Source organism: Gastrolobium bilobum, unplaced genomic scaffold, assembly GCF_033153095.1.
Source record: "Gastrolobium bilobum isolate Gb01-03AN ecotype WA unplaced genomic scaffold, APGP_CSIRO_Gbil_v1 utg918, whole genome shotgun sequence".
Classification (NCBI taxonomy): domain Eukaryota; kingdom Viridiplantae; phylum Streptophyta; class Magnoliopsida; order Fabales; family Fabaceae; genus Gastrolobium; species Gastrolobium bilobum.
The window spans coordinates 21,259-82,206 of NW_026898111.1; the positions used below are offsets into that span (position 1 = coordinate 21,259).

General features: G+C 33.4%; 5 protein-coding genes, 1 non-coding gene and 1 pseudogene across 8 annotated transcripts; 1 reads left to right on the top strand and 6 right to left on the bottom strand.

Annotated features, from left to right (window-relative positions):
* Positions 1-13,531: 13,531 nt before the first annotated feature.
* On the bottom strand, positions 13,532-15,682 carry LOC133312959 (asparagine synthetase [glutamine-hydrolyzing] 1-like; annotated as a pseudogene).
* A 5,148-nt stretch (positions 15,683-20,830) lies between these two features.
* LOC133312936 (protein INVOLVED IN DE NOVO 2) lies at positions 20,831-27,612 on the bottom strand. Of its 2 annotated transcripts, none has more exons than XM_061514223.1 (8): positions 27,530-27,612; positions 25,525-26,460; positions 24,964-25,145; positions 24,122-24,211; positions 23,736-24,023; positions 22,968-23,177; positions 21,369-21,607; positions 20,831-21,087 (listed from the first exon to the last, which is right to left on the bottom strand). In XM_061514223.1, exons 2-7 carry the CDS (start codon positions 26,426-26,428, stop codon positions 21,371-21,373), a joined length of 1,911 nt encoding a protein of 636 aa, XP_061370207.1. In that variant the 5' UTR covers positions 26,429-26,460; positions 27,530-27,612; the 3' UTR covers positions 20,831-21,087; positions 21,369-21,370. The 2 variants fall into 2 exon arrangements, with proteins under 2 accessions (XP_061370207.1, XP_061370208.1); XM_061514224.1 differs by having other exon boundaries at positions 27,465-27,587.
* A 1,355-nt stretch (positions 27,613-28,967) lies between these two features.
* TRNAK-UUU (transfer RNA lysine (anticodon UUU)) lies at positions 28,968-29,039 on the bottom strand. Its single transcript has one exon. It is a non-coding gene; the product is annotated as a tRNA-Lys (tRNA).
* A 1,490-nt stretch (positions 29,040-30,529) lies between these two features.
* Positions 30,530-32,520, bottom strand: LOC133312961 (uncharacterized). Its single transcript, XM_061514260.1, has 4 exons — positions 32,457-32,520; positions 31,681-31,910; positions 31,391-31,489; positions 30,530-31,216 (listed from the first exon to the last, which is right to left on the bottom strand). The coding sequence occupies exons 1-4, from the start codon at positions 32,518-32,520 to the stop codon at positions 30,530-30,532; spliced, it is 1,080 nt and encodes a 359-aa protein (XP_061370244.1).
* Positions 32,521-35,127: 2,607 nt separating this feature from the next.
* Positions 35,128-38,545, bottom strand: LOC133312937 (receptor-like cytoplasmic kinase 176). 2 transcript variants are annotated; one of them, XM_061514226.1, is made up of 6 exons: positions 38,335-38,545; positions 37,036-37,361; positions 36,709-36,844; positions 36,433-36,575; positions 36,218-36,341; positions 35,128-35,778 (listed from the first exon to the last, which is right to left on the bottom strand). In XM_061514226.1, the coding sequence occupies exons 1-6, from the start codon at positions 38,381-38,383 to the stop codon at positions 35,342-35,344; spliced, it is 1,215 nt and encodes a 404-aa protein (XP_061370210.1). In that variant the 5' UTR covers positions 38,384-38,545; the 3' UTR covers positions 35,128-35,341. The 2 variants fall into 2 exon arrangements, with proteins under 2 accessions (XP_061370210.1, XP_061370209.1); XM_061514225.1 differs by having other exon boundaries at positions 38,332-38,545.
* Positions 38,546-43,167: 4,622 nt separating this feature from the next.
* LOC133312962 (uncharacterized) lies at positions 43,168-44,949 on the top strand. Its single transcript, XM_061514261.1, has 3 exons — positions 43,168-43,197; positions 43,311-43,386; positions 44,237-44,949. Exons 1-3 carry the CDS (start codon positions 43,168-43,170, stop codon positions 44,947-44,949), a joined length of 819 nt encoding a protein of 272 aa, XP_061370245.1.
* Positions 44,950-45,513: 564 nt separating this feature from the next.
* Positions 45,514-57,835, bottom strand: LOC133312951 (pyridoxal kinase-like). The gene is made up of 12 exons (XM_061514248.1): positions 57,734-57,835; positions 56,836-56,929; positions 56,574-56,678; positions 55,957-56,040; positions 55,426-55,499; positions 55,079-55,143; positions 53,208-53,271; positions 47,825-47,890; positions 46,806-46,862; positions 46,204-46,248; positions 46,057-46,110; positions 45,514-45,810 (listed from the first exon to the last, which is right to left on the bottom strand). The coding sequence occupies exons 1-12, from the start codon at positions 57,809-57,811 to the stop codon at positions 45,670-45,672; spliced, it is 927 nt and encodes a 308-aa protein (XP_061370232.1). The 5' UTR covers positions 57,812-57,835; the 3' UTR covers positions 45,514-45,669.
* Positions 57,836-60,948: the final 3,113 nt, after the last annotated feature.

Here is a 60,948-nt window from a genome sequence, read left to right on the forward strand (position 1 = left end):
ACACCCCAGGTTCTTATTCAGTGGCATGGGTTACCACCAAAAGGAACCGACTTGGGAAGATGAGGCATCTGTTTCGTTTGGTTCGGTTAACAAATCTCCTCCATCGTTACCACCCAAACGTTCTACACGCTACAACCAGGACACACAGAGGGCACAGACAAGTTATTCTGAGACTTCAAGTTCAGATGGCACCACTTTAAGTCCGTCTTGGGAAACAACACAACATTTATTGGGCACCGCTCCTTCAACCAATCAGCAGCCAGCAAAGGGGATTCTTATCCCGGCGTCCACCAACCAAGACTTATTGCAATCCAGCTGTCCTCCGGTTCTCCCAATAGCTGTTTCTACCGAAAGTTTGTGTCCTGGGCCACGGGTTCCACTTCAAGTGGGCCTTTCCTCCGAAAACCCAACTGACCTCGTGGATGAGGTTTGTTTTGATGTGCATGGGAATGTTGCACCTCACACCGTTGGACTACAGATCAAGAGGCCCACGCGGATAAGGGTGAAGCCCAATTACTTAATGGATTATTTGCAATAGTCCAGTTAATCTTTTAGTCTTTATTCAATGTAAGGAGATGATGGGAATACTTCCCAAGTGATTGTAATCAGCATGTGATCAGTGAGTATATAGCCCATGAAGGGCAAGAATGAGAAAATATAAAATAGTTGGACAACTCTCTCTCTTTTGAATTTTCCCTTCCTCTCATTCCCTCTCCTTCTCTCTTTTCAGATCTGAACCCTTACACACTAGCTAATTTATCATCTGTGAAAACAGAACAAGATGACAAATCAGTAAAAGTTTCACCAAAGAATAGATTTCATTACATCAATTGTAACTTGTAAAGACGATATTTTTAAAATTAAAACTGAAAAAAAAAATTCATTGAACTAAAAAAAAATTAAAGGTGAGCATGAAATCACTCAAAACTAAATTTTGGCTGAACTGAACTGGTTGCGAGTCAAAGTATTTTTATTTTTTCAAAACCAATTGAAACAATTCGAAATCAGTTCAGAACCAGTTCAGGTTATGCATGCTTGTTTTGAAAAGATTGTGAACAATTTCAGAATCGATTTTTGAATGAGTTCTTTTAAATCGGTTTAATTTTTAAATTGGTTTATAAAACCAAATCAGTTCTTAAAACTAATTCAGAAAAAATACCACTCTATTTGGTTTAATTAGATTATTTTGCGCACCTCTAAAATAAATTAGACCTTAAAACAAGTTTAACCTAATTTTAAAGAGAAAAAGCCTATTGATGAAAGAAGTTTAAGTTTCGTAGCACTATACTCCCGAAGCTTAAACTATTATGTAACAGTTCATAAATAGTTTTTGGGGTTTGCATCCATCATGCAATAGGAAAAAAAGAGAATTTTCTACACATAACATTTTATGGCCCCCACATTTTTTGAAGCAAAAAAAAATAAAAAAATCTAAGACACAAAAAACGAATCTCTATAACATGACCTCTTGACTTTTCTTACAAGATAACTCTTATAAAGTCCATAATTTTTATATGTAACGCGTTTCATCACCCTAGAAGATTTTAGACTTTAAGATACGTGATGAACTCATATTTCCATCTTTCCTTATGTTGAAATTACAATTTTATTTAAAAACACAAAATTGTCCAAAGCCCAAACCATCAAGGCTAACCATTTTTATATCTATCAATCGAAAATTTTTAACATGCTTCTGAAGTATAGTAGTCCTTCCATTAAGAGAGTGATACATGATTTTTTTCTCTCCTATCTCCTCAATCTATCTTTCACTCTTTCTCCTCCGCCCCACCTAATATTTTGTGGGCTGGCCGCCCCAAAATAAATTTCCTATCAATCATCTTAGTTGCATCATAACCTGAGACAGTAAATAATAGTTATACCAAAATGTTAATAATTACTCAAAGAAACATACTAAAAGTAAAAGCAAAATAATATAGTCATACAATAGTTATAACATCAATGTCTAGTCTTACGCCATAGAAGCCAAGTGTCAAGTGAAATTAAATAGTCTAACATCATCAGAAATTACTTAAAACAAATGCACAACCATTAGGGTTTGCAGCTCTCCAAATATGGATGCATATGCTAGCCGGCTGCCATGCGTAATTCCCTCTCCAAAAGCAATAATGTTGTCTATTCCTGTAACGAGCATCAACCTTTCAGCAATACCACCCATAGTTATATGATAGATATTGAAACAACTATAATAATCATAAAAAGAAAAGAGGGAAATTTCTGAATACTATAAATCAACTAGTAATTTCCTAAGAAAAGAAAAAAACCTAGGTGGTAAGGTGAGTAGCTAAGTCACATAAACAATCATCCTTTAAAATCTTTTTCTTTCTAGGTTCTAGCTATCCAGTTTAAAAGAAAAATTTAGTAACCTAAAATCCTAAATACATTATTTAGTTATTTACAAACCTTCACATAATTCCCCTCTTGCGTTCATGTACTTTGAATTTGCTGCCTTGCTAACAGTTATGCAAGTGTGCGTGCAAGTATACGCGACAACAAGTAATAAAGGGCGTATTTGAGACCCTACTATCGTTCCCACAAGAATCTTTGGCGTTTGTAACTTGACTAAAATTTGCAATTGCTAAAACTGAATCTAATCTAAAAAGTGAGTAAAAATAAAAACAAAATAATCACAAGACTAAGTTAAAATGTTACTGACCAATGTCTATACTTTTTTTTAGGACTTTCATAATTGATTTCTCGGCTAAATGATAAAATAAAATAGTGGGGAAAACAGATTGGGTAGCTGATGTGAAAATATTTTTTTTTATATAAAGAAATTGTAACAGAACTATGATTGAAATTTTAAAGATCACAGAAAAAGAAATCTGAGTTGTTGAAAACCAAGTTGGAAATTCAGGTTGAGCTTCGATTGCCTTTCCCAACAGCCACTGAATGAAGGTTGATTACAAATTACTAAAAATTAATTCCCAATTAATGGATCACTTCTTACTGATTTTAATCTCTTAAAATCATGTTATCCTAAACACACATTTACATATCTCTGTGTTAAATGAAGCAAGGACCCTTATAGTTCTAGTCCAAAAATTACATGGTGGCTATCCTCATCTCTGAGTGACAGCCCTTGAATGCTCTCACAATCAAGTCCATGTGCTCAATACAGTTCTGGACTTAGTCACCTCTCAATGACTAATTCCTAAAATAATATCTACCATCAAGCCTTAATAACAAAATATTTAATTACAAGCACAGTATTAAACAACTGGGAATCAAATTCTAACAAAAGCAATTAACCAACATCCATAACTGTGGTTCGGGTACCTACACCCAACCATGAAAAGGTTTAGCTCCTATCCATAAGAATGGATCTCAAAACAGCAACGAAAATAAAACGTACTGAAACTTAAAATGCAGAAAAATAAAAGTACAGCACGAGTCCTAACAACCGGATTATCCTCAGTGTTGTACCGACATGCTTAAAGCCTAATAAAACTTCGGTATAGTACCAAAAATAAAAACTAAAAATCTGAAGAAGAAGAATACAGAAAAATAAAAGAACCCCCCACACTCACTATTTCTTCTCCTTTTATAGCTCTCCTCCTTTGCATGCACGAGCTTTTGCCTCACACATCAGCAGTCACCCACGCGCTCCTTCTATCCGTGCGATCTCCTTGCAAGGGTCACAATCATACACCAGAAATTCCTTTAGCCCCCACGTCTAACAAACTCCAGCTCATCTATTTAGTTAAAGGTAGTGTTTGGCAATTTCTGTGTTTAGGAAATATGACTAGGGTTAGATTGCTTCATTAAGGAACCGATGGTGAAGGCTAAGGTTCCGTGGCTTCTCAAAAACAAAGACCGGTGTGGCTTAGTGTATCGATTTGTTAAGAGGGATCAGGAAATGGAGGTGGGTTGGAAAATATGATGAGGGTTAGGGTTCGGTCACAAGGTGAGCGCTAGGTTTCTGTGGTTCTCAACTTTTCTTTTACGCTTTGGGGTCTGTTTCTTACTTCCTTTCTCTTTTTCCTTTTTCTTCTGTGGGCTTATGGTTTTTGCAAAGTGGGAGATCGACCCACTTCTTTGTCCCTCATTTTCTTTGCTTTCTTTTTCCTTTGCTTGGGCTTCTGAATTTCTCTTCAAAAGTTCAGCCCAATCCTTCTCTTTTTTTCTCTGTGTTGACATTATCACAAATGGGCCTGGGAATTACAAGTACAAGCCCATCAACTCTTAAATCAGAATAAATCAGCTCAATGCATTTGGGACTAACATTATACACAAAATATTCTTTTCATTTACAATTTTCATATCAAAAACCCATGTTCTAAGTCACATTTTATGGACTTATCAGAATTCTTGCAACAGAAACTGTACTCCTTCTTGCAAAGTTGCTCTCCTCCACAGTTCCATAATTCTGAGGTTATGTAACACCCACTAGGATTATATTCATTCATCTCTGTTAAAGCTGCCACTACTACTTTATATGCCCCTTCACCCAATTCATTTTTCAGCCCATTCAGCTTTTCATCGTCATCTTTGATGATTTCCTGAAATGAAAAATGCATGAAGCCAGATAACAAAGTGTAAGCGTTCGAAGTTTCACCAAATAAATTAGAGAAACAATGCAGTATGATTGTAGATTAAAATGAATAAAGGGGCAATTAATTTGCGGTGGCATACTGATTTTCAAGTATCCCAGGATATGTTACGAATGGGAATCGTGCATGAGTAATATTCGTAGAACTAATGCATTCAAAATGAAGGATTCAAAAGATGCAAGAGTTTTGATTACAAAAAGCATGAAAAGAGATTCAAGAGTGGTACAACTTGTAACAACAACAAAAAAGTTCAAGAAAGACAATTAACAAGTCAACACTGGCATAATCCATCAAGACATATGACAAAGTCCAAAAACATATCAAGGATCAAGCTAGAATTCCAGAACTTAAAGTCCAAGAACCTACAAGTAGTACATTTATAGGTCTTAGACTCAAATATAAAGGTAGTTGATCAAAATTGCATGAATGAGTTCAAAGTAAACTTGTTTTCATACATGCATAATCCATGACTTTAAAATATTTGAAAGAAATTTGAAAAACCCATAGAAAAGGTCCTTGACATACTTTAGAACTTCAAAACATTATTCTCAAGTCAATACCTTTCATATAAAGTGGTTGGAATCAAGTTAGAATGCCTTTAGAGTTGAATGTGCTGCACAATTGGCTTCCGTTAAGAAAGTATTTGATTACTTGCTTGATTGGTTATCAAATACTTCACTGGGGCAGAAAGTATTCAAATATTTTCTTGAAAAGCAATCGATTACTTCTTCCAAGGAAAAAGTATTTGAATACATATTAACTAGTAAGCATTCTAACGGCTAATAACGGTTATATTTTGTTGAAAACCTATATATACTCATTTATTATACCTCCAATCACTCTTAATCACTTTTCATTGATCATAAGGCTATTATTGATTATTCTACTTGAATCAAACACATTTATTGCTAATTCTTACTCCTCTTAATCATCAATACACTTTGAGCTTTATTCTTGTAATAACATCTATACCTCTAGTAGACTTTCAATTTGTAAAATTTGTACTTTTGAGAGTATTTATCCATCCTTAAACACTTTCTTATTGTATACTTGAGGTGAGGTAGTGAGACCCTAGTTGAAAAGGTAGACTATTGACTAAGAAATTTGGGTGTAAGTGTACAGGATCCAAGAACCATAATCTTAATTAGTAGTTATAGTGATTTGTTCAAACACCCTTGAAGCTTGATCAATAGTGGAAACTGTAAAGAACCAATTCAACCCAAAAGCTTAAGCTATTGGGTGAGGTTACATTAATGGTTTTATATATCTCAACACGCCCCCTCACACGAGAGCCCACTGGGCTTGAAGGGTGAACAATGCACAGTCCTACCTACCTGTGCGAACAAAGAAATTCCACTTGAAAGAAAGTGGGGGGTGACAAGGATCGAACCCGGGACATGAGGCTCTGATACCATGTTACGAACCATTTCAACCCAAAACCTTAAGGTGTTGGGTGAAGGCCTTTCTAATGATTTATATTATTCTCTAACACCCCCCTCACGCAAGAGCCCTTGGACTTGAAGCGTGGATATTGCACAGGCCCAATTTTGGTTTACCTTTTTAATTAATTCCACTAGAAAGTGGGGGGAAGTGAGGATCGAACTTGTGACCTTATGGTCACTGAGGCTCTGATACCATGTAAAGAACCAATTCAACCCAAAAGCTTAAGTTGTTGGGTGAAGTTACATTAATGATTTTATATATCTCAACAGAAACATTGTGGTGATTAAAGGCTGGACGTAGGTCACAATGGTTGTGACGAGAACCCAAAAAAAAAGAAAAAGAGTTTGCACTTTCTCTAACCCTTATCTCATTTACATAAACATTCATAGCATATTTAGCTTCTAATTTGTTGTTCAAAGTTGCTATCTATTATATTTTGCTTATCCTAAATCATAATATCTCCAAATATTAATTTTACAAAAAAAAGAGGTATTTTGAGAAAATATTTTTAAAACTCAATTCACCCCTCTCGAGTTTTGAGGTCATTTGTCCAACAAGATTGTATTCACAAACCAGACTTCACTCTTAATCCACTATCTAAGTAGGGATTACAGAGTGTATCTCTCATTCTCACTCTCTCTTGATGTTAGAAAATGCAATTGCTGCTGTCAGGGAGGTCTAAACTCCGCAGTTTAAAATATTAACAAGTTGGCCACTATTCTTGGTTGTCATATCATTTTTTTTCCTATTAATTGCGGACGACACTTCAAATCAGCAAAAACCACATATCCTAAAGTGAAAGAATCAATATAAAGAATGGCTTGGATAAACACTAGGTGAAAGAATTACAGGTTCAGAAGGCGCAATAGTTCTAATTTAGAGTACGGGGACCATCAAAATATTCATTGCATTCCTGAAAAGGTACACCAAATATAAATAATAGAATGAACCAAACTTGAATAAGAAAGAGTGACATGCAATGAAGCAGCTAGATTTCAGGTGATCTATATGTTTGACAAAGACATACCTTTTCTCTCCCTTCAATTGTGATAACTTTGGATGGAGACCAATCTGGGTCCTTCAGATATTCTTTCCACAATGAACACAGTTTTGAAGCTCTCTTTTTAGCTTCCACCTCATTATATATCTTTTCTTCATGGCTTGGAGGAATGGATTTGTTAACCAATTGATAGCAAACAGAAGCGAAAATTGAACACAGGAGAAGAAAAAAAAACAGCACGATAATCCTCCTTCAAGGGGAGGTACCTCCTTAACCAAATTGGTTACTGAAAACTTCTGATGCCATTCAGTATGAAAATAGGGGTCTTATACAACACACTCCAAAACAGAATTAAAAATAACTAAAACGTTGAGGCACACATGTAAAGTTTTCCCCCACTCTCTCGTAACAGACTGCAACCCCTTCTCCTAACAGAATAGCACCTCCCACTTTCCTTTCCTACCCTTTTACCTTTTTTGAGTTAATATTGCAATTGCTTTAAGGGATTTATGAATATTATGTTACATGATGAAGCTTACATCATGCTATACTCACAATGCAAGTGGGCCCCACAAGTTTTTTTCAAAAAACAAAAAATAAGAAAATGGTGGGGCCCACTTGCATTGTGAGTGTAACATGATATAAGCTTCATCATCAATCATGTAACATAATATTCATAAATCCCTTGCTTTAATTCACCAAATAGTTCCTCATCCATTTGAGTTTGGTCTTGCATCTTTTGGACCATCTAACTCGTGGGAAGACGAGGCTGATGAACTCGTCTGCTAAGTCTTCTCCTGGATCCATATCTGTCATCTCAGCTTGGGCTTCTTCATCACTTGGTTGGACCTGGTTCCCTTGTTTCATATCAGGATTTCTGTCAAGTTCCCCCATTCTCTTCACACCAATATGGGCACAAGGAAATATATCATTAATGCGGGCACGACGTGGTATATCTTTAACGCCCTACAAGAGAGAAAGACTATTACTAAATCTTGCAAGCAATATTGGTGAGTAAAAAGTTAAGGAAAGTTTGAAAAGTTGCAAGAAATTTTCAAAAGATAAGGTCCATGATAAATGTAACGTAACATATGAGCAGTGAATATCCCCACAATCATAGTTAGGTCTCTTTTGCATAATCAGATGGACCATTAAAAACATTTTGAGTAATGCCATTCAATTAGATGAAAAAGAAACAATGAGATTTTAGTTATACTCAAGTCACTTTGTACCTTGCTCTGAACCATAAAGGTTAACAACATAGAGTTGACCAAATACAAAAATGGAGAAAAAGAAGAGGAATGCACCACAAAAAAAATGTAAATTTACATGACCACGTGTGTGTTTTAATTCATGTAACACTTTAAACGGGCAAGTAAAATCACCATATGAACATTACCAAACAAATAGTTTAAATATGAAATAATCATAAAACTGGACCTCGTTGAGCAGATGCTCTTCTAAATTAATTTAAAGAATCAGTAAACTGAAAAGGAAAGACATGTCTGGAAAGAAAAAAAAAACACACTTACCCTAATCAATTCTTTTCTAGCTTCTTGCAACTCATCATTACTCTTACGCTCTTTAATGATTAAGGTTTGGTTCAAGGCATCCAAGTCGCAGAATTATTTTAGCACGGAGTTGTTCTTTTTGCTTCTGTATAAATAGATATTCAAATAGAATTAATACTGTGCTATTCTGATGCTGACAATGATACTTTTGCTCATAAACAAAGCTTAATCAAACACGTGTACTTCAAAACAACTTTCATTTATGGCATTGAGGAAAATTAATGTTGTACTCAAATCACGACATTTTAAATGGGAAAGAAAAAAAATCATCAAATACATGACTAACGTGATAGTCTTCCAATGACATCCAAATTATTCAAATAACAAAGAATCATGAAACCTTAGTAACCATATGGTCTTCCAGATCCATTCAAAGAATTATCACTCTAGTAACCAGAGATACACTACACCTTTAAAAAAATTTAAAAAATCACCTCAATAAACTTTCCAGGTTCCTTAAGGTCTTCATTCAAATCACGCTCTTTAATGATTAGTGGTTGGTTTAAATCTTCTTCCTGAAGCTCATCATTCAAATCACGCTGTTTAATGATTAGTGGTTCATTTAAATCTTCCAAGTCTTGGAGTAACCGTTCCTTTTCTCTTACATCCGTACGTAGAACTCCTACCACCTTCAGATATTTATCTTCAATGTTCTTCAAGACACACAATTTCCCTTTAAGTTGTTGATTCTCCAGTACTAGCTGTTCTTTGCTTTTCAGTTGTTTTTCAAGCTTAATGATTTCAGCATTGAGTTGTTCATTCTGGGCCTCTCTCCTCCAATTCCTTCGTGATCAGTCCATGCTCTTTCTTTATACATTCCATGCCATGACTCATATTTGAGTTCATGACCTTCATCAGTTGTAATTCTGAAAAGAATAAAGTGTAACTTGAACAGAACAAAACATAGGCAACAATTTAAAATAAACAGAAATAATATTCCAAGGGAAACACGAAGTGCATATGTAAGCCTATATGGGCAACTCCAATCTTGTTCAAGTCCTAATAATATTCAATATTTAATTGGATACAACTTTGGTGCTATACATACCCCATTCCCAGTTAAGTTTTTTCAAATGAAAGAATACATCACAAAAGAATAATTTAATGCTAATGATCTCCACTATCTCAGAATATGATATACCTTTCTGACATTCCTCATGCAGCATATTATCCTTTTTACCGTCTTCATAAAAGCATCAATCAGTTTACTCATACAAGCATCTTTCTCACTAAGTCTATGCTCCACATCAATAATCTTCTGTTTCTGCCTTTCAACTTCCTTCTGAAGGCTTACTGCAGCCTCCTCATAACTATGGTTCATCATCTGCATACAAATTAAAAGTGCCTGCATAAGAGGCTACTTATTTTTTTGCCATAAGAAAATGATCTAAAACCAAGTATTAAAATATCACTTCTTCAGCCAGTCATTAAATAAAAGAATATAACAAATAATAGCAAGTAGGAATACTAATCATTAACAACAACAACAAAAAAAGTAGGGAAATCACTGAAATCACTGTTCAGAGAAAGAACTAAAATACTGAAAGTCACGAACTTTAAGTAACATGCTACATTAAAATGAAGGGAAGGGCTGTGAACTAAAAAATGTTAGGAAAGTTGTGAACTTTGACTAAGATACAAATTTGGCTCCACTTCTGAGAGAAGACAGAAGATTCAATCAAACGTATACGACAAAGTTCACATTTTGATGCTGCCACTACGATTACATTCCCACAACCACACATGTCATTTTTTTTTTTATTTCTCATATCAAAAGAAGCTCAGAAACATGAAGTACAAAAAAATGATTAAAATGAACAGAAGCATGGAATATAGAAATCAAAATACAAATAAAAAAAGGGATTGGAGGAGAGGGGGGCATGCAAAAGCAATGCCGCAATACCTGAGACGATGAAAGCTTTGAGAGCTCAATCTTGCCTTAGACAATGAAAAATGAAAAATGAAAAAGCTTTCAGAGCAAGCAAGATAATGGGTCGACACATACTCATATTATATATATATATATATATATATATATATATATATATATATTCATTTTACGTTCTTAATTTTGTCCGTTAATCTTATTTAATTCAAGTGTCAAAGATCATATATGAAAAGGCAAGAGAATAGGTGTCCATGCACGGAAAACAACTTCTCCTTTAACTTCTCGTAGGAGAAGTGTCTCTTCATTTTTTTTCTTTTTTTTTAATAGATATGGCTCACAATTTTTTGGGTGAGTATAAAAAAAAAGTCTAAGAAGTTTAAACCGATATATGATTGACGCTTGGATAAAAAAAATAAACAATTTTCCTGTACTTTGGCTTTTATTAACAAACTAGTGAATTATCTGTGCGATGCTCGGGGGGAAAAGAACAAAATATTTGTCGTCCGATGTGGTTGGTTAATCGCACTGCAAACTTTAAGCTTACAAAAACCCGTGTTGTTATCTTGTTTTATATTTCAGGTGGAAAAAACTACAACATTGACTCAGAATTTTACAAATATCAATCATAAACAAAAATCTGCTATCCAGAGTGATCAATATTATGCAAATCAAATATAGTTATCTACTCGATGAGTTATGAAAAAAATAAATACGCCATAGTTGACTATGTTAAAATAAGGATGGCTAAAAAGAGAAAAATGCATACAACTTATTGCTAACTATAACAGTCACTAATAAAATCAAGGTAATAAACAGACTAAGCAAATATGGAATTAAAAGATCAGCTTGTACCTATAATAAGAAAACGCTATTATTTCAGTATCATTCTGTAGCAATCATTGGAGGGATGAGTTCAACACATACCAAACATGTGATTTTCTATGTTTATGCATTATCAGGAACATCCTACCATCATATTTATGCCTATGATACAAAATGTAAATGTTCATTAAATAAATTACGCTAATATGTTAACACCCAGAAGTAATAGTCTCAGCAAAAAAATGGGATTTTTTTTTTGTAACCCAAAAAACAATGTCTGAAAGGGATTTGAAAGCAAATTAATCAAATGGTCATGTATGTGTCATATTTTTTCCTTACACTGGAACAAATGTGTCTAAACAGCATCAAATCAATACACATGCTAAAAACTTGTAACAATATAAAGAATCCACAATGATAAATTTTTAAAAAATAACAACATACATTCGAATCCACCAAAGACTTAAAGAAAGAGGTGACAATAGCTTCGCTGCTTGAACCATGATATCTTGGCTCATTATATGACTCCAAATTATTTTTTTTCGTTGATCTTAAATAACATGGATTTTTCATTAAGAATGTTAAGTTTTCTTGAATAACCCGTGCGATGCACGGGAAAAAAAGAATAGTGAAACTTTAATTATAAAAAAAGAATAGTAAAATTTTAATTTAATTATAAAAATATGCTGGTGGGCCAGCCCTCCGGGCTGAGCCCAATTTATCACCTTTAACTATTAGCATGTAATAGGTTTTTATATTTATCCTAAAAAAAAAGCTCTGGTAGTTGCGTCTAGGTTTTTATATTTTATCACAGAGATGAACTTTCATTTATTACAATTAGATTTACAAATTAATAATAAATTTTTTTTTTGCAAGGATTTGTGTCGTTAGTATTTGAAATTTTATAAATTAGTATTTACAAAAATTGAAATCTGAATTAGGAATTTAATTATAAAAGAAGAATAGTGAAATTTTAATTTAATTATTAAAATTTGTTGGCAGGCGAGGCGGGCAGGCCCTCTGGGCCAAGCCGAGTTTGTAACATTTAACTATTAGCATTTTATGTAAATAATTATTTTTTTGAAAGGATTTATCTCATTAGTATTTTGAATTTTACAAATTTGTATTTACAAAAATGAAAATCAGATTTAGGAATTAATTATAAAAGAAGAATGATGAAATTTTAATTTAATTATAAAAAAGTGTTGGTGGGCCGGCCCTTCGGGCCGAGCCCAGTTTGCCATATCTAACTATCAGCATGCAATATATTTTTATATTTATCCACAAAAAAAGGTTCTTATTGTCACATTTAGGTTTTTATATTTTATCTCAGAGATGGACTTTCATTTATTACAATTATATTTAAAAAATAATAATAAATAATTATTTTTTGCAAGGATTTGTGTCGTTTGTATTTGAAATTTTACAAATTTGTATTTACAAAAATCAAAATAAGATTTAGGAATTTAATTATAAAAGAAGAAGGATGAAATTTTAATTTAATTATAAAAATGTCACTACAAAAAATGAGGTGATTTGTGGAGGTCATATTTTCATATTGTGGAGGTCTTTGACCCCCACAAAAGACATTTGACATTTGTGGCATTCACCCAAACCCCCAGTTCTGCCTTCGCCACAACATAGTTTGTGGGGGTTTTTTGTGCAGTGCCACAATTTGTTGGAGTATTTTCTGGAGGTTCGAGACCCCCACAAATGTTGCACTTTCTGGAGGTTCAAGACCCCAACAAATGTTGTATCATTTCTGGAGGTTTACTAACCTCCACAATATGTTGAACTTTCTGTCACTCATAAACCCCCACTATTTATCACATTTTGTAACAACTTTAGACTGCCAGTATCTAAGAGTTGAAAGGTTTATATATCATAACTTGAAAATTGGGTTACATCACTTGATTTGTTAACCGATTTATTATTTACCTATTTGATCTCTTAATATTTCTTTGAAAACAATTACTAAATACTAATTATCCAAAAGTAACACTGTAGCACACTAATCATAACTCATATTAAAAAAATTGGCAATACTTCATATTTCAAGAAATTGACATATTAAAGAAAAGTGGAGGCAGCCATTGAAGTTATTCTAACAGTACACTAAACAAGAGAAATACATAATTAAAGAAATTGACATTATTGACCAATTCAAAAAAAAATCTCAACTATTTTTCCTGCATTTATATGAAAAATATCTAAATCAATTATTATAATTCTCTGTCAAATAAACAAATCAGAACAAACATTCAAATGGAACAACACATCAAGTGTCAAAAATAGTCAAATCTTAGAATCCTCCTAAAATGCTGCTCTCAGTCCCTACTCACGACTTATTTACAAATTACTGGAAAAAGATTTTGTAGATTCCAGACCAACATCCTAGGCCATTTTGGATACCACTCCTGCACCAACTGTTATGCCTCCCAAAGGGCATTGAAACGGAGAAGAGAAATGTTGTCATAGTCATGATGATCAACCTGCAAATTGCAAGTTTTAGAAAATCATATATGAATTAAAAAAAAGATGGACAAGTAAAACACAACACAACGCACCATTATGTGACTATAGACTATAATTCAATAAAAATAAAATGCCAAGTATGACTATCGACAAAAGGTTGGATTCAGTACATGTTTTGCTGCGTGGGCTTTAAGGCCATTAATCCAACTATAGATAACTCCATCACTGAATTGTTCTCTCTGCCTAAATAAAATGTGCTGCATGAGAATCAAATGTTCCGATGTCAGTTTGACCGATTAATTTTGCAAAGAACTATAGACATTTTAGCAAATATCAGAGTACCTTTGGCAGATAAGGATGCTCTTCACCATCAAAGCCCTTCCTCAGAACCCATTTCTCTATTCGTCCTTCTTCTCGTTTTATCTGAAAATATCAAATAGTAAACCAGCTTAATAAAATTCTCTTAAGTGATGAAGCAACCAAGTCACATTCTTTACTCATACCATTTTATACTTAGGACCAATATTCATTGCAACATTGATAAACTCCTTGTTCAAAAATGGTACTCGAGCTTCTAGACCCCAACCAACATTGACTTATCGGCTCGCAAGCAATCATACTGGTGGAGTGCTTTGATCTGTATGTAAAAAACATAACTATTAGCCCTTGTACTTTAACCCCTTATATTGTACTGGTGATAATCAAGACAATTATATGACCTTGCGACATGTTTCTTTGTGAAACTCTTCCTTGTTGGGTGCCTTGTGGAAATAAAGATACCCGCCAAAGATCTCATCAGATCCTTCTCCAGACATTACCCATTTGACATAAAGTGATTTAATCTTCCGAGACATAAGAAACATAGGTGTGCTTGCTCTAATTGTAGTCACATCATATGTTTGAACATGGTAGATAACGTCCTCAATGGAATCTATGTCATCCAGGACACACCCCATATAAATGATTTACTGATTATGACTTTAACAAATTGAAGGACCCCAAATTGTGAGCTGAAAAGCACTATTTAACGTAGATACCCCATATAAATTCCCAATTTAAACTCACCCCTTGACGCAGCCACAGACAACACCGACCCAAAAGTCTGTGGGTCAGGCTCCAAACCTTGTACCCTCATTGTCTTGAGAAGCAGCAAAACTTCACATAAATCCCCAATCTAGGCGTAGGCTGATATCAAGGAATTCCATGAAACCAGGTCCCTATGGTCCATGTAATCAAACAATTTCCTAGAATCCTCAATGTTTCCACATTTCCCATATACATTTAGCATTGAATTTGACAAATTTGTATCAGACATAAACCCATACAAAATTGCACAACCATGCAAACACTGCACATGAGCAACCTCTGAAACTCCAAACAGCAAGCTCAACATGGTAACGCTACTGGGTTGAATTCCCTGGCGACGCATTTCATCAAACAAAAAAAAGGCCCCAAGAAAGTGACCCATACGAGAATAGCACCCAATAATGTTAGTCCAAGGTACAACGTTCCTCTCGGGAATAAAGTCAAACACTTTGCAAGCAAATATTCTCACATATAAGCAAATATTAACAAAATAATATTCATCACTCACGCCTCCATCGCCTCAGATCTTCATCATCTCCGTGCGGATCCTCGTTACCGAATCGATCTTCATCATCGCCTCGGATCCATCGCCTCCATGACCGCGTTCATCATTATCGTGTTCAGCTTCCCAAAACGTTTCTTCCCAACTTCAACTGAACCGAAAAAAATAAAAATGTCAAGTAGCAAAGATGAAAATGAAAGCGTATAGATGAAAATCTCATCATCCTTGATAAAAAGGATGAAGAAAATACCCTACTGCAGACACCACAATTCTAACATGGAAATACGCTTGGGAGAGATAGAATGAGAAGAAAGAAGACGTTGGGGAGGTACTGCTGGGTTTGATGAAAAACAAATATAATTTTTAAAGTATGTATATCAAGTCGTAGCGGTCATCAAATAATATTGACAAAATAATTAAAATATTTTAAAAAAAATTATATAAATTTTGGGGGTCAAAACCCCCCACTAATTATATAAATTAACAAAAAAATTAATGCAAAGTGGCGTTCTTAAAAGCTGCCAAAATTTATATATTTTTTGGGGGTTTTATTAACCTCCACTAAATAACCTCCACTAATCACATAATTTTTTGTAGTGTGTTGGTGAAAACTATGAGTCAAGTTGGGTTGGAGTAGGGACTCCAAGCCCACTTGATCCATGCGCCCTTTGGGTGCATTAGTGGTGAAAGAGTTTTCTTCAATAATGGGCCCAAATATGATGATAGGCCAAAAAAGCCTTGGGGCATGAATCCTAGTAAGTCAAAGAGTTGACTTCACCAAAATAAGGTTTGGGCAAATTTGAAATTTGAATTTATAAATTTGAAATTTAAAATTTGAATTTCGAATTACGAATTTGGATAAGATTGAATTTATATTTAAAGTTTAAATTTCAAATTTCCAATTGGAATTTGAAATTTGAATTTTAAATTCTATGAGGTTAGGTTGTTGAGAATAATTTAAAATTATTTAAAGGAATAATCCAACAGAGATTGGATGAAGATTCTCTCAACTACTCTTTTATTTGAATTCAGAATTTAAATGAATACCGTTGCAACAAAATTTCTGAGGAAAGGAAAGGTATTAAAGGGGCGCATAATTAAAGGGAGTGAATCAAGGAACGTCCCTCTCATCATTCAATATGTGCGCCTAATTAAAGGTGGCTGATGAGGGGCGCCTAATCAAGGGAGAGAATCAAGGAAAGTCTATCTCATCACTTTAACTTGTCCGCCTAATCATAGGAGGGGCTTATTTGGTTGATCAGTTTTTTATAAAAACCTGATGCATCATCTCTCCTATGAGTGTGTAGAATTCGAAAAAGAAAAAGCTCTAACATTTCCTTCTATCTCTCTTGTTGCACGATCACCTAACCTCAAGACACCATTATAGTCTTGAGAAAAATAATCCAAACACTTGGTAGCCTTTTCCTTGCATGTGCCTAGCCAGCCACCGAGGATAAGGAGGGATCAAGGAGAAAGAGTTCTCATTTGCAAGAAGGAGATAATCGTGTGGATCACCATTGGAGGGCGTCATCTTTTTGTGCCTACAAATGTGAAAGACTAAATGTGAATAATGATCCACACGCTTTTCTCCTTCTTTCAAACGAGAACTCTTTCTCCTTATCCTCGGTGGCTGGCTAGGCGCATGCAAGGAAGAGGCTACCAAGTGTTTGGATTATTTTTCTCAAGACTATAATGGTGTCTTGAGGTTAGGTGATCGTGCAACGAGAGAGAGAATGAAAGGTTGGAGCTTTTTCTTTTTCGAATTCTACACACTCATAGGAGAGATGATGCATCAGGTTTTTATAAAAAACTGATCAACCAAATAAGCCCCTCCTATGATTAGGCGGACAAGTTAAAGTGATGAGATAGACTTTCCTTGATTCTCTCCATCTCATTATGCGCCCCACATCAGCTCCCTTTAATTAGGCGCACACATTAAAAGGATGAGAGAGACTTTCCTTGATTCTCTCCCTTGATTAGGCGCCCCTCATCAGCCACCTTTAATTAGGCGCACATATTGAATGATGAGAGGGACGTTCCTTGATTCACTCCCTTTAATAATGCGCCCCTTTAATACCTTTCCTTTCCTCAAAAACTTTGTTGCAACGGTATTCATTTAAATTCCAAATTCAAATGAGAAAGTAGTTAAGAGAATCTTCATCCAATCTCTGTTGGATTATTCTTTTAAATAATTTTAAATTATTCTCAACAACCTAACCTCATAGAATTTAAAATTCAAGTTCAAATTTCAAATTCCAATTTGAAATTTAAACTTTAAATATAAATTCAATCTTATCCAAGTTCGTAATTCGATTTCGAAATTCAAATTTCAAATTTCAAAATTCAAATTTCAAAATTCAAATTTCAAATTTGCCCAAACCTTATTTTGGTCAAGTCAACTCTTTGACTTACTAGGATTCATGCCCCAAGGCTTCTTTGGCCTATCATCATATTTGGGCCTATCATTGCCACTACTTTCTGAACCTAAATTTCATTGATGATGTTGATTTTGTGGTAGATTGTTTGCTTTCACTATTATAAAGCCTTGATCTTTTAATTTTCCACCATTATGCATTTTTCGCGTTTTCCTCATTGATAACCCTGAAACATAAGCATATAAAATGAGAAAAAATTATAAAAAGAATATCCCTGAAATCTTTGTTCAACATTTTGAGAAGATTGATTATTTGCCAAGAAAGTTTGTACTTGATCTACATACCGCTCCCACAAAGTACACTCAGGCTTGTGATATTCCAAATCCTTTTGTCGGCTTTGCTCTACAACAGAGCTGCAAAAAAAAAAAAATACATGGTCATCTAATAGAAGAACAACTTGACAATAGCATGGATTCTTCCACCCTACAAAACTCATACATACAATAGTTAAAAAAAAGCATATCACAATATTGTGTTATGGAAAAAAATACTTGTAGAAGAAAAAAAGATTGAGAAGAATGTCATACCTTCCTCCGAGGAAGTAAAGAAATACATATTCTAGTGATTCCGAATCATCCCGTCAGCTTTACTCTACAATAGTGCTACAAAAAAAATGAAAAATCTTATATGTTCATCTAATAGAAGAACAACTTGATAAGATGAAGAAGATAAATAGAGAGGGAAGAGAAGAAACATATGCACAAAAGCTTATTACCAAATGAAAAGACCCAGTAACACATATCCTATTTATACACAAAATAATTTCGTTTTTTAATAATTAAGCCCAATAGTGGGATATTAATGGGGTTAACAATTACCTATGCAGAAAGTAGTAAGATATTAATGATGACCTCTTTTTCCACCTTTAAGTTTAAATTTTGAATTTGAATACTTTTCCACCTACCAATGCAAAAAGTAATGAGATATTAATACTTTTCTACCTACCCTTGCAGAAAGTAGTGGATCATTAATACATGTGTCTTCCACTATATTTTTTGAATTATTCTTCCCACTCATTTCAAATTTCAATTTCGAATTTTGAATTGAGAACATCATTAATACAGCTGTCTGTCACCAAGTATTTTATAATGATTTAAAAGAAACTCTCCTTCCTTTGTAGAATTTTTTTATTTATGAAATAAAAAACATTTCCAAAAGAAGTAACTTTTCAAACTATCTCCAGTGTGAACACAAAGCTGAGAATTAAGGAGGAAGTGACACGTCAGCAAAGTTTCCAAAGTTTGGTTCTCCTTTCTATATATTAAGATAAGATTGACACTTGAATTAAAAAATATTCTTTTTTTTATCGTATATACGTCATAAAAAATATTCCATTTTAACTAATCCATCACGTCTAATTGGTGATGATATATGTCTACCATAAATATTTCACTCCGCTTGACACAAGATAAGGCGAGTTTCAAAAAAAGAGAGATATATATATATATATATATATATATATATATATATATATATATATATTAAAGAAAAACTAATTTTTTTAATTCAATACTTTATTGTTAATTAGATTAATGTTTGATATGTATGTTTACTGTGAAATCATAAGAAGGAACTTGGACTATTTATTCGATCATTAAAATTTATTTATTTTCATGGCTCAAAAAGGGAAAATGTTAATGTTCTGCGGATATATTGGTAATAATTAGAGGATCCTTATAAGTTACATTCAAATAATAAGTTTTTTTTTTTGTAAAGGCAAAATCCACTTTAGTGAACTCTATGTTTCGAAAGGTTAGTATTCGTCTATCGGCTGCGGGATACCTTGAAGAAATTCAAAAAATAATAAGGTTTTCTTAAGCAATCAACTAAAATAAAATATATAAAATGTATGAGAAAAAATAGGTAAAATGTTTGGATATTTTTTTTTTTAAGCTAGAAATTACTTTTAAGTTAGAGCTAAAAAAAAAGAGCTTAAAAAAAGAAAAAACTAAAAGCTATTTGATGATTACATAAAAAATTTAACTTAAAAGCACACATTTCAAGAAAAATATCTCTCTATCTTTATAGCTATTCATTTCAAAAAAAAAAAAATTACACAATTTAAGAAAAAATGATAAGAAGCTAAAAATAAGGGTGTGTTTGGTACAAGAGAAATTTTTTTGTGTCCGGGAATTATGATATCCAGTAATATACAAAGAAATTCAATTTACCGGGAATGATATAAAAAAGTTGCTTGGTAGACGTAAATATTACTGGGAATATTTAATAATTTTACTGAGTATATGTTTGGTTGTGAGTAAAATATTACTGGTAATATATGTTGATTTTACAAAACTAACCTTAACTTTTCATTGACACCAGACCTACTAATTTGATGTGTGTTGGGAGTATTATTGTCTCAAAAATATGTTATTTGTTTTCCCCTCCCTCAGTAATCATGAAAACCGCCTAATTTTTGGTAATCCAAACAGTAATTTTTCTTTGTAAAATGCTTTACCGATAAAGCTTGGATACCCAGGAATTGATTTTTGATACTTCTACCAAACATAGGAATCGATGTTTTCCAAAGAAAGTTTACCGGTAATCCTTGTGATACCCTTATACCAAACACCACCTAAGAGGATTCAAAGAGGCACTCCCTATAAACAAGAATGATAACTTGATTTATTAATCTTCATTTATTAATCTCCTTTGCCAACATTCATGGCATGTGCATTGAATATAGGGGAGGGGGTATTTGGTACATGGATTATTTTTTGATTCTTGAAAACTGATATTGGAAATTTTATTTACCACATTTGGTAGAAGATTTCAAAATCAATACTTCCAAAGCTTAAAACTATTACGTGACAACTCAAATAGTTCTTATATTTATCGCGTTTCATCACGCAATAACATTTTAGACTTAAAATATGTGTTCAACGTATGTGTTGGTCTCTCTTATGTTGAAATTACACTTAATTTAATAACATAAAGGTAAGTAGAATCAAAACTATTGACCACCAAACCATGAAAGCGAAACGGTTGATTTTTATATCTAACAACCGTGTTAGTTGGATCATGACATGAAGACAGTAAAAAACATTTATACCAAAATGTTAATTACTCAAAGAGAAATGTTAAAAATCAAAGCTAAATAATATAGTTATACAAGTTGTAACATCAATGTCTTCTCTCACGCCCACAGAAGCCAAATGTCAAGTGAAATTAAATAACATAACATCATTAGAAATTTCCATACACAACCATTAGGTTTGCAGCTCTCCAAATATGGATGCATGCTACCTGGCTGCGATGCATAATTTCCCTCTCCGAATGTAATAATGTTTATTCCTGTAACGAGCATCAACCTTTAAGCAATACAATCCATAGTAATTATATGATAAGAGATTGAAATAGTAACAGTAATCATAAAAGGAAAATAGGACGGAGGAACCTTCTGAATTCTATAAATCAACAAGTAATTACATGTGAAAAGAAGTAACCTAGATGGTAAGTAACTAAGCCAACCACATATTAATTAGCCTTTAAGATATTTTTCTTTCTAGGTTCTAACTACACAGTTTAAAAGAAAAATGCAGTAACCTAAATACATTATATAGTTATATACAAACCTTCACATTATTCCTCTCTTGCGTTTATGTACTTTCCATTGTTTCAACAGAAATTGTACTCCTTCTTGCAAAGTTGCTCTCCTTCCCTGTCCATAGTTCCATAATTCTGAGGTTATGTACCGCCCACTAGGATTATATTCATTTATCTCTGTTAAAGCTTCCACTACTGCACTATATGCCCTTTCACCCAGGTCATTTTTCAGCCCATTCAGCTTTTCATCGTCATCTTTAATAATTTCCTGAAATGAAAAATGCATGAAGTGAGATAACAAAGTAAGCGTTCAAAGTTTCACCAAATAAATTAGAAAAATAATGCAATATGAATGTAGATTAGAATAAATCTGAAAATCTTGAATAGATGAAATTGCTATCTTGGAAAGATAGTCCTAAAGCAGTAGAGGAAGAATAAAGTTAGGGGTGTTCCTGATGAAAACAATCATCAATGAACCAAGGCAGTGACCCAAGCACATCAAGACAGATATCCAACTTGGCTTTCCTAAATATAGGCAACATTGATCTTAGTCAAGGAAGATTCCAAATTAGTTGATGAAAGGGACCATTAATTTTAATGTGGCATCCTGATTTTTCAAGTATTTCAGGATTTGCTAGGAATTGGAATCAGGTATGAGAATTACTGTATTCACAAACCAGACTTCCCTCTTCAGAACTGAGATTAATCTGACATCACTATCTAAGGAGGGATTATAGAGTGTATCTCTCATTCTCACTCTCTGATGCTGGAACACAAATAAAAATATAAGGTAAAAGCAAATGCAACAAGTTCTCAGCTCTCTTGATTGTAGGTTCTAAACATAATATCCTGCACTTCCTCCTTCTTATACGCTCATTTCCAACAAACGAATTCCCTCCTTCTCCCACTACTCATTGTCAGCTCAATAATTGGTTATGCTCTAGACTATCAGTATGAATATTTCCCTTATTTCACACTGTGTCCTCCTTACATATGTATGCTGATCCTCTACTTCCCATCCCCTTCCTTGTACAATACAATTTAGCAGTAAGGATCTATCAGGATACAAGTAAATTTTCCCAACTCCCATTCGATAAATGCACCAACATCATTTTCAAATTTGAACGCAGCACATCTACAACTTTTGAAAAATATTTTATTTTATACTGTTCAAGCCTTCCAGGTTTACAATTCACAAGGACAAAACGCAATTGCTGCTATCAGGGAGGTTCAAACTCCAAAGTTCAAAATACTAACAGGTTGGCCACTATTCTTGGTTGTCAGATCATTCTTTTTCCTGTTAATTGCCGATGACACTTCAAATCAGCAAAAACCTTCATTCCAATAAACATTAGATCCTAAAGTGAAAGAATCAATATAAACAATGCCTTGGATAACACTAGGTGAAAGAATTACAGGTTCAGAAGGCCAAATAGTTCTAGTCTAGAGTACAGGGACCATCAAAACATTCAGTAACTTCCTGAAAAGGTACGCCAAATATAAATAACAGAATGAGCCAAATATAAATAACAGAATGAGCCAAATTTGATTAAGAAACAGAGACATGCAACGAAGCAGCTAGATTTCAGGATAATTTCAGGAGATCTATATGTTTAGCAAAGACACACCTTTTCTTTCCCTTCAATTATGATAACTTTGAATGGATGCCAATCTGGGTCCTTCAGATACTCTTCCCACAATGAACACAGTTCTGAAGCTCTCTCTTCAGCTTCCTCCTCATTATATCTTTTCTTCATAGCTTCATGGAATGGTCTGGTGTCAAGTTCTCCCATTCTCTTCACACCAATATGGGCACGATTTGTTATCTCTTTAATACCCTGTAAGAGAGAAAGACTATTACCAAATCTTGCCCGCAATGTTGGACAGTAAAAAGTTGAAGAAAGCTTTAAAATGCAAGAAATTTTCAGAACATAAGGTCTATGATAAAAGTAACATAACATATGAGCAGTGAATATCCACACAATCATAATTCGTCTCTTCTGCATAAACAGATGGACCATAAAAAACATTTTGAGTAATAAAATTCAATTAGATGAAATAGAAACAATAAGATTTTAATTATACTCAAGTTACTTGGCTACCTTGCTCTGAACCATAAAAATTAACAACATAGAGTAGACCAAATAGAAAAAAGAAGAAAAAGAAAAGGAACACACTACAAAAAAAAAATGTAAATTTATAAGAGTACGTGTGCTTCAATTCATATAAAACTTCAAACGGGCAAGTAAAATCATCATAAAAACATTACATGTGAAACAGTCTAAATGTGAAATAACCATAAAACTAGACCTCGTTGAACAGATGCTCTTCCAAATAAATTTAAAGAATCAGTAACCTGGTAAGGGAAGATATATATGGAAAAAAAAAAAACTTACATTAATCAATTCTTTTCGAGCTTCCTGCAGCTCATCATTGCTCTTACGCTCTTTAATGATAAGTGTTTGGTTCAATGCATCTAAGTCTTGAAGTGACTGTTCCTTTTCTCTTAAACCCTTATGCAATGCATCTACCTTCTTCAGAATTTCTGCATCTTCACCATCTTCTATGTGTTTCAACACATTTAATGATCCTTTTAGTTGCTGAATCTCCAATTCCAGCTTTTGTTTCATATCCAGTTGTTTTTCAAGCTGAATGATTTTAGCATGGAGTTGTTCTTTTTGCTTCTGCACAAATAGATACAAATAGTATTAATACGATGCTATTTTGATGCTGACAAGGATCCTTTTGGTCAATAACAAAACTTAAAGACGGTAACACAAACCTTTTGATCTCCAGCCAGTTTCAAAACATTTTCATCAGCTTTCTGTTGCTCTATAGCAGCCATCTGAAGAGAGCTGTTTTTCATTGCATTCTGCAAAGACAATGAATGCAAGCAGTGTTGAACAAAGCCTTATACAAGATTCTAGAGAACATTATTAGTTTAAATGATTTCAAAGACACAGGAAGAACAGATTATGTCAAAATTTTGGTTTTTATAGTCCTTTGGCAAGATCCTTAATGGGAGTATAAAGAGTAAAGGAAAATTTCATCTCATCAAATGTATGGCATATGACAACTCAATGGAGTTTATAATTTTAATTATTATTCAACAGTTATTGCTAAATATTGGTGCCATTGTTCAAAAGCCTCTCTTGTGACACGCCAAAGGGACAAGACCACTGCCTTGATCAAAATCGCAGACAGACAAACACGAACTCACAGATTATGAGCTGCCATTGAGCATTGAATCGTCAAATAATTTTTCTTTGAAGTAAATACACTAGCAATCCAGACACTAACTAGTTTTGGATTCATAGCCTTCATAACTACTCAAACAGAAACCCGAATCGTCATATACCCAGTATTCGATAATTAATTATCCATATAAAGTCAAATTAAAATAGTTTTCAACCAATCATTTCATGATCATCAAACCCAACCGGAAAAATGATTAACCTTGGTTGCTAACTCCTTCCTGAAAGCACTGAAACATCTATATATCAACCATCTGAGTAAATATTAATCAACCTTAAACAATAATTTTATTCTTTTAATCTTAAAATCACAGGAATCCCAATCATAGCATGACAGAGCAGATGCTACAAAATAAGAAAAATACTATACCTCATCAATGTCTTCTGCCAACTTTTTTCTTTCACTTTCATTATGTGCTTCACGTTTTTCCAATTCAACTTTTCGCAACTCAAGCTCACTTTTCTGAGATTCCAGTTGCGACTTAAGCTTTTCATGATCATTAAAAATCCTCTGGAAGTGATCCCTTGCACTTGACTGTATTTTCTTTATCTCTGAATACAAGGAATTATAGCATAAAACATTGTTGTTACAACATATCAGCATCATTCAAAACTAATAATCAATTGAAAAAAATGTAAAAAATAATTTGAGCACAATATTCTTAAGAAAAAAAAAAAAAAAAAAATAATAATAATAATAATAATAATAATAATAAAAAAACAAATATCTTCTAAAATTCAGATTCAACCCTGTGTTCCAGAAACTGACACTCGGGCAATTGTATGTGCAACCAAAGTACCTGTTGCACCAATACTTGGCCTTCTACAACTACACAAATTAATCAGAAACATGAAACACCAACAGCCACAACGGACACGAGTCCTAATCCAAATTAGCAAAAAGCATCTTGGGCAAAATAAAAATAGATACCTTCATTATAAGCTTGAACAAGGTCATCTTTTTCCTCCATAGCAATGTCGATTTTATTTGCAGTCTCAGTGCATCTTACTTCCATCTCTTTTAAGTGCTCACTCTTGACCTGAATAATGTTAGTTAAATTGGACACGAGTTTATCCTGCCTTCTAGCTTCTTCTTCCATAAGTTCAGGTATGGTTTTGACATCCCCCATCTTTCGCAGATTGTCCCCTATGATATTGTTCATTTTGTAGTCATCTGCTCGGGCAACCCATGCATAAAGACCAGACTTCTGCTCAGAACTAGCAAACCAATCTTTTTTCCCATGATGATCTAATTCATATGCTCTTTCAAATGCCAATGCATTATCCAAGCCTGGCCAGTTTTTATTGAATTCCACAAGAGCAGTTCCAGAGTGACCCCGGAAATTCCACAGAGGATTGACTCGAACTGGATTAAAACCCTTGCTTCTGTATTCATCCCTCAGCTTGGAACCACTCTCCCCAACAAAGCGTCCATCCTCTGCCCGTCTTGTGGTAATATTAACTACAATTCCTATCCAAGGCCACACAAACTGCTCATCACAATTAACAGGAGGATCACTTTCATCTGCAGGTTTTGATGGAACATCTACCATCATAAGATCCTTTTCCAAATATTTCACTAAAGCCAAATGATTAGCCTTTTCTCTTGCCTTTCTCTTTTGTGAACTACTCTGACCCACCCCAGAAGCATGTTGAAGGATTTCCTTCAACAAATAATCCCGTTTTCTCTTTTTAGGGCAGTATGGACAAGTGAAAGTCTCATCCGAGGTTTTCACATTCTGACTTCCATTTTTTAGTTCTTCGTAACATTTATCTTCATATTCACTTATTTCAGATTCACTTATATCAGTATCCTCATCAGATCCGTGAGCCATTACAGTTCCTCCTACGCTTATTATAATATTACCTGAAAGACAAATGTAGTGTTAGTACTGACTGTTGTTCTGTTCCTTTGCAGATTAATTCTATTAAATATCATATTCAGAGCATGGGAAAAACACTAAACTCGAACAGAAATTTTATTCAAATCACTTTATTGAAATGGATCCTCCATTACTTAAAACATTTGAAATTAGAACGTTCCTTCAAATGTGTAAATGGAACTAAATACTGTGTAACAGATTAAGCATGAACAAACAGCCTGGAACCAATGTTCAGAAATAAATAAACAAATATACTGTAATCAAAACCACAAAAAGTATATTAACCAAAACCGTTCATATTAATAACTTGCAGTAATTTGCCCGCGGTTAACATGGGGTATATAATCAGCAGCAATAGAAAATTGAAGCACGCAGACATTCCCAAATCTTTAGTCATGCATTCAGTAATCAACAAATGACCGATTAATCCTTGTAAAGAAATTCAAAACAACTTATCATTATCAGCATTCCCTAATTCTTATTCCAACACAATGTCCCACAAGTTCAAAACAGTTTATAATCAAATCTTACTAAAAGCTTTTGGCAGAGAAAAAAAAAAAAAACGTTTACTAAAAATTAATCAAAAACAAACATGCACTGATAGCACATGCATGAAGCCACACTTCAAACCTAAAAAATCAATTCAACTCAATCAAGTTCACTCAGAAAACATAGGCATCCAAAAATCAAACCCAAATATAAGTCAAAACTGAAAAGTATCTACAGCAACCCAGAAAGCCTGTATCAATCAAACACTCAAGAATCTTCTCCTTTTTCCCTTCTTTTCCCTAAATATTATGAAATTATTGCTACAGTATCCGACAGGGAAAAAAAAAAAAAAAAAACAGAAAATGACCACGCATTTCAGTGATTGATACCAAGTGCATGCATGAGAAGAATCCAAGTTTAGAGGAAGAATTCTTAGTGATAAAAGGGAAATGCAGAGAAAAATTTGACGAATTGGGTGAAAATTCAGAGAAATTTTGACCTTGGAAAAATTGGAAGGTCACTGAAAGTGGATCTGTTGTAGGATAGTGTGACCTAACTATGTACCTGAGAGGAATCACGAGAACACGATGATCGTGTTCTGATTTGGGGGGTTTGACCCTCGAATCTTAACCAAAGTTCAGCTCCTCCTACAACAACAACAACAACAACAACAACTCACTCTTTACTAGGCTTTAGTTACTCATAGGTCATTGTCATGCTGAAAAAAACTGTCCTTTTTCTTTTATTAATTTTAGGAAAAAGTGACGTGTATTCCTTAACACCCAAAATTTCTAAAATGCCCTTATTATATAAAAAGAAAAAATATTTATCTTTTAAGATGACACAACTTATGTCGTATCACCTTCACAAAGAGATAGACTTACATCTTTATTTTATTTTTTATCCTCTCTCTTCCCCTCTATTTATCTCTTTTTCTCACCTAAAATAATATAATTTTACGTCCTTTAAAATCACATACATTTTTTCTATGTAAAATATAATAAATATCCTTTCATCGCATGAAGTGCTATAAAAACATATTATGATAACGCTACAGCTATAAAAAAACATAACTCATCCTTTAAAGGAAGGGTAAAATCTTTCTTTATAATTTCACATGTAATCCATTAATTAGGGAGGGTATGATGTTCAACTTTTTTTTTTTATACAATAATGATACTGAAGTTCCAACTTATCATCTCATATAAATTATTTTTTTTCGATAAACTTACTTTATACAAGTTACTTAAATTCCTTGTGACTATACCAATCTTAATAAGAGACTGTTAGTTTATATATATATATATATATATATATATATATATATATATATATATATATATATATATATATATATAAAATGATCTTTTGATATTAGTATGTAATTAAAAAGTTTAATCTCTAATCTTAATTATTGATTTTTGAGATTCTAACGATTATAATTTATTAAGACACACTTATTAATTGTAAATTATAACCGTTAGATTGACATAAATTAACAGTCAAGATTTGATATTAAATATTTCAGTTTAACATCCGTGTCAAATGATATTTTCCTACATGTTTTTTACCTAAAATAATTTGTTTCCCTATTACTAGAGAAATACTGGATTTATATGTGTATATATAATATTTTTTATATTTTATTTATTTATTTAAAGTAATTTTAATATTTTATTTATTTATTTAAAGTAATTTTAATATTTTATACTATAAAGATATCTTTATATCGAAAAATTAAGCTGTATATGTTATAATCACATGAGATAAATTTAGAATTTAGAAACACATAAGAATTTAGAATTTAGAAACACATAGGATAAAAGTGAAATTTTCAGAAAATTTTAATAAGGTCAAATACAAAATTTAAACGTCAGAGTTTGAACTTCGAAGCTAACAGCACGCTCGCCGATAGTGTGAGGTTGTGGAGATTAGGTGGAATTTTCTGATTGGACCGCGACACGTAGAGCATAGGAACAAACCCAAATTGAAATGACAAAAACGCCGTCTGTGGGGATCGAACCCACGGCCACGTGGTTAAAAGCCACGCGCTCTACCACTGAGCTAAGACGGCTTTGTTGAAATTATGCCGAGTGAAATAATTCTTAATCCTAAATACAAGTTACCTTTTTTGGTAAACAAACTATTATCATTATTATTCTCTAGCCTGTGCCACTTTAAAAAATAATAATAATATGTACAAAAATAAAAATAATAATAATAAAATCATTTTGCAAGTCACAAGGCACGGGATACTTGCAAGGTCCATGTATCATACGCACTCTTGAACTCAAATATTTTCTTTTTATAAATCACATGTATCTTTGAGGAATGTAATCTTATTCGAATGGTGAATATTCACATTATAATATGATTAATTTTATTAAAGAAATTGTTTTGCATTCACAAAAATTTAAATCAAAATCTTACTTGAATGAAATCAAATATGTATTAGTTGAACTAACTTATTTTGATGAACCCAAATACTAGTTACTTTTCATATGCAACTTGTATATACGAGCATATTGTCTTTGTCACGGAACCAAAAAGAAACGTGTTTCTCCTATATAAACACATACTGACATACCTTCAGGTTTAGAAAAATGAATGTTTCATTAATAGACCACTATGCTGACATTATGAAACACGGTCTATTAAGGAACAAATTTTCGGTACAAGTAGGTACAACTTTACCAAAAAAAGAAAAAAAAATATGAATATCAAAGAAAATAATTATAAAAATAAAAATATAATAAATGTGTTACCTTTTTTTTCATTAAAGGATGTATCAGTATCAGTGGGCAGTGGTGGAGCCAAACTAAAAATTTAAGTGGTGTCAAAAAATTTCGACAAATTAAATTATCAAAATATTTATTGTAATTACGCAAATTAATCAGGAAAAAAATTTACTATGAATTCTAACATAGTTATCTAAATTATGTATTAAATAATGTCACATAACATTGAAAATTCAAATGAACAATTATCAATGATTATATATCAAAACAAACATATAAAAAGGCACTAACCTTTTCGATAAGCATTTCAAACATAAGAATTTCACTTTCCTCCCACAGCATAATAAGTAATGAACCAAGTATTGTCCTAAGGATATAAAAACACATAAATATAATACATATATGCATAATAATATTTAATAAATAATTTAAAATATAATAAAAAAATGCATACCTAAAATTGTAAACGACGCTCTTTTAAATTGACGAAATCTTCAAGGATAGAATCTGTAGTAAAAGTTTCAGCAATCTCTCTTTCAAAATACACAATCAAATTATTTGCAAGAAAGTCATCCTCCATGTTGTTTCGAAGCCTTGTTTTCACAATTTTCATTGTTGAGAATGCACGTTCACCACTTGCTGTTGAAAATGGTAGTGTTAAAATAAGACGAATTAGCCTATCAACCAAATGATAGGAATTTGACTTTCCTGTCTTAGCTAATCCTTGACACAACTCATAAATTGAAGATACATTTTGAAGTATTGGATGTTTTGGGATGTCCTTGTGGAAATGCTTCAATTGACAATTCAAATTAATTATCTCATGCTAGGAAAAATCAAGAGGATAGTATTTCTCTGCAACACTACAAATATCATCAACATTAAATGATTTGTAACCATCCTTCGGATCTAACGAAGAGCTAAGTGATAAAAGTTCCATCGATTGCTCATTAAACCTTATATCTAACTCTTGTAATTGAAAGTCAATGGCTAAATTAAAGATATCAAAATGATAATGATGCTCAATAGTTATTTGATCAAGTTGTCGACGACCACGACCTTCAATATATTGAGCATTAAAATCTGGAACATCTATTTCATGAAACTTGGAAAAATTAACAACACTTTGAAGTATTTTTTTCCAACCATCATCTCGTAATTCTTGAATAAGCTCCTTTGTACTTGAAACTAATTGTATAGCATTCAAAACATCTTGAGATTTTTGTTGTAATGCTTGACAAAGAATCTCAGTGATGCTCATTATCTCTTTCATCAAAAATAAATTAAAGATAAACTCAAAGGAAGTGATCATCTTATAAGCTGCAGTAGCTTCTCCTCTTTGAGAGTAATTTGTTCCTTCACTACGAATTATTTCAAGTACTGAACATGATTCATTATACCTTCGTTGAAGACTGCATATGGAATAAAAATGAGAACCCCATCTAGTATCACTAGCCCTCTTTAATGTACCTACTTGGTTAGAACCTGTACCAGTTTCAAGTTCACCAATAGCCTGCAAATGTTCAAATTCATAAATTTGGGCAGCTTAGAATTGATCATGACGCTTAAAAGAAGCAGTGATAATATTAATGATGAAATTCAAATTCTGAAAGAATTGATAAATAGAAGAAACTTCCTTTGCGGCAGCAATCAAGGCTAATTGCAATCAATGAGCAAAACAATGCACATAATAAGCACAAGGACATTCCTTAAGAAATAATTCCTGCAATTTGTTCCATTCACCACGCATGTTACTAGCACCATCATATCCTTGGCCACAGATATTCTGGATATCAAGGCAATGATGTGAGAGTATTTCACTAATAGCATTTTTAAGTGTCATAGATGATGTATCTTGAACATGATAAAGATAAAAAAAAAATCTCTCTTTTATGAAACCATCTTTGTCAACAAATCTCAAGACAAGAGCCATTTGTTCCCTTTTGGATTCATCACGTGCTTCATTCACAATAATACAAAACTTAGAGACCCAATATCTTTGTGAATCTGTTTTCGCACTTTGTTTGCTAGAACATATAAAATCTCCTTTTGTATTTGAGGTGAGGTATACTTGGATGTCAATGGAGCATTCTGTAGAACAACATCTAAAACATTTTCATTGTAAGATGCCAAAAGTTTGATCATTTCAATAAAATTACCACTATTTCTTGAATTAATAGTCTCATCATGCCCTCTAAAAGCACATCCTTGAAAAGAAAGCCAACAAGCAACATCAATTGAAGTCTTAACACGCAACCTATTTTTCAATTTGTTGGGAGCTTTGAGCATGCATAACTTTGTCAATATGACAAGGCTGATTCATTAAGGCTGCACATGAGATGAGTGCATTATTATGTTGTGAACAAGGATCATCTCCCATGTGACTTAGAAAAGCACAATACTTTCCACAATGAACTTTATGCCAACTATTAAAACCCTTGATTGTGAATGCATCCCAACCATGTCGCCCACCGACTTTTGTAGTGAAAAGATAACATGGTAAACAAAATGAAGCATCTATATAAGGTGAATACTCAAGCCACGAAGAAAATTATTTGAACCAAGAAGCTTGAAAACGTCGAGGATGCTTCTCCTTTGAAAATGGATAGGAGCATTGAGGTTGATATGGCCCAGCTATTAAATAAGCTCTTCGTATGTCATCGTCTTCATTAGCTGAATATTCCCAAATTGGCTTACGTTTGCCTGGATCACGTTCAAAAAATTTACTTTTGACTGTAATAATGTCACAGTACGTTCAATTCTACGACACTTGGAAGGAGGTTGCTCATGAGAAGCTGCATCACTTTTAGAAATCATGTTCGTAGGTTCATCACTTGATTTACTTTCAGATACTACTTTCTTTTTAAAGAATACATATATACTTTTCTGTTTATCCTTGCCCATACTTTAGAAGTCCCCAAGTTTCAGAATAACAAGATAAGAACTGCAATGAGAAAAAAAAAGACCATTCTCTAGTGACAAATAAAAACTAGTGTAGCAAATAAAAAAATAAAAAATAGAATATTGTATACTAAATAAAAAAAAGCCTTGCTATAAATTAAGATATCAAGGAAGACATCAACTTTACAATTGAGATATTAACTATAAATTAAAGCATATAGGCAGCATTTAGAGTCAAAGGGATTCTCTTTCATTATACTTTTCTATTTACAAAATATATTTTTGTTTGATTCTTCCATCTTTTCATTTCGTAACACCTACTGCATTATTGTAATCTTCATAGTTCATATAAAAAAATAATGGACAACCTCTTATAACTTTCAAATATGATTTTGGTTAATTAAATATGTACAAATTTCAATTGGTTATCTCAAAATTAGTATTAATCCCCCTCTTTTTTTATGCTGGAATATTATTCCTTCATTGGAGGGTTAAAAAAGTAAATAAGTAAATAAATAAATGACTGAGATAGGATTTCAAGGGATTGTTATAATATCTTTATACATTTGGTATAGTATTTATTATATTGCCCGATAATTTTTTTTAGAATAAATACTTAGAAAACTTATTAAATATAAGTTACTACCAAAAAAATTTATGACGATTTACCTAGGTACCAAACCCAATTAGTGTCTAGGATTTTAACCTTAATATATACATGACTTGGTTATATATACTTATATTCATGAAAAAAAGAGAGGAAAATAAATGGTGTAAGGAAATGTGAAATTCAGTGTTCGTATAAAGATTAAAGTTACCTTTGATGCAATAATCAGTGAGACACTATACGTCTATACCGAATTATGATTTTTTTTTTCTTTTTTCTGTTTAGGAATCTTTCTTCCTTATGTTCTCCATTGATTCTTATTTAACTTTTGTGTTTTTCCCTGTGCTGGATCAGTGTGAACAACCTGACAAATGCGGGCATGAGTTATTTAATATTAAAATTTTAGACTCTAAATATATAAATAAATAAAGAAAATTCAAGCTATACTTGACCCGTTAAGGGCACGAGAGAGCTTGGTATGATGTATAAGGTATGATAGTATAAGCTTATACAATACATTATGACATTTTCAGTTGTTTGGTGTAACCATTGTATAGTATAAACTTATACAGCAGGATATCTTAATACATCAAAATGATGTATAATTTAATCAGGTCTAGGGGGTGGGATTAGACCTGATTAGAGTTTGATGTATTAGGTCCCATATTTCTCTTCCCATTCTACCCCTTTCTTCCTCGTTCACCTTCGCCCTTCGCTTCTCTTCTCCCTCTGCTGCCATCGACGGTGACCACATTTTCCAAATCTGATAAGGAGCCCTAATTGCAAATTCCTTTCCCTAAAACTTGTAACATTCTATCTCCTACACAACAACTGATTTCGAGCTCGAGCCCAGTTACCCATTTATGTTTTCTCCATGTTTTTTCTCTCTCAACAACAATTCAATGTTCAGTCACCTGGTCAATGCAATACTATTTTATCATATTAGAATTCTCTCAAGATTCCCCCTCCTTCAACTTTTGATGAGCTTTCCCAGGAAAGACGGTGGGATAACGACATTCCATTTCATGGAACCCTAATTTTGTTTATTTATTTAATATCCAATTGGGATTCTGAATTTGCGAATATTTTTTTTTGACATGTTAACTACCTATCATTGCATTTTTTATAGGAAAAAACATATATCATTTTAAAAGGATATAAGGTTATATATAAATTTTAGTCCATCAACGGTTATAAATAATAAATTATAACCGTTGATGGAAGGAAATCAACGGTTAGGATCTAAAATAATATAAGCTTATATCCTTTAAAATGACATATGTTATTCCTTTTTTATATTGTAAAGCTTACAGGATAGAATTTCAATTTTATTGAACAGTAAAATAGAAGTACTCTAGTTTATCGGAATCAATTATGATACTTTGATGATACATTTTCTCTTGATTCTGGAAACTGTATTTCATTTTTTATGCATGATCTATTAGGGTAATTTTGTCAAAAATATTTATTTTTATCCTATCTAATATTATATAGTGTATTACCAAACACTGAATAGTATTATCTTATACAATACATTACCTTATATAATAGCATGCCAAACACAAGAGAGTATTAAAACTTAATCAAGGCTTATACAATCAGGCCTTGTACTATCAGGTCTTATACTATTAGGCCTTATCCTATACTATGCACCAAACATGCCCTGAGTTTTGCTTAGCCTGTAGTGGGCCAGGCCGAATTAAGCCAAGCCCGTATTGAGGCAACCTAAATTTAGCCCAGTCTGTAATGGGCCAGCCTGAATGGACTAACGTGACCCAAATTGAGATCTCTAATTATGTAGTGGAATTTGTATATGAGAAGCTCTAGCATAATTCTAGAATATATTAAAAAATATGCTAGTTAAATATGCGCAAAAATTTTCATTTATAGATATAAAACAAAATTAATGTTGTAGTACTAAGTTTCTTGATAGAGTTCTCATTCAAACTGTCACAAGAAATTTAAAAATTCATTAACACAAAAGAATCAAAATATGTGAAGCAACCATACATGCTTGGCTTCATGCTATACAAAAAAGTAGCATCTCTTTCTCTATATATATATATATTTCTTCAAAACAATGTAAACTGAGGGTATGCTAAATGCATATCCCATGTATTTTCTCTTCTTCTAAGTACGAAGAGGAGAAGCAGATGAACTTGGATTATTAGAAGTTCCTTCTCCATTCAAAGACTCGTTGATACTTTTTCTATGTGGTTTTGAACCATTGCTGTTTGAGCTTCCCACTCCATCTGTGTCTTTAGAATCCTGAAGTTGCTCCAATATTCTCACAACCTCATCTATGTTTGGTCTAAATTTTGGTTCTACAGAGAGGCATTGAATTGCAAGTAGAGCTACTTTCATTGCTTCACGTAATAAGTATTGGCCTTCTATACGTGCATCCATAACTTGAGAGATCTTGCGTTTGCTGCTGAGTAATGGTTTTGCCCATTCAACTAAATTATGCTCCCCAGATGGCCTATTTTTATCCAATGCACGTTTGCCTGACATAATTTCCAGAAGAACAACCCCAAAACTATATACATCACTCTTCTTGGTTAGATGACCTTCACAAAATGACAATAGGAAAAAGGTTAGGAGTGAAATTCGTGGTCATTTTTGGTTACACACTATTCAAGTTTCTCCATATAACATCCAGCTTTGAATGCTCATACACTATGTTCGGTCCGAGTAGACCGTGAGTATTTACCGTATAGATATGTGCTGAGAGATATCAATGATAAAGATACCGTATTGGCTTTAAGCCAATGTACCAATTATTGCGCACTGATGACAGGCGTATAGCCAAGATGTGGTGCACTCCAAATAGGAGTGTGATTCTTTGGGATAGGATGATCGAGTTATCCTCTAATAATTCAAATATTGTTAGGATAAGTCTCAATCTTATAAGTTGTTGAGATATGGATCCAGTCCATAACACACTAAATGAAAGGTATGATCATAGGATGAAATGTGAAGTGGTGTGCTAAAGTGACTTGGTGATACCTGTGGCTATATACTCAGGAGCTGCATAGCCAAGGGTTCCCATTACCCTTGTTGAGACATGGCTTTTATCACCTGCTGGTCCATCTTTTGCCAATCCAAAATCAGAGAGTTTTGCATGATAGTTCTGTCATCAACAAAAAGGAGTTTTAGAAAAGCCAGTCTAACTAATTATCTCTATCTTTAAGCTTGTAGTAAGATCAATGTGATTCACTTACAGAATCAAGCAAGATATTAGAAGTTTTGAAGTCTCGGTATATTACTTCTACTTCATCACTGTGAAGAAATGCAAGACCCTTGGCAGCTTCAAGAGCAACCTTCATACGGATTTTCCAAGAGAGTGGTTGAAAGTAAGAAGCCCCTGATTCAAAAATATAAGGCAGAGATGAGATTTTGAGGTGTCTAAGGTACTTAAGTACTAACTACTAAATAAAGTCAACCTGCAAAGAAACTTGAAAAAATGACAATACTAGAAGGAAAATTAAAAAACTTACTCCTAAACAAATGATTATCCAAGCTGCCCTTGGTCAAAAATTCATATACCAAAATCCGGTGATCATCCTCTAAGCAGTAACCAATCAGTTTCACAAGATTAGGATGATACAGCTGCCCCAGGTAGTTGATTTCTGTCTATAGTACGAAGTTACTTAGTCACATCACAAGGAATATCTAAAATATAGCACAAAAAAACAAGAGTCCCTAAAACATGTTTTTAAAACTAATTCAACATTTTCCTTAACTTCAAAATGCAACCAAGTTCTCAAGCTTAGAGCAAAGTTCCAAAGTGTAAAAGGGCCATGCTACGTGAAAGTGACACTCACCAACCATTCACTGTGTCCCTGGGAACCCTCTTGGTTAAGCCTCTTCACAGCAATGACAATTCCTGTCCCTGGTTTAGTAGGAGCAAGTGTCTGCTCATCAAGCCACCCTTTAAATACACAACCAAATCCACCTTCACCCACCACACTATCTGGACGAAAGTTTCTTGTAGCAGTTCTTAGCTCATTGAATGTGAAGTTCTTCAAATTGTTGGACTGTAATATCTCACCCTCACTCCGAGGAGTCTGAAGCACAGGTGAAGTGGAGACCTTGCCGCTTGAACCACTCAAACCTTCCTCTTCTCTGCTACCATTCTTTGAATTCAAACCTACCAATGTCAAAAGAGAAATATGGATTCACTTCTCAAGCCATGTATAAGCATTATATTGACAAACTCAGATTTCTGATTGATTGAAAAGGCCTTGGTCTGGTGCAGAGGGAGGGCAACAGTTTCTTCAACCAATCATCTCAGTAATGTCATTCCTATACTTTAATTTGTACAGTACTCTTTTACACTTATCATTTATCAAATAAAAGAGATATATATATATATATATATATATATATAGAGAGAGAGAGAGAGAGAGAGAGAGAGAGAGGGAAAGGGGAAGAAAAGAAGGTGTAGTAACATTATTGCCATCATATAGTACATTGTTTGGTTCCCAAAAGTGGATGAAAAGGAAAAATTCTTACATGAATATATTTCTTACTCCAAAAATAAAATCTCTGTTGTTGATTTTTCTCTCCATCTTTCCCTCTATACTTTTCACTTTCAAGTATATATGAAAAAAACACATATTTTAGTTCCCTCAGGATCTTCCTATCCTACATTTATTCTTAACAATTAAAAGTAGAAAGCGTGATTGAATTGAAGACAGTGGGAAAATCCTCACAGAAAAAGAGGGGATCTTTCAAGTTTCAATAACAAATTACACCCTCAGATTTTTAGACAAATTCCCACAATCAAACAAATAAGACTGTTCCATTTGATAACTATTTTTATTTACTTTGGATACTTTGCTAAACAATACATAACTCATCACATAGTATTCATTTGAAGCAAGTCTTTCTTGTGTTCGAGTCATACATTTAATCCAGACAGTAAAGAAAAAAAATCCCATAATTGTTGTTTTCCTTCCATCATTAACGAAGCAGCAAAATATTATCCACAAAAATACGAGCAATCAAAACTCCAATCTGAACAATCTCCTAATTAATCAAATAGAGCTAAGATATACAAGCTGATCAAGTAAAAAGAAGAAGGGTGAAACAAGGGAAGAATAGAGTAATAATGTTACCACAGCGTGGAGGGCTCTCAGCTTTAATCTGTACACCAAAGCAGCAACCCATGAACACAGTGCTCAAGAACACAGAACACCCTCTTGTCTCTCTTTTTTTCAGTGTAACCAGAAAAGCAGCTACAAGTAGAAAATTTCAATTTGAACACTAAGAAGTTTGCATAGGCAAGTCATTGATTGAAGGAGAAGAAAAGCAAAACATGCAAGTGGGAAAACAAGATTTTTCCACATAAAGGTTAATTAGCTGTCATCCAATGACTTAAAACTAGAGGTGGGAAAGTTGGCGGCCCGGCCCGGCCCGCGCTGTCCCATCCCGTTAAAAAATGAGCTAGTCCGTCTCGTTCTGTTTTTGAAAGTGGACTGAAAAACTCAGCCTGTCTCGTTCCGTTTAGCGGGCGGGTTGGCCCTTTTATTTCGAGTCTATTTTACATTGACCCGTCTATGCCTGTTAAAAAATGAGCTCGCCTCGCCCTGTCCTGCTTTTGAGAAGGGTGAAAAAACTCAGTCCATCTTACTCCGTTTAGCGGGTTGACCCGCCGAGCGAGCCCATTTTTCCGTCTCAATTTAAAACTAACATATATTCAATGACACTATTGTGAATAAGTACGTAATGGATGGTGTCATGTGGATGGTGGTGTTGTAAATATTTCGTGTGAATGGGGTTTTAACGTGTCATGGAATTATTGGAAGGTTCTGAATTAGACCATCGAGAAGGACAAAACTAAAACGGGATTGCCCCTGGCCGCCACCTTTGTTTGTTTTATGAGGAAGTTGGTGGGAAAGATAAGAGTCAGACCAAAAAAAAAAGAAAAAATGAAATTAATGGCAGGGAATCTATTTCATTCCATTGTTTGAAATTAGTTTTGTTGTTTTCCGATGAATTGGAAGATGGTGAATTGAGTTGTATAAATTCTTTCAATTGAATCAATGTTAATTTTCTTATAATAATTTTGAACGATAAAAAAAATAGCAAAAAGATAATAGTGTAATTATATGAAAAAAAAAACTTCAAAAGAAATTTTAATTTGGATACTTCTATTCGATTGGGAGACAAACTTATTGAACTGTTGGTGCTTGGTAGAGCCACTAATGTATCTTTTGGAGGATAATGTATGTCAATTTAAGGTTGCTCACAACAATCATGGTATGGATCAATGTTCCGTTGAAGCTTCCTATGTGTGTTGTATACAAAGAGAGAGGTGTGTGTAAATGGCTATAGTGATTCTACCTTTGTGGAGAGTAACATTTCATAAGATAAGTAGATGAGAAGATATTCCTTCGGCAAAGGAAAAAGGGTATTTAGAGAAGAGATGTCCCTCTAAAATGTGAGAGAGAGAAATCATAGAGTTGTACCATCTAGCCAACGTAGTCTCTTTGACTAGGCTTGTTGAATTCACTGAGTCTCTTTGACTAGGCTTGTTGAATTCACTAATTGTCATTATATAAGGGCAGCAGTGCAGAAAAAAAAGAGGGAGTCGTGATGAGGTTCCATGACTCATCATAAAATGTCTCTAGAAGATTCTAGATGTGAGTATTTGATATTGAATCCAATGGACTCGGCACAAAAGGGCTTGCCATAACACCTATTATAAGTCAAACTCAATTTAAAGTAAAACACAATAATTTATTCCAAGCTACCTCTAGATTCAGGTGTCCCAATTTACACAAATAAATTGTCTCTATTATCGAACCCCTAACAAGTACAAAACACAATGTTAGCTTAACTCTAATCCAGAAAGAGAACAATAATGGTTACCTCACTGACTTCTATAAAATAAGCATAAAGTAAAGAGATACCCTACGAGAGATTAACTGCCTTTGATTCTATATTTTTCTTTTCTTCAAAGTTTTATTCCATTGTCAAATTGTATATCATTGGCCCTTTCTATCAATATCTAAGCTAGCTAAAATAATATTCTTTCAATTTAATTTTATCTTCTCTAACTTAATACAAAGATTCGAAAAATATTTTTCTCAACAAAAAGGATTTGATTAAAAAATAATTTTCTAAATAAAAAATAATTTGATTTAAATTTTTTCTAATTAAGATACATAATCAAAATTGTTTCAATTGCTTTCTAATATTAGTGTTTTCCGGTCAATCCCTAAATATTTTGACAATCGGAGACAGGAAGAAGGAATCAAAATTTCTCTTAAATAGAATTTATAATATCTTCATTAAATTCTATTTTTTTTAGACTTAATTCTACAAATAATTCACATATTAAATCTTACCACAATTATTTTATTTATTTGTTATCATTAAAAACTAAATAAAATGTGAGACACACTAAATTTCATTTAAGCCTTAGCAACCAATCCTAGTTTTCTGTCTTTGTTTCGCAGTGTCTTTCTCTCGTGCACAAAACGACAATTGTGCATGAATATAGTAATTAAAATCTCGATTTAAATTTGTAATTTTATGATTTTTTAATTTTTTTTAATCAAAATAATTTTATCAAAATTTCAAACTCTTTTTCATTTTTTACAATTTTTTATGTTAAATTTTAACTTTTATAATTTTTAATTCTTCCTCCGATCTTAGATAAAATTTCAATTTTAAGTATCACTGCACCACAAGCATTCAAAACCATTAGATTCAGTATTACTTGTCAAATTTCAATGCCGTCTTGGGAGCTGACTAACAAGTAATAGTAACACACGTTTGTTTTTATTTTTTTAATAATGTAAAAGTGGTATGGTAAAACAAGTCACTTCAAAATGACCTGCGTAGACTGTTGTTTGCTTAACGAGAATAAATGGTTATCTTTTTCGTTATATTGAATTTTGAAATTTCAACTTAAGGCATCATTATACCCACTTGTGTAGTATTATTATATTTGCAGATGTTGTCAGGCACCTAATCATAATTTGGAGCAGGATCCGTACTAGACTGAGAAAAGGAACTATTTTTTAAGAGATTTATTAATCTCATGTTATATGAATGAGATAATTATCTTATGCAACAGAAATAAATTTGTGGAATTCACTACTTTTTTTTAAAAAAAATAGTAGATCCCACTATTTTATCTTTGTTGCAATGAGATAATTATCTCATGCAACATGAGATAATTATTTCTCATTTTTTAACGTATGAAATGGAAGAGCTTTTGTGGGGCTAACTACTATAGGCCATTACAAAAGAGCGAGGGTTTGATTTTTTTATATTGCATAAGAATTGAATTCTGATTCAATTAGTGATAGGTCCCATATTTATTAAAAAAAAAAAAACTTTATACGTAAATCGAAAAATATTTTTCTTACATTAATATGCCACTGGACTGGACAACTTAACCCGCGTTTAGATGGATTTATGAAAAAGAATGTTTTTTATGTCTTATTTATTTTGAAAATATTTTTTTATCAAAATTAAAATTAATTAGATTTAAAAAGAAAATTAAAAAAATCTATCCAAACAGGCCACAAACCCACAAGTCTCCAGTCTCAAGTTATTTGGGTCAACACTTCAATAGCATTTCGTGAAATTATTCTCTTTATTTACACATCTTATTTTGGGTTTGATGTTTAATGTCGTAGAAAATAAAATTATTTTTTATATATATAAAAATATGTAGGCATATATCAGGCCATGTGAAAATAAGATTAAAAAAAAAATGAACCCTATATATTTTGGGGATTATATTTTCTTATGTAACGGGAGATGTTTATCTCATGTTACATTCACAATTTTATATGGATTCCATTGCATGGGAAAAGAGGGAAAAAAATTAAAGTGAGACTCATATCTTTTTGAGTGTGTAGGAGAGAATTGTTATTTCATGTAACATGAGATTGATATTTCCCTATATTTTTATATTTTTATATGTGTATGTCGAAAATAATTTTATTTCTTAAAACATTAGAGATATTAAACCTTTTTTTTTTATAATTTTGCACGAACCCATTTGCTTCGATCTAAGCAACTCCTTATACATATATCTCAAAGTTGGCTTTCTCATTATCAAAACAATGATAAAAGGTTAAACATGATCGTTGTGAAAAATATTGTTGAAAAGAGGTAGTGAAGGATTTTTTTTCTCTTCTCTTTGTAATTTGTGAACTTTGATCATTGAAAACCGGAGGATTAGTTTTTCTTAATTAGAATTAGAAAATATATATATATATATATATATATATATATTCTATGGTAATATTTTTTGCTATTTTTGGAATTGTTAATAATTCTTGTGAAAACTTCAAAAATTTCCCTATAAGCTTTTTCATAATCACATATTTGATTTCCGAAATTTTAAATTATTTATTACCTAACTTAAAGTTTTTTTTTTGTCATTTACCTTCTTAAAGTGATAAATAAACTTTAAATTAATGGAATAAATGATAGAAAAACGTTAAGCAAGGATATAAATGGTTCAAAATTTTGAAAAGAATAATAAGTGGTTTTAGAGAAAATTAACAGTAAATTTTTATTTTATTTTTTGAATTTTTTCCTTTTGCATAGAAACTGCGTGTTCTACATTTGGAAGGGGTCAAACCTGCTAAGACTGGCACGCATCCTGCACCTATGAGCCCTGCAACTCTTATCACAAGATCAGTGTGCAAAATCATTGTTAAGAGAAAACTACTGTGTGCATGACAAGCATAAGGACTCTGCCTGACAAAGTGGCAAGGACACTAAGCCTAGTCAAATCACAATTTCCCAACAATATGTCTCTTGCTGTTTATTTATTTTGGCCTTTAAACATCATTGGAGACCTTTGTCTTCATAGTACTGGGTTCCTATTTGAGTTGCTTTACACAAAATAAAACACATTACAGAAGAAGTAAAAGGGGAAGAAACATTCTGTACTGATATTCAAGCCACAAGCACTGCCTGAAATGTCAACAAGTGAATACGAGTTATTTGAGGTCCACCATCTTGCCATTCACCCTTCTAAACTTTTTGTTTAATTTATTTCACTTCTCACTAAATTTATTTACATTTTGTCTGAGATGTATATATTCACACTTGGCTTGCGCAGACGTTTGTTCTCAAAGTACACATGAACTGTCAAGGGTGCATAAAAAAAGTAAGGAAAGTACTCCGAAAAATTGAAGGTAAAGTTTAAATATTTACTCTATTTTTCAATTTCTATATTCATCTCTTAAGTACCATTTTGTATAAGCTTTCCTGGTCATATACTGAGCATACAATAGAAAGTTGGAAGAAAAATAAGAATTAAAACAAAATATTATATATAAGAAATTAAAAATATAATGAAGACAAAGGATGGGTAAGTAATGAAAATCGAGTCCTAACAAGCCATTGGCACATTAAGTTGGGAGATTTTATTTATTTATTTTGAAATAGATATAACAACTATGTTAAGATAAACACATTATGCAGTAAGGAACCACTCGCAGACTGTTTTTAGTTGGTTTGTGGCTAGTAAGCTTTTCCATGTTGGAGTTAAGTAACACTCATTGGATATTTTGAACTAGGAAACTAAAGAAACAGTTCAGCGTTTTCCTTGAAACAATTCTTTGTTTGATTCTGATTTCCTTGTCAGTGAATTAGTTGGAAAGTCAAGCCAAACCTGGTTTTCAAGGCTTAAATTCAGGTATATGCATGAATCAACAATTTTTCCCCATGATCAATGCCCCACAACGACATTAGCCCAAAAAAGTTAAAACCCTATATCAGAGGTTACTTGGGCAGAAAAAGACATAAAAGGAAAAGGAGAGGAGTGTGATACAATAAATGGTCGGCTAGTGAGAATGGTGTAGTGCAAACAGCAAAATAGAAGAAAATATAAATCTAACACCTTTTCAATTCTATTTTCCTTTGTAGTTCCAACTTCCAAATGTATAGATAGAAGATTAAGTTATTAGCTATTTTCCATTGTTTATATCCAAAATTGAATTTACATTGATATCCTTCTTTAACATGCTTTCGAGTTTGGATCAGGTGTCTACAAAGTAGACATTAATTCAGAAGAGCAGAAGGTAATTGTCACAGGCATTGTCAATCCTTCCACTTTGGTCCAGAAATTGGCCAAAGTTGGTAAACATGCAGAGATATGGAATGCAGGTTACAACCAAGAACAAGAACAAGCCAACCATGAAGCTCAATATATAATGAATGACCCCAGTATCTCTGAAAATCAGTATATGATTCCCACCTTCTTTGGCAAAAATCACTGGGGACCTGAATGGTGTTTTAATCAGGATATGGATGCCAGAGCCATGAAAAGCCAGATCAACAAACATTTAGCAGCACCATCGTTTTTGAAAAATTTTAACAATGGAACCGATCAAAATTTTACCACATTCAATGAAAATCCAGAATGGGAGGAGAGCATGATGAGGCCTGCAAGTTTTCAACAGAATAGTGGAACTAATTACTCTGGCTTAGGGAGTCAAGAATGGGCACGGGGAGCATCACCGATTAGTGAATACGATCATCAACCATCTCTGATGGCCAACATACATGGATATTACCATGACTATCATCCTTCAAAGATGACGCAGCTGTACTCCTACAATCATCTACCATGGGGAATTAACATCCACATGCAGGAGACACCAACTTGGAATGAAATGATGATGAATGCATACATGCATCAGCACATGACAAATCAAATGTATCTCTCATTGCCTTTTAACTTTGACTCTTGCTAGGATATAGAAATTGCCTAATGACCAACTTTTCCTATAAAGCACATTCTACTGTGTCAGCTGTATCAAATTACATGAAAGCATATCAAATCAATTTTAAGTACTATACACTATTATAGAGTCAGACTAAATATATCATTTTTAGGCCTTCATATCTAAACTCTATGCTATTCTGCTCCTGATACAAAATTTTCAAATATTATCATTTTACTAAAAAAAATAAAATAAAACCAGAGAATATTAGCACAAAAAAAAGCTTTCATATTATAAAGATGAAATTCAAACTTCAAACTCGGTAAATATACAGTCCAAACTCTATCCGGAGTAAATTTTCCCCTAATGTACAACATATAGCACAATTAGCGATTCAATGTCATGTGTCCATATCAATGCAAGGGTATTTGTAGAATACATTTCTTTTATTTTCTCAACTTCAACAAAAAGATATATAAATATAAAATTGGGATATATCGGTAGATATGAAATGGACGAGAATGGAAAAAAAGAAATTAATAATAAATTCAGACTAGTTATTCCTTATTTTAACATTTAGCAAAAACCTGTCATCCTGGTAAATAGTAGAGTTGCCTTTTAGTAACACTCCAATAAATAGGTGATAAATGAAGCAACTTTCCTTCTTAATTTCTTGTAATTTCCGTAACACCCTTTCAAAAAAAATTTACTAATATACAGGCACATACATGTTCAAATCATATCACCAATTTAGCTGTATATTTCAGCTTTAAATTTTACTTGTGGGCTGCGAATATCATCCTGGCTTTGAATTAATCTGATTTCTAAACTGGTTGACTGGGGATCATGTCCAGCGCTTGTATAGTCACGGAGTGTCCTTTGCAAAAGTGCCTGCACATATTGATGATACTTGCACCATCAGTTATCAATTATTCAAAGATTGTGGATTCATTCAACATGAATACCGAAGTTTAAAAGTCTCGAAATTAATGTCCTTACAATACAAGAAGGCGGTAATAAATCAGTCAAATATGTCAAATGATGGAAAGCTTTCTATAACGCCAACAGTACTTGCACAATATCAGAGAAGAGGAAGAAAAGAATAATATTAATATCACACATCAAGAAAATAAGTACCTGCAAGCTTGACACTGCGAGTTCTGCAGCCATCTCAAGGTTATCTGGGTATTTCTGGAATGAATAAAGACAAATATGTGGTTACTATTACGAAATTACTAGCAAGACCCTATAACTATAGCCAAACACTTTAAGCAAAGGCATTACATTACTCCAACCAAGAAGAAGTGCAGTCATGAGATCTCCCGTTCCCTACGAGCATAAGAACATAAAAACATGAGGTTCTAGTTATTGAATGTTTGAAGGCATTAGAGAACTTTATTGAATAAATTGAATTTAAAAGTCGATTTGGTTATTTGAAAAAACAAAATTGAATAAAATTTCGTTCCTATTTATTCTTTGGTGAACAAGCATGGTGTTTTTATGGTGAAGATGAACCGAAGACCATCCCATTCCTCTCTATTTTTTCCAAGAAGCATATAGCTACTGCAATGAAGATGCGGTGTTTTAAAGTGAAAACATTGCAATCTTTGTATTTTGTGCAATGCAAAGAAGAAAAAGGTGTTTATTGGGGCTATACATGCGAATGAACAGGAGTCTATGCAGCTCGGGCCTATTTTGGGAAATAGGAAGATATGTCTTTGATAATCCATATATTACAAATGTAAAATCATTGAATAGTTCAAGCTGAACTCATCCACGTTTGGCTCCAAATAAACTTTTGACGTTGACTACTTTTTTTTTAACGCTGTAAAAATTGATCTTCGTAAAACCATAAATCAACAGAAGTATTAATGGAATACTCATACCGTAAAATAAGCTGGAATTTTCGGAATCACGATCTTAAATTGTTTGGGAGGCTGTCCCTATCACACAAAGAAAATACAAGTTCAGGTTGTTACCATGAAGAGGACATAGTGTACAGAATAAAACCACTAAGTATACAGAATTAAAAATGTGGATGAAGAGCGTAGGAAAGAAGACCAAAGCAGTGCTTCAATGTTAGTTATTCGACTGTGGTTGAAATATATATAAAAGAAGACCAATACTTAGCTTCTGTAGTCATGAGGTGCTAACTTAACCAGAAAACTAACTAGTTCACCAGTTTTTTGGTTGAAATGCGTAGTTCGGTCTGTGATTTGGACCGGCCATCACAGACCAATGCATATGAGCCAGCCTGTGAAGGCCTTAAGGGTTTACACCCCTACCCTCTCATAGTGAGCACATGAACCTCACCTCAGAGAATCCCTCACTCCCTACATAGTCGACCCATTGTGCACTCCCACAATTGAGGTGCAATTCCTCGCACTCGGCAATGAGGTATTGGGCAAACGATTAGGCTTATTAATTTTCTCTCATATCGTTAGGGAATATCTCCCACCTATAAATATTACTCTTCTCCACCTAAAGAGGCATCTTGTATCCATTACTTTCACGAGTTGTTACTCTGCAGAAATATAAAGCAACTGTGCCCTTACACCTTCCCCCTCCCTCCGTCATACTCTAGATAACACTCATGGTAACTCTTCCAAAGCTGTGGTTCATATCATTGCCTCTTGAGCACCGACATAGCAAGATACTACACCCTTTGAGGGACACAGACCTAACTCTAACTCCACAACAACTCAGTCTGGCTTTCAGAAAATTATAGAATTGTGAAAAAAAAAAAACATTTTACAAATCACTGTCAAGACACAATATGTAGGCATACATATTATGTGAATTGACAACGAAAATTTGGTAAACTTGATCTCCATTACTACTCATATATCTGAAATTAGAAATAAATTACAACTTACGATAGCATTATAAGTAACATTCAATTCACCTGTTCCTTTTGATGACTGCCAATAACGAGAAGAATCCCATCTATATTTATACTTGTAATTACAACCTGAAGGAGCATATACATCAGCTAAATGACTGAGAGTAATAGAACCTAAATTACACTTTGGACAATAAGTAATCATCATAGAAAAGGTCAATGTGAATGGTTACATACCTACATTAGGTGTAGACAATTTCTTGGCGTTAAAAAAAGGAAGGAACACTATGAAAAGAATACTTAAATACACAGATTCAAGCATCGCATTCACATGTGTAATTTAGATTCAAGCTGCTCTTTTTGTGTGTGTGAGTGGCTTGTAGGTTGTCTGTGCACTAGAAATGTACTACTTTAGGACATTCTTATTTCTTATATCCAATCTCTCTATGATGTTGTATGAAGTTAAAATCCACAATTTGCATGGGCGAAGAATCTGGCAGAAATTTATTATTTGAATAAACAAATAGATACAGGAACTGACTGGCCGTACTGATAGCGAAAGAAATATCTGGCCTAGTCACAGTAAGATAATTGAGCTTCCCAATTAGCCTCCGATAACGTCCAGGATCAGATAACGGCTCCCCCTGTCCGGGTAATAACTTGACATTAGGATCCATAGGTGTATCAACTGGTTTACTCCCCAACATACCAGTTTCTTCTAGGATATCCAAGGCATATTTCCTTTGACAGATAGAAATGCCTTGTCTTGATTGCGCCACCTCAATTCCCAAGAAGTAACGCAGCTTCCCAAGGTCCTTTGTTTGAAATGTACTAAACAAATGCTGTTTTAACTGACGAATTCCGTCTTGATCACTTCCGGTGAGAATGATGTCGTCAACATAGACTAACAAATAGATACACTTATCAGGAGATGTAATCCTATAAAACACAGAATGGTCAACTTTACTGCGGATTAAGCCAAACGCCAGAACAGCAGAACTGAAACGACTGAACCATGCTCGAGGAGACTGCTTAAGACCATATAAGGATTTCCGAAGACGACACACCTTTCCAGACTCCCCCTGAGCAACAAAACCAGGTGGTTGCTCCATGTAAACTTCTTCTTGTAAATCACCATGAAGAAAGGCATTTTTGATGTCAAGTTGAAGGAGTGGCTAGTGACGAACAGCAGCAAGGGCAAGAAAGAGGCGGACTGACGCCATCTTAGCGACCGGAGAAAATGTATCGCTATAATCAAGGCCAAAGATTTGAGTAAAACCCTTGGCAACTAAACGTGCCTTGAGACGATCAATATGGCCATCAGGTCCAACTTTCACAGTAAAAACCCAGCGACAACCAACTATAGACTTCTCTGGAGGAGCAGAAACAAGGTCCCAAGTGCCATTGGAATGAAGTACAGTCATCTCATCAAGCATTGCTTGACGCCACCCTGGATGGGAAAGTGCTTCACCTGTGGTCTTAGGAATAGAAATAGAAGAAAGACTAGAAACAAAGGTGAAATGAGGTGAAGAAAGACGGTCATAACTCAAAAAGGTATAAAGAGGATAAGGGTTACGAGTAGTACGTGTACCTTTTCTTTGAGCAATGGGAAGAGTCTCTGATGAAGGATCCGGAGGGGAAGAAGCAACAGCAGTGGGCGATGAGTCAGCAAGAGTCGAGTCGACAGGAGGCACAGTTTTGCGACGCTGATAGGTGAGAAGTGGACGGTCCTCAGGTATAGAAGCAATAGGTTGCTCATCTGGAATAGAAGCACCTGCAACTGGCAAAGACAAGTCAAGAAAAGGGACAGGAAGGACATGATCAACCTGTGACATCTGAGATGGGATAGAATTAAAGGGTTGTTGATCAAGAAAAGTGACATCAGCGGAAACTAAGTAACGCTTAAGGTCGGGAGAATAACAACGATAACCCTTTTGAAGACGAGAATAACCAAGAAAGATACACTGAAAGGCTTTGGATGTTAACTTATCCTTACCAGGAGTGAGATCATGAACAAAACAAGTACAACCAAAGACATGTGGAGTTAGAGGATAAAGAGGAACATCTGGAAGCAATAGATTATGAGGAATGTCATTGTGGAGCACAGATGAAGGCATGCGATTGATGAGAAAACAAGAGATGAGTACAGCATCTGCCCAGAAGTGAAGGGGAACCTGCATATGAATAAGAAGGGTACGGGCAGTTTCAATGAGATGTCTGTTTTTACGTTCAGCCACCCCATTTTGTTGTGGAGTGTGAGGACAAGTAGTTTGATGTAAAGTACCTTGTGTGGCCAAGAAATTAGAAAAATCAATAGAAACATATTCCTTAGCATTATCACTACGTAGAATACGAATAGAAACACCAAATTGAGTATGGATCTCAGTAGAAAACTTTTTATAAATGGAGAATAGCTCGGAACGATTTTTCATTAAATAGGTCCAAGTGCAACGGGAAAAATCATCAATAAAGGTAACGAAATACCGAAAACCTAAGACAGACAAGGTACGACTTGGACCCTAAATATCTGAATGAACAAGAGAGAAAGGAGCATCAGCTCGTTTATTGACTCGACTGGCAAAAGAGGAGCGTGTATGCTTCCCTTGTTGACATGACACACAATCTAAAGACTGAAGACCGGACAAAAGAGGAACCATTTTCTGCAACTTTGAAAGACTTGGATGACCAAGGCGACTGTGGATAAGTTGTGGAGATTCTGTGAGAGAGCATGCTACTGAAGGACGAGGCACATCCAGATAATAAAGCCCTCGTGACTCACGACCCACTCCAATCATTTTCCCCGTACCCGGATCCTGCACAGAAACAGAATGGTTAGAGAAAGTAATGGTGCAAGTGAGGGAGTGCATCAACTTACTAATAGAAATTAAGTTATAAGGGATGCCAGGAATGTAATAGACAGATGTCAGGGCCAAGGTAGAGGTCGGACGAGCTTGTCCAATCCCACGAACGGGGGCTTTGGTTCCATCCGCAAGGGTAAAAGACGGTAAATGATCAGAATAAGTAAGAGATGTAAAGAGTTCCTTATTACCACAGAGATGATCGGTAGCACCGGAGTCAAATATCCAAGTGCCAAGTGATGTAGAATGAGAAACACAAGCAACAGGATTACCAGTATAAGGCTGAGACTGAGGAGAAGCCTTCCTGAGAGGGGTTTGAAGTGCAGCATAGTCTGAACCTGAACCAAATGATGCATTGTCTGACTGAGCTATATTTGCAACAATAGAAGGAGAGTTAACCTCCGAGAGATCAGGAGATGCTGCTGCCATTTAAAGATAAAATATAAAAGCCGTAAACGAAGGCAAACGATATCCAATCAAGAAGAACCACGCGTCTAAGGTCAGACCCACAGAGAAACAATCACAGATCCAGAAAGGGGAGGAGAAGGCGAGCTTCTCTGTCCAAGACCGGCCGGAAAAAGCCGCCGGAATAGTGCTCACGCGCCGGTAGAAGGTGGCGCGTGAAGCCCACGCGCAGAGAAGACAGGTGGCGCGTGACGGCGCGTGGGAAATGCGTTGCTGACCGGACCACCACAGACCTGGTCGCCGGGAAGAGAGGGTCCTGATCGCGTGAAGTTTGGTCGGAAAAGTCGCCGGAAAAAGTCTCCGGTTGCCTGAACAGTGATTCTGACGGCGGGCGGTGGTTCCGGTGGCCGTCGGAGGTGCTGACACGTTTGGAAAAATCACTCAGAGGCTGTTTACAGCCCTAGAAGGCTTGCCGGAAGGACGCACGGCAAGAAAGAGGACTCCTAAGCAGTGGGCTTAGGTTTTAAAGCAAAAAACAAGGTTTCTAAGCGGAAGCGAGGGTTCCCAGAACGAAAGAGCTCTGATACCAACTTGAATATAAAATAATAGAAGAATAATATGTTGTGTATTGATCTGTGTCAAGGAGTTACAATATATAGAGACCCTAATGGGCTTAAGTGTAAGGCCCAAACCTAATCCAAACTTAATCCTAATACAGTCAGAATACAGTCAGACTATTTACGGATAAGACAGAATCCAATCATATCTAATCAAATCTAATCATATCATATCTAATATTCTAACAGATACTAAAGGGGAAAAAACAAAAACAAAATAAAATAAGAGATCTAATTAATAGTTCACAAAAAAGAAAAGAGATATGTTAATGAAATATAATATAAAAATCATTAATGTAATCTCACCTAACAACTTAAGCTTTTAGATTGAAATGGTTCTTTACAAGATATCAGAGCCTTCGTGACCAAGTAATCACATGTTCTATCCTCACTGCCCTTATTCTATTAATAAATAACTAAATATTGTGGAGTTTCTTAGCATAGGTAGAAGGGCCTGTGCATTGTCCACCCTTCAAACCCAATGGATTCTTATGCGAGGGAGCATGTTAGAGAAATATAATATAAAAACCATTAATATAACTTCACCTAATAACTTAAGCTTTTGAGTTAAAATGATTTTTTACAAGATAAAATGATTAAAATTATAATGATAATTAAAAAAAAAACTACAATTTTGAGTTTAAAAAATGGTTAGAGTCTGCAATCCAGAAAGCTGAGAAGTATTTATATGCAATGTATTACCATTAAGTGAGAATAAATATGGTGGAAGACAGGCTAGAGTGATTTGGTTCGATCTATCTAAAGGGCTATATGACAATTAAGAACGAAATTTGCATAACTGCTGCACTACTGAATATTTCAGTTGTCAAGAAAAGAGTAAACACTTATTTTGGTCCTCCAAAGATATACGTAAGATCAAATTGGCTCCCATTTACTAGCAACATCAAATTGGTCCTTTAATGACGATTAATGCCACTGGTTTTCTTTCAACTTCAAGGACCAACTTTATATCCTTTTATGGGCAATTTGATGGCAAAAGTGTGACATCAAAGGACCAATTTGATGTTGCATATATCTTTTTGGAGGACCAATTTTTATAAATGGAGAACCAATGTGACATCACATATATCTTTTGAGGGCCAATTTGGATATTTACTATCAAGAATTTAATGGCAGTTCCGATTATTCTTTTTGTCTGCATACCAAATATCCCGGCTCTCCACAGAATAACATCGGCCCACATTCAAATCATTAAAGTGCATTTTCGAGAGTATCCAATTAGTGAATCTTTTCTTTACTACTGGAGTCAAAACTCATGAGCACATGATTTAAACCTTAATTGAATAATCAATTTGCATAACAAGGAAAAGTATGAAACGTTTGCACCTAATTGGTCATAATAGATGCCATGGACAACATTAAATTTAAAACAATAATAGAGATAAAGAGTTTCCAGATACAGAGATCAGAAAGGAAAGTCAGAACCAGTACAAGCCTATGTGCAAAGGAGAAAGTTTAGAATTCAAGGATTCAAAAAAAAAAAAAAAAAGAAGAAAGAAAGAAAAAGAGAAGCAAGTTTTTCAACATACAAAAATAAAAGCTAACCTTTGAAGGCCCAACTGCATGGAGAAACTTACAAGCTTCCCGACCATCTCCTTCAGACTGAATCCTGTAATAAGTATGAAATAGGATTATTTAGAAGGTAAAACGAACATATTGTGGATATGCACAAACAGAATAAATATGAAGAAATCTGGTATTGCCAGTGGTGATAACTGATAAAAGAAAAAAAATTAAATAAAATTACAGAACTCGGTAAAATCTTTACCTGTTGAAAATACACTCTCAATTACTCATTATCTTCTAAGAAAAAGGACAATTTGTGGGTGTGAGTTGGCTCTAAACCCAGTTAGTTCCATGAATGACAAATCACAAATATACCACCAACAAATTGTTGGGGAATCCAAGTTTTAGTGAGTAAAGTCTCACATTGGTTAAGAATGGACTGAGGGAGCACCATATAAATGGAATGACCCATGCACCTAATGCCTTAAGGTTTTTGGTTGATTGCGGTGTCTAAGCCCACTTAATGTCGCTGCTCACTTTGGATGGCGGTTTCTCCCCGCCATGAGCTCCCCTCGCTGGTCCAACAAGTGGTATGAGAGCCAATGATGGATTGGCCTGTAGTGATCCGAGTATTTGAAGATGTGAGATGTTAAGGTCTTAATGAGTGTAACCAAGTCTTGATGGAAGAGCCAATGTCTTGATGAGAAGCCAAGCATTGATGAACCCCATGAATACTCAAAGAAACTTCTGTTTGAGGAGAGCTAATGTGTGTTGAGACTCACTCTTGAGGGGGAGATGTTGGGGAATCTAAATGTGAATGACTGAAGTCCACACTAGTTAAGAATAGACTGAGTAAGCACTATGTAAGTAAAAGGACTCATGCACCTAACGCCCTAAGGTTTTGGATTGATTGTGGTGTCTAAGTCCACTTAATATCGTTGTTCACTTAGCCCATGAATAATGGTCTCTCCCCGCCATAAGCTCCCTCTAGCGGCCCGCACAAATGCCTAAATGCCTTAGTGCACGGAGCAGTGCACATAGGACATCCCGAAGCACTACCAAGATTCTTTCCCTCAATGTGGGTGTCCTCACACATGCAAAACAAAGATATATACCTCTGGGTATGAGAAGGAACCATAGATATTAATGAGACCTACTCCCCTCTCCCTCCAAAATTATAAATAAAACTAAAGGAAGAAAGTTGCAGCTCAAAATGAATCCTTATTTAGAGACTAATACAATACCAACATCAACAACACTTTTATTCAAAACTAGTTGGCGTGTGGCAAATGAACCCAAATAAAAAATATGAAAAGATTAAAGAAAAAAATGATAAAAATATAATATATATATATATATATATATATATATATATATATATAACACTAGACAATAAAAAAATAGCAATAAAAAATAAAAAATAAAAAGAAAAAAATATAAAGATACAGAAGAGGAAAAAAGAAAAGGAATTTTTTTAAAAAAAAACAGAGAGATAAAATAAAGAAAAAAGAAGAAAATACATAAATAAATAAATAAAAGAAAAAACAATTGAGAGGAAAAATTGAGATACAAAAGAAAAGAAGGAAAGAAAGAAAGAAAGAAAAAAAGGAGAGGTGAAGAAAGAAATAAGGGAAAAGGATTAAAAAGTGACTAATACAAGCAAATCAAAATTGTTGATGTCATACAACAGAACATGGACACCAAATAATTTCATTTTTTGAGGTACATTCATAACTTAATCTTAACAAAGTTAATCTTTTACAACCAAAATTTAGTCAAGGGCTTTTTTTACTGAACAGAAAATGCAAAAGAAATTAATATGCTACCATGTATACAGTGCAGCAAAAAAATCAAATATAAGGAACCTATAAAACAGAAATTTTTAGCAATCTAAATGGTTTTACAATTACCTGAATCCTGTCAGTAGTTCTGCTTCAAACTGGTTGGGAGTTAACATGGAAGCTACTGGAACAACCTGCCAAAATGTGTGTTACTCAGATGCTAACACTAGGAAAGTACTTCTCAACTTAAAAATGGGTTACATCAAACGGAAGTATCATTATGTCATCTCATAAAAAATAGGAACCCGTTAACTGTGCATTAAAATATAATTTTCAATTACTGGTGACTTAAACTTGAGGTATACAATGGTTCAGCCAAATAAGTCTATATACCTCAAACTTGTTACATTGTATATAACCATATATTATTTGTACTTGCAGTTGCACACCACAACATCTTTTTAGAACAGTGTTACCTTTTCACGGTAGACTGATACCAGCTCTTGAGGAACATAAAGCTTTCCATCATCACCCATCACTGGATCACATACTGACAAGAAAGCACAATTTTTCTTAAAAAAAAAAGAAAAACATTGAGTGCCAAAAAGACAAAAAAAATTATAGTCATATTTCCCAGGCTTCAACTGTCAACACTAAACGAAAATCACAACAAAACAGTATAGGCCCTCTGGGGCAAAAACTATAGTTGAGACCTACAGAGAAAAAAGCAAAATCCCTATCAGCTACAACAGTATGTAAACTCACTTCTTTTTTTCTCTCCCTTTATGTCTAAAGACATAAATTACGTCTTCCATTGTATCCTTTTAGTAATATCTAAATATTCATAAAAGCTAGACCAGTATAAGATGGTCTGATATTAAACTGAACCTGAAAATGTAAAAGGATAAAACCAAACATTGTATAAGGCCAGATAGGATAGCTTATCCTATCCTGTGCAATTTTATCCAGTGTGTCAAACAAATCCCAAGTATTTTCAATAGTCTCACCATATGTAAGCTCAGGGTTTTTTGAGCGAAGCTTGCTGATGACTTCCAATACAGTGTTTAGAAAAGAAACTGAACCAATATAACCTGAAAATACATAAAGTAGAACCAAAGGAAGCAATGAAAATAGGTAACAAACTGGCATGAAAGTAGTGACAAACTGAGAATATTACAGTAGTACACATTACACAGAAATATAGCATACATAGCATAATTGTCAGAGATTTTTTTAACACTAAAGCAAATCTTTCAGGATGGCTCAACAATAATACATAATAATGATTTTGAAAGAAAGAGACTTCAGTCTGTCACAAAAAAGAAGAAGAAAGAAATTAACTTTTTTAGAACACTCATCTAAGAATTCTAATATCCAAAATAACATGACAATCAAGGGACTCTCAAAGAACCATTTCATTTATTTTCAGTAAAGGCAATTGAAGCATTTTATTAAGAGCTACCAAATTTTTTCAAAAAACACATCCTCTAAAGAAAGACAGATTGCCACCTACCATGGCAAAACTTGAGTAAGCTACCTCCTTTACCTATTTAATATACAGTTCATGAGGGAAGCACCATTCAGTTCATGATTAAAAATACAGAGAGGGCAATATTTAAAATACCTGTTAACAAGTGAGTATAGTATAATAAATCATTTCCTTCAAGGCCTTCTATTAGATCCCAGAGTTGCTGTCCATCCAAAACCTGACCCTTAAACGTCGGGTATCCTGCATTATAATCCTCAAATCTATTAAACTACAACTTTCAGTGTTACTTTAACAAGGATAACATACCATGCCTGAACTTATTGAGATTAACAGATGAAGTCACACCATATATCAGGTCTGAGAGTCATGAGAGAATGAAGAAATAGAAGCAGCTTGCCTGTATGATTTGAAAACTGCACAGAATTAATTGGATCCACATCATAGCCTAGTAGTTGCAATGGGAAGACAGCTGATTTATTACCAACATACCCCTGAGAATAACAACAAACACCCACAATGTCAAAGGTAATTACTTAACCAGGTGCATGCAACTGACAATGACATTCAGTATTATTAGTAACATTCAGCCCAGCGGTTCAGGATTATAAGAACACCTCAACACCTTGATCTTACTATTGGTAACACTTTTTTTTTAAAAAAAAAAAAACCAAGGTATCAGGTATTGCTACCTGGTGTAATGATTAGGTAAAACCCTCTCAAAGGACGAATCATTAATTCAAACCCTGACTTTGCACGTAAAAATCTTAAATGCGTTTAAATTCTCACCTTTGAAATTCACTCGGGTTCACTATTCACTTTAACATCGGACTATGGTAACATCTTAAGAGGAAGGATGTATTTACATATATTTTTTACAAATTTTTACAAATTACACTACGTACGCAATGTAATCTAGTGTATTTCTAATAGTATATAGTGTAATTTGTAAGAGTTTGTAAATATAACTCTCCTCACCTCTTAATTGGGGAGGTCTTATCATGACTAACGGTCCCTCTTTTATTGATGCAAAAATAATTTGCGATCAAGTATAACTATAACTATGTAATTCGGGAAATAGCACTTATAATATGAAAATTATTTTTTTCTTTCTTTCCGGTTAAGAAAAAAAAAAAAAACTTTAATTTTAATATTACGACTATATACTCCACTTTGTTAGAACAAGATTTTTTGCATCACCATAAGAAGTAGATTTCCTATTATTAAATAAGCAAACATGAGTAAAAGCAGAAATGAAAATTCAATAAGACAAAAATAAAAAATAAAAAAAGAGAAACCTGGACGGTATGAGATTGAATACTGAGAACTCGACCGGTCTCAGAGGGAAGAGCAAGGGAAAGTATTGGAGGCGCCATGTATGAACTCCTCGAATTTCTTGCCCTTAAAATTGAGATAAAAAAAAAAAAAAAAAAGGAAATACGTTGAAGACGACTAAAATTGGGAAGAGAATGCGCAATGCAAAAGACAGGAGTTGATAAGAGGGAATCAGATTGAACGAAAATCATGGGATTTGGATGAAAGCATTTTACCGGAAAATGTGAGTATCTCGGGAAAATCTGAATGTGGATCGGTCTGTGAGCAGAGACCGTAATGGCATGGAAACAGTGCTTGCTTCCAGCTTCTTATTCTGCGTCTACTTTCATTCCATTCATATTTTAATGAAATATCATTGATATTTGATGAGGTTAATTATTTTTTAAATTATTAAAGTTTCAACGCTCTGATCACTGAGGAGGGAAAGATTTTCGTTTCTTTTGTTTTACGCAATCTTATTAAAACCGGTCGGGTGAATGATCCTCTCAAGGTATCAGATCATTAAGTGCATTATTTGTTGGTTATATATAAATCTATAATTTATATTAAAAAGTTATAAATATATTCAAATAGTTGAAAAAAAATATAAATTTTAAATATTTTAATATAAAAATAATAAATTATATATTATTGTCTAATAAAAGATCAAACAAACGCATAATATTTGTTATATTGATGTTTCAGGTTTGGTAAACGACATCTTTAACTATTAAATCAAAATTCTCTGCATAGTGCATAATTAAGATAATATTAAGATTGTAGGTACATAACTTATGTAAGTCAATATGTAACAGATCACTCAAATATGTCAATTATGATTTTTTTTAAAATTTCTTTTGAAAATATATTTTTTAAAACCGGAGCCGAGTCACCGATTTTTCACCAAAATTAGCCGGATCACATCGGATCTGATACTTGACCGATCTAATATGATAATCAGACCGGTTCATCGAATGGTTTTATGCGTTATGAGATAGATTAGATGGCTCGCACATCTTTTGCAATAGAAATAAGTGAGTTTATTTTATTTATTAAAAAAAAATATTTTATTATTTTATTTTTATTGCATAAAATAATTATTTTATGTAACTTAAAATAATTAATTTATTCTTTTAAAATGGTAAATGAAAAAATTGTTTATCTAAAAAATATTACAAAATAATAATTTTTTAATATAGAATTATTTTTGCATGTGATAGTACAGTATGTTCAAGACGTTATTTCACTGGCGAGTCGTGACAGATGCTTAAAGGAAATGGATCCAAAAAAACATGATATGGTCACGTGAAAAGATCACAATCATACAAAGGTAAATCAATGTTTATGATTTCGTAACTACTTATTTCATCATTTTTTCTCTTTCCTCTTCTTTCATCATTGATCCACCTTTGTATGGTTATGATTCTCCACATTACATGGTCATGTGAATTTTCACATTAGAAGATCCAGATCCGGTGCTTAACCTCCTTCTCATAGAGAAAAGAGAATATGTATATTATAAATAACGATTAAAATTACGTCGTTTTGAGTCAAATAATTAAAATAAATAAATTTTTTGAATAAATTAAAATTACAAAAATATCTTTTTGGCAAAATTATTCCTCCCATTAGGACAGAAATAATTTGTCTGTCGCAGACATATATTTACTAGGATATAATATTAGATCTTGATAATTAAAAAAAATAAAATTAGTGGATCTCATTTTTTTTATCTGTGCCAGATATTTGCTTTCTATAAATCTTTTTTTTTTCATTCCCAAAACAATATTTTTTTTGGGTTCACTAAAAAGAATATTATTTTCAGTGATCAAATAAATATTAAATCCGTAAATAAATATGTATTGAGAAAACGACTACACTTATATATAATGTTAGGACTTAGGACTATATAGTAATAAATAAAGAAAAATAGAGAAATATAAATAATTATGATTATGTCAAATTAATAACTTATGCCTAATTACGATAATTATGCTAACAACGCTAAGAGTATATTTTTAATAATATGAGTAATTAGGTTTTTCACTGGCCGGCAAAAACTATGTGAGGTAATTTACTATGTTTATCAGCAGAGTAGAGAATAGATGCGGTAGTCATAGTGAAATATCACAATCGAGGCCTTTTGTTGTTTATTGTATTAATTCGGACATCTGTTCATAAATTTCAAATTTATAAATTTGCAATTTGCAAATGGGAAAAAGTGTTTTTACAGTTAGGGGAAGATAATTTTATCTCTTGTAATTCTAAAACATTATTTTCGGTATTTTACATTTTTTATTTTTTATTATATCATGAATTTTATTAAAATATTTTGAATTTTGAATTTTAAACTTTAAAATGATGTTATTTTCAGTTACAGAAGATAAAATTATCTCCAATGACAAAAGATACCTTCATCCCATAAATAATTATGTATATTAATCATGACCGGCATGCATATTATTATCAAATAGTTTGACAAATTTATCTAACACAATAATGTATTTAGGGTTGTGAAAAAAAAATCATAAGAACTGTTCAATCTTGTCTTATAAACTATACTAGAGATACTTAATTATTTCTACAAACAAATATATACATTTCATTTTAAGATATTATTTATTAAAAATATCTATTGGCGGGCATGGTTGGATTTGATGTGCCACGAGATTATTATACAAGGTTTATAATTAGGGGTGTAAATAGGCTGAGCTGGGCTGGACTTTGGCTTTCCTGGCTCAAGCCTACTTAAAAAAAATTCAGTCTATTTGGCCTACTGGTCTATCAAAGGCTTTATTTCTAAGCCAAACCCGGCCTATTTTAAAAAATAAGAAAACCCGACATGGCCTACAGGCCTTGTAAGCCTACCACTGTAGATACTAAGCAAATAAAATAATTGTATAGAGCAAAGAAAGTTTTATTCATGAATGCACTAGTACTTCTCATAAGAAAAAATAACAAACAAGAAAGAGTCAACATAATACCCTAGCTTTAGAATATATATTATAGAGGAATAGAGTTAAAAAAATGGGAAAAAATAAGAAAAATACAATTATTGGGTGCTGAAATAAAGTCTACAAGAGAATGTCATTCATCTAAAAATTAGGGTTGGTATTGGTACTTTGCCATGCCACATAAAATAAATATTATTTTATTTTTAATAAATTAAATAGGCTAGTCTAAAGGCTTTGGGCCAGGC

What these genes read in the sequence shown, in the direction of transcription:
- LOC133312962 (XM_061514261.1), top strand. Translation starts at nt 43,168, where the DNA reads ATGTCAACAAGTGAATACGAGTTATTTGAG. An exon ending in GTGAATACGAGTTATTTGAG is followed by an intron (nt 43,198 to 43,310) that starts GTCCACCATCTT and finishes TGGCTTGCGCAG; the next exon opens with ACGTTTGTTCTCAAAGTACA. An exon ending in AGTACTCCGAAAAATTGAAG is followed by an intron (nt 43,387 to 44,236) that starts GTAAAGTTTAAA and finishes AGTTTGGATCAG; the next exon opens with GTGTCTACAAAGTAGACATT.
- LOC133312937 (XM_061514225.1), bottom strand. Translation starts at nt 38,383, where the DNA reads ATGGGTTGCTGCTTTGGTGTACAGATTAAAGCTGAGAGCCCTCCACGC. An exon ending in GGATAATCATTTGTTTAGGA is followed by an intron (nt 36,576 to 36,708) that starts GTAAGTTTTTTA and finishes TTTTTGAATCAG; the next exon opens with GGGCTTCTTACTTTCAACCA. An exon ending in TCCTGAGTATATAGCCACAG is followed by an intron (nt 35,779 to 36,217) that starts GTATCACCAAGT and finishes CATTTTGTGAAG; the next exon opens with GTCATCTAACCAAGAAGAGT.
- LOC133312936 (XM_061514223.1), bottom strand. Translation starts at nt 26,428, where the DNA reads ATGGCTCACGGATCTGATGAGGATACTGATATAAGTGAATCTGAAATA. An exon ending in TGTTCAAGCTTATAATGAAG is followed by an intron (nt 25,146 to 25,524) that starts GTATCTATTTTT and finishes CCTTGTATTCAG; the next exon opens with AGATAAAGAAAATACAGTCA. An exon ending in TGGCAGAAGACATTGATGAG is followed by an intron (nt 24,212 to 24,963) that starts GTATAGTATTTT and finishes TTGTCTTTGCAG; the next exon opens with AATGCAATGAAAAACAGCTC.
- LOC133312951 (XM_061514248.1), bottom strand. Translation starts at nt 57,811, where the DNA reads ATGGCGCCTCCAATACTTTCCCTTGCTCTTCCCTCTGAGACCGGTCGA. An exon ending in GCAGTTTTCAAATCATACAG is followed by an intron (nt 56,679 to 56,835) that starts GCAAGCTGCTTC and finishes ATTATAATGCAG; the next exon opens with GATACCCGACGTTTAAGGGT. An exon ending in CTATACTCACTTGTTAACAG is followed by an intron (nt 56,041 to 56,573) that starts GTATTTTAAATA and finishes ATGTATTTTCAG; the next exon opens with GTTATATTGGTTCAGTTTCT.
- LOC133312961 (XM_061514260.1), bottom strand. Translation starts at nt 32,520, where the DNA reads ATGATTTCTAAAAGTGATGCAGCTTCTCATGAGCAACCTCCTTCCAAG. An exon ending in ATATTGGGTCTCTAAGTTTT is followed by an intron (nt 31,490 to 31,680) that starts GTATTATTGTGA and finishes CTTGATATCCAG; the next exon opens with AATATCTGTGGCCAAGGATA. An exon ending in AATGTCCTTGTGCTTATTAT is followed by an intron (nt 31,217 to 31,390) that starts GTGCATTGTTTT and finishes GAACATTTGCAG; the next exon opens with GCTATTGGTGAACTTGAAAC.